This window comes from Eretmochelys imbricata, chromosome 23 (genome assembly GCF_965152235.1).
Source record: "Eretmochelys imbricata isolate rEreImb1 chromosome 23, rEreImb1.hap1, whole genome shotgun sequence".
Classification (NCBI taxonomy): domain Eukaryota; kingdom Metazoa; phylum Chordata; order Testudines; family Cheloniidae; genus Eretmochelys; species Eretmochelys imbricata.
Window position 1 is genome coordinate 8,536,385 of NC_135594.1, and position 70,830 is coordinate 8,607,214.

General features: G+C 52.9%; 1 protein-coding gene and 1 pseudogene across 1 annotated transcript; one reads left to right on the forward strand and one right to left on the reverse strand.

The window, feature by feature from the left end:
- The first annotated feature begins 37,425 nt into the window (after nt 1–37,425).
- On the forward strand, nt 37,426–55,613 carry LOC144279294 (uncharacterized; annotated as a pseudogene).
- A 6,114-nt stretch (nt 55,614–61,727) lies between these two features.
- On the reverse strand, nt 61,728–63,822 carry LOC144278991 (peptidoglycan-recognition protein SC2-like). Its single transcript, XM_077840395.1, has 4 exons — nt 63,798–63,822; nt 63,068–63,275; nt 62,244–62,365; nt 61,728–61,906 (listed from the first exon to the last, which is right to left on the reverse strand). The coding sequence occupies exons 1-4, from the start codon at nt 63,820–63,822 to the stop codon at nt 61,728–61,730; spliced, it is 534 nt and encodes a 177-aa protein (XP_077696521.1).
- Nucleotides 63,823–70,830: the final 7,008 nt, after the last annotated feature.

The following is a 70,830-nucleotide window of genomic DNA, read 5'->3' on the forward strand; positions in this document are numbered from 1 at the left end:
TTTAGTCTGCGGAAGAGAAGAGTGAGGGGGGATTTGATAGCAGCCTTCAACTACCTGCGGGGGTCGGGGGGGCGGGTTCCAAAGAGGCTGGAGCTCGGCTGTTCTCAGTGGTGGTAGGTGACAGAACAAGCATCAATGGTCTCAAGTTGCAGTGGGGGAGGTCCAGGTTGGATATGAAGAAACACTATTTCACTAGGAGGGTGGTGAAGCACTGGAAAGGGTTACCTAGGGAGGTGGGGAATCTTCATCCTTCGAGATTTTTAAGGTCAGGCTTGAGAAAGCCCTGGCTGGGATGATTTAGTTGGGGTTGGATTAGATACCTCCTGAGGTCTATGATTCTGTGAGGTGGAGTGGGCCATAGGCAGGGCTCCGGCCCAGCTGGATGGGGTCAGTCACATGCCTGGGTCTGTCCCTTCCCCCTGACTCCTAGGGTCTTAATTTCTCTCTCCTGATAACTCTGGGCACAACAATCCCAGGAAGCATTGAAAGTAGTTACCATGGCGATATTGCTGGTGTTGGTGAACCAGGTGACCCAGAAGGTGTTCTCCGCTCGCCACTCCCTGAAGACCTGCAGATACTCTGCACTCTGCTTTGCCAGCGTCGTGCCTGAACCAGGGAGGGGAAACAGACAGCAGGCAATATAAATCAGAGGTTAGCTTTGGAAACGGGAGTTTTGCAAGGAAGTTTAGAGACAAGTACATCTAAGAAACATACTGTAAATTCAGGCCAATAAACTCCCCCTCCCTCCCCAACAAAACTAAACAAACTAACCCCCCTGGAAGAGTAAAAATAAACCAGGCGGAAGTGCAGCAGCAGTGTGAGGCTCTCCAGTTGATTGCACTGAATGCAGCATGTAGGATTCCCAGCCCTGTGGGCAGGTAGCACATCTGGGCATTTGGCCCAAGGAGCTACTACCCTCGGAGACCAGGAGGCCAGAGGATCTGAACTGGTGGAGCCAAGGGAGACAGTGAGGTACATAGAGGAGACTTTTAGGGATGCAGTAGAGTGGTCCCACCCCCAGTCTGACAGCCTCTGTGCTGCTGAGGAGGGTGAAAGTTTCTGGGAAGGAGAACATCGAGCTGGAGCAGAGGGAGATGATCCCATAGTTGGGACCCACCTGCCAGATGAAGTCAGGATATCCTCTCACACTGAGGCTGCCCTCCTGAGGCGGGAAGCCCAGTTACAAAGAAAAGCCAGGTAATAGTAATGGGGATTCAATCAATAGACATATAAGCAGTTGGGTTTGTGATGAGTGGGAGAACCGCATGGTAAATTGCCTGCCTGGTGCAAAGGTTGCAGCTCTCACGAGACATCCAAACAAACTTATGTGCAGTGCTGTGGTATGTAAGCTAATGTGTAAATCGGCCTCTGTACGAGATAGAGAATGTGACAGTGAATTTTATAGAAGTCTCCAGATGTGATCCCTGACAAGCCTGACTTCAGTACCAGGCAAATTGTTGAAATGATAGGAAAGAACAGAATTATCAGACACATGGGTGAACACAATTTTTTGGGGCAGAGTCAACATGGCTTTTGGAAAGGGAAATCATGCCTCACCAATCTACTAGAATTCTCTGAAGGGGGTCAACAAGAATGTGGAGAAGGGTGATCCAGTGGATATACTGTACTTGGACTTTCAGAAAGCCTTTGACAGGGTCCCTCACCAAAGGCTCTTAACCAAAGTAAGCTGTCATGGGATAAGAGGGAAGGTTCTCTCATGGGTCAGTGGTTAAAAGATAGGAAGCAAACAACAGGGATAAATGGTCAGTTTTCACAGTGGAGAGAGGTAAAGAGCGGGGCACCCCAAGGATCTGTGTTGACACCAGTCTAGTTCAACATAGTCATCAATGATCCAGAAAAAGGGGTAACCAGTGAGGTAGCAAAATTTGCAGATGATACAAAATGACTCAAGATAGTTAAATCCAAAGCAGACTGCGAAGAGCTACAAAGGGATCTCACAAAACTGGGGAGGGGACTGGGCAACAAAATGGCAGATGACATTCAATATAGATAAATGCAAACTGGACACCACAGTCTCAACTATACATACACAATTATGGGGTTTAAATTACCACTCAAGAAAGAGATTTTGGAGTCATCGTGAAGAGTTCTCCGAAAATATCCGCTCACCGTGCAGTGGCAGTTAAAAAAGCCAACAGAATGTTGGGAACCATTAGGAAAGGGATAGATAATAAACCGGAAAAATGTCATAATGCCTCGATACAAGTCGAATGTGCACGCCCACACCTTGAATACCGCGTGTAGTTCTGGTCGCCCCATCTCAAAACAGATATACCAGAATTGTAAAATGTGCAGAGAAGGGCAACAAAAATGATTAGGGGTGTGGAAGAGCTTCCATATGAGGAAAGATTAAAAAGACTGGGGGCAAGTCTACACTTCAACCACTCTATCGCCATAGCTGCACCGGCACTGTAGCGTTGAAGAGAAGATGGTCTTCTGCCAACAGGCTCTTAATCCACCTCCCGGAGAGGCGCTAGCTATGTCAGTGGGAGGGGTGCTTCTGCCAACAGGGGTGTGGATTTTTCACAGCCCTGAGCAATGGAGTGATAACAATATAGGTCTGCAGTGTAGACCTGGGACCATTTAGTTTAGAAAAGAGCTGACTAAGGGGGGAGATGACAGAGGTCTATAAAATCATGACTGGTGAGGAGAAAGTGAATAGGAAAGTGTTATTTACCCCTGCACATAACACAGGAACTAGGGGTCACTTTCTGAAATTAATAGGCAGCAAGTTAAAAGCAAAGAAAAGAAGGTATCTCTGCACACAATGCACAGGCAACCTGTGGAAATTATTGCCGTGGGATGTTGTGAAGCCTAAAAATATAATTGGGTTGAAGATAATTAGGCCATGCAACCCCAGACTCTGCATGTCCCTAAACCTCTGACTACCAGAAGCTGGGACCGGATGAGAGGGGATGGATCACTCCAAATTTCCCTCTTCAGTTCATTCTCTCTGAAGCATGAGGCACTGGCCGTTATCAGAAGACACAATACTGGGCTAGATGAACTGATCTGAGTCAGTATGTCCATTCTTATGTGAGTTATAAAGAGTAGAATATGGACAGGGGAAGCTAAAGACATCAGGGGAAACTCCATGGCTTGAAGGACTATGGATAGTAAGGAGGCTTTTTTAAAAAAGTGTATTAGGAACAAAAGAAATCCTAGCAATGGTGTAGGCTCATTACTAGATGGAGACTGTTTAAAAGGATGCAGAAAAGGCAGAAGTGTTCAATAAATATGTTTCCCATGTTTGGAAACCCCATGTCAATGTATTTAGGAAGGACAAGGGTCTCCAGTGCTCTTACGTTTTTGCCACAGCATGAAGGCGTAGAGGTGGTGAAGTCCCTCCATAGCCGATCGGCAGATCTCCTGCTCCTGCTCAGCACAGTGCAGAGTGAGACAGCCCACCAGCTGGCCCAGGACTCTGAACTCCTCCACTCCCTGACGGAGAGAGGGAGCAAGGGGAGTCACTCTGCCCTGCAGGCCCAGTGCAGCATGTCCCCCAGCATTGCACTAGCAACAGTCTAGAACCGGGGGAGGCAGAGCCCAGCGCAGAGAGACTGGGGACAATGAGAACAGGAGGAGCCATGGGACCCATCACCAGGGACTGAGGGAAGCTCAGCAGGGACGGGAAGTCTGGGTAGCAAAGTCAGCAAACGTTGCCCTCGAGTGGGGACCTGGGTAAGGAATGAACTAACGTCCAGTCTCCATCTCAAGGGCAAGCTCCTAATCCCAGCCCCTTCTCCCATCCCCCTCCCTCCACTGACCTCAGGTCCAGGAGCGTGAGGTCACCTTGGACTCCTCTTCTGTGCATTCTGCCTCTCTCACTCCATCCTGGAGCTCCCCACAACCCCCACTTTCTGCGCTGCACCCATCCTGCCGGCTCTCTCCTGCCGGCTCTCTCCTGCAGCCTTGTCCTCTAGCCTCCCCCTCCTGCCAGACCTTCCCTTGCCCCTCCTGCAGCCCCTGCGCTCGCTCCCTGCTCTTCCCCATGTCGCACCAAGCCCCTTGCCCTCCTCTCCTGGGCTCTGCACGGCCTCCCCTGACCCACTCCCCATTACTCTGGCTCCTTTGGCCCCTCCCATCCCTTTCACTGTGTCCCCTCCCACCTCCCTCCTTCTCTTCTGCTGCCCCAGCCTCTGGGGGGCATATCATCCAAGCACCCCGCTTCAGCTGCCGGAGGGGAGGCCCTGCCACAGGGGGGATGGAGCAGCTGGAGCAGCTCAATGGCCCTGAGCACCCAGAGCAGGGGGTGTTCATCTGGCAGCCTGGCAGGAGCTGATGCCAAAGCGTCCCAGGGGCAACTGACAAAGGGGGTAAAGAGACACCTGGGTTCAGAGGGTGCTCTCAAGGCGATCCTGTGTAAATCCGCTGACCCTGCGGAGCAGACTTTGGTCCTAGGGGAACAGCGGGGAGAGTCCTTGGAGATAGAATTATGGGGCTCCACCCAAGGCCCACTGGAGTCAGAGGACAGACCCGTCCACATCAGGGCTCGTTAGATTGGACTCCTACCGAGGATCTTGCTGAGTCACTATTCCAGGCCCGGGTTTTCCCTGCCAGGGAGCGCTGCACCGCGAGCCTGCTCAGTGCAGTTAGGAGACGGCCAGAGTCACAGGCTGCTCACCTTGAATTTGTGTTGACCGGAGATGAATTTGGTCAGCCAGGTGACTCTTCCCACTGCCCTCAGCCGCACATGCACCTCCTTGGATTCGGTCCAGGGGAGCAGGACCTGAGAGAAACAGATTGGGACAAATTGCGAAGGAGAAGGACCAAAAAATAGCACAAGCACATAGAGTGAAAATCAGAAAGGCTAAGGCAAAAATGAGTTCTAACTGGCAAGGGACATAAAAGGCAATCAGAAGCAGCTCTGTAAATGCATTAGGAGAAAGACAAAGGAAAGTGTGGGGCCACTACTCAGCAGGGAAGCAGAGCAAATAATGGATGATACAGACAAAGCCAAGGTGTTGAATGCCTTTTTTGCTTCAGTTTTCACTAAAAAGGTTAATGGCGACTAGATGATGACCACAATATTAACAACAAGGGGGAAGGAATAAAGGCCAGAGTAGGGAGAGGACAGATAAAAGACAATTTAGGTCAGTTAGATGTATTCAAGATGGCAGAGCCTCATGATATTCACAGGAGATGGAGCTAGACAAAGCAATCTCTGAACCTTTAGGAGGGCTGAAGGTCCCACAGGACTGGAGAAGGGCAGCCACAGAGCCTATCTTCAGAAAGGGGAACAAGGAGGCCCCAAGGAATTATCCACCTGTCAGCCTATCTTTGGTACCCAGAAAGATTATTGAAGAAATTATTAAAGAGTTTGTAAGAACCTAGAGGAGATAATAGGGTGATAAGGAATAGCACCATGGATTTGTCCACAACAAACCATGCCAAACAAATCTAACTTCCTTCTTTGACCGGGTTACTTGCCTAGTGGATGGAGGGAGGCAGTATATGATGATGTATATGAAGTTTCGTAAGGCTTTTGACACAGTTCCACAAGACATTCTCATAAGCAAACTAAGCCAATATGATCCAGTTGAGACTACTCGAAAGTGGGCACACAACTGATGGAAAGGCAATCCTCAAAGAGGAGTTATCACTGACTCGCTGGCAAACTAGGAGGGTGTCTGAAGTGGGGTCCCCCAGGGGTGTGCCTGGGTCCAGTACTGCTCAGTATTTTCATGAAGAACTTGGTGAACAGAGAGGAGAATATGCTTGTCAAGTTGGCGGATGACACCAAGCTGGGGAGAATTACAAGCACTTTGGAGGTCAGATTAGAATTCAGAATGAGCTTGCCAAATTGGAGAGTTGGTCTGAAGTCAACAAGATGAAATTCAGTCAAAACCAATGTGACGTAACGCACTTAGGAAGGAAAAATCCAATGCATAAAAACAAAGTGAGGGATAACCGGCTAGGTGGCAGGACTGCAGAAAAGGATCTGGGGGTTAGCGTGAATCTCACACTGAATAGGAATCAAGAGTGTGATGCTGTTGTGAAAGAGGGAAATGTCATTCTGAGGTGTATTAGCTTGGAGCACTGTGTCCAGTTCTTGGCACCCCGCTTTAAGAAAGATGTGAACAAACTGGGGCCCGTCCAGAGGACAGCGACAAAAATGATCAGAGGTTTAGAAAACCTGACCTATGAAGAAAGGGTGAATGACTTGGGCATGTTTCGTCTTGAGAAGACGGAGGGGGCACCTCCTAACACTCTTCCAATACGTTAAGGGCTGTTTCACAGAGGATGGTGACTAATTGTTCTCCACATCCTCTGAAGGTAGGACAAGAAGTAATGGGCTTAATCTGCAGCAAGGGAGATTGAGGTTAAATATTTGGAAAAAGTCTAAGGGTGGCTAAGCACTGGAACAGGTGACCTAGGGAAGTGGTGGACTCCCCATCATGGATGTTTTAAAAAAACAGGCTGAACAAACACTCCTCAGGGACGGTCGAGGAATGCTTGGCCCTGCCTCAGTGCAGGGGGTGGAGTAGATGACCTCTTGAGATCCCTTCCAGCCCTGCACTTCTGTGATTCCCTCTTCCCAAGCCCTGGGATCGAGAAGACCGAATATCTGCTGAGGACATTTCCCTCTTTTTGGAGCACAAACCACCCACAGAATCGACTTCCTGTGGCCCCAGATCTAGAACGTTGGGGGAATCTAGCTCTGGGCTCTGGCCAGTATTGGTGGGGCCCATGGTGAACACAAATGAATCCCGGGCTCAGATGAGGCTCAGTGGAGAACACGGCAGATCCCGCCCTCCTCCACCCCCATGCCATGCAGACGTTTTTCAGATATAGCGGGGGCACTTGGTCCTCCAGCCCAAGAACCTTTGTCTAGAACGTACTCTGAGGAGCAGAAGGCACAGGGGTGTCCCATGCTTGGGATTAAATGGAGCCTTGGTCCCAGAGCCCCACCCCAGCTACAGGACTCGTCCCCTTCCTGCCCCCATGCCTCCACACCTCCACGATGTTTTGTAGCACCACAAGGTTGCGCTTCTCCTCCTCACACACCAAGGTCTTCAGCAGCTCATCCATGGTGTTCAGAGTCTGTGTGCAGAGCAGAGGAGAAACCACAGCAAGTGGCGTTACCCAGCCAGGCGACGAACCAATGCCCTGGCGTGTGACACGTCCCAGGCCATGGCAGCCCCTGCTATTCCAGCTCACCCACTCACTTGTACCCGCAGGGGACCTACTGCAAACTCCTCCTGGCAACAGGACCCCACCCGCTTTTGCTGCCCCCAGGGAGGCCACTGCACACAGTCGAACGCATTAGAAGAGTCAGGAAGGACTCAGCATTTGAGGGGGAGGGGAGATTTCCAGCCAAGCTTCACTTCCCCTGGCCTGTGTGCATCTCAAGCAGCCGATCGATCTCAGGCCTGTGCCCCCAGCCATGCACTGGGGATGAATGTGCTTGTGAAGGGAGTGTCTGTTCCCCACTAATTGCCGGTCCTGAGCTGAAGCGCTGCCAAGGAGCTGTGATTATTACACTCTTATGCCAGCGCCAGGTAACCCAGGGGGCAGGGACACAAGTGACTTGCAGGATTCCCCCTCGGTTTGGGGCAGCTCCTCATGGCTAGTTTGGGGCTTACGTTGTTGTATAGAGCAGCCTCCACGCCCTGGTTGGTCTCTGCTGGAGGCAGGGAGAAGACGCTGGAGAAGCAGACGGTGAGCAGGCTGGATAGCTCCATTCCCCGCAGCAGTGGCTTCTCTTTGCTAAGAGAAGAGACATGCACGGATTGGAGGGCTGAGGCGAGACTGATGCACTGATGTTGGCCTCAGGCTCCCAGGACATGATGGGCAGGCTTCTGGGAAGCTGAGAGCAGGGCGCCAGCGGCACTGAGAGAGAGCCCCCCATGGCGCAGGCTGTGCCACGTGCCAGGGCTCAGCCTGCCCAGCCTCTGAGCCACAGGGAGTCGCTGAGCTGCCGGTGGGATGCAGCTGGCACAGCTGGCGGCGACTCCGGTGGCTCCGCTCCGGCAGTGCCCAACTGCATCTCTCCCCCGGAGCCATCGCCTGCGGGTCCCAGAGGGGACCAGTCCAACCCCCTCGCTCCCTCCCCACATCTTCACACGGCCACTTGGAGAGGTCGCCAGGCACCGAAGGATCCTCCACCACCAACCCACGGGTGCCACGTGCCCGGGGGAATCGGAAGACGGGGGAGGAGCAGAGGGGGCAATGCCCTGGAGAACTGGCCATGCCAAGAGGCTGGCGTGTCTGGCTGCACACAGCACTAGCTGGGGCTGCGCGGGCAGGCCGGGTACCTCAGCTCCATGATGGCGATCATCGCTTGCTGACGCACCCTGCTGGTCAGGGAGTCGACGGACTCAAGATCAATCAGCTCCTGGGGAGACAATGTGGGGAAGTGCCAGCCGGGCTCCGAGCTCCCGTAAGGCTCCGACTGGGGAGCAATGCGCAGGGCCTGCAACACGTGGACTCGGCAGACAGATCGTCCTACTGTGGGCTTGACAGTGTGCAGGGCTCCAGCTGGGGAGCGCAGTGCAGGGCCTGTGGTCAGTGCCCCAGTGTCACGCACCAGTGCACTGCAAAGGCTCCATCAGCATTAGCACCCAGGGACTCCACCTGAGATCAGGCTCCTTGTGCCAGGTGCTGCACACACACGGTGAGAGCCAGTCCCTGCCCCAGAGAACTCACGAGCTAACTGGATGAGACAAGGCATGGGAGGGAAACAGAGGCACAGAGGGGGAAGTGATTTGCCCAAAGGTCTCACTGAGGAACTGAGCCCCAGCCCACTGAACCACCCACCAGCACACGCTGTCCCACGTTCAGGGAAGGGAGGTAAGCTCCGGAAAGCTTTCTGCAGAGCCGCAGAGCAAAGACTTTTCAAATCTACGGAGCAGATTTGTTGCTAGTTCCCTAGTGGGCACTGACTGCGGAGTGTTGGGGCTCTGTGCAGGGAGACTGGTGTATACAGAGCGACCTGGTGACTTGGGAAGCTGGGTGCAAGGGAACAACCTACGTTTCAATACAGTGACATGTTCAGGAACAAAGAACGCAAGCCACACTCACAGCATGGGGGGCTCTAACCTGGGAAGCGGTGACTCTGGAAAAGACTTGGCAGTCATGGTAATCAGCTGCACAGGAGCACCCAGTGCGAGGCTGGGGCCAAAAGGGCTTTTGCCATCCTGGGCTGTGCAAACAGGGCAATCTCCAGTTGCTAGAGAGGTTATTTTCCCTCGGTATTTGGCAGTGGTGCGACCTCTGCTGGGATCCTCTGTCCAGGTCTGGTGCCCACAATTCAAGGAGAATGTTGATAAATTGGAGAGGGGTCAGAGAAGAGCCACAAGAGTGACTGAAGGACTGGGAAACATGCCTTATAGTGAGAGACTCCAGAAATCAATCAGTTCAGCTTCACAAAGAGAAGGTTACAGGGTGCCTTGATGACAGTCTGTAAGTATCTACACAGGGAGCAAATGCTTGATAATGGGCTCTTCAGTCTAACAGACAAACGTCCAACACGATCCAGCGATTGGCAGTTGAAGGTAGACAAATCTGCAGAGCTCTCCAGGCCAATCACTAAACCCGCCAAGTAACATAGCCCGAGTGTGTGTTTTACTCACCTTTATCTTCTCCACAAGGAGGGCTTTGCAGAGAAAAGCTGCCAGGTTTTGTTCTGGGTGCCTCGTGAGGGCGGCCCTGCTGATGGTGATGACACGATCCAAGAATTCAAGTTTCTTGGCCTCCTCCTATGCCCCGCAGAGATTAGACAAAAACAGGAAGGTTAGCGTGGAAAGAGCTGCCAGTGGGAGAGATGTCAGAAAGCTTCCCCCCAGCGCTGCTCAGGTTTTGATATGCCGAAGGGCAGAAGGCCATTCATCTCCCAACAGGAGTGACTATGTGGGGAGGGCAGGGCAGCTCTGTGTGAAACCAGGGCAGAGAGGGAGCAGATCTCACGGGGTAGGTGTCCAAAGAGGAACTGCAATATGGGGGCTAAGCATCCAGACAGTCTTACTGGGGGGCTTGATAGAGTGGGAGGAACATCTGGGTGTGACACCCTGACACCCCAATATTCGCCACTGTCATATAATTAGGATATGTTTGGTACCAAGTATGTCTTGTAAGGTATCAGTCTAAAAGTCTTTATCTGCTAGACATTAATGTCTCATTGGATTGCATGTGCTATCGTTGTATGTGACGTTCTGAAGTTCAGCTGTGTATGTGTTCCTGAAAAACACTGTGAGGTTCAAAACAGCCTTTCAGGTAGAACAGCAAAAAAGCCAAACACTGGCTCCTGGAGGAAATGCACAAGCATTAGGGCTACCCCAGGAACTGTGTGCAATAGAAACCTCCCCGAGATAATGCGACACAACGGGACCTGTTGGACCCAGGTCACAGCAAAAGAGTTTTCCAGCAGGTGGGAAGAGAAGATAAAAGGGGAACAAGGACATAGCGGGGGGGACGGGACGGGACCTCAGACTCCCTGCAATAAGATACCTGGAAACACCTGAGAGACAAAGATTGAACCATGAGAAGTGATGGTCTTAGGCTAGAGAGAGAGATTCCTAGCCTGTGCAAGAAAACCTGGGAAATCCAAGCTGCAAAACCAAGGCAGCTTCTGCCTTAAGAATCTGCCAACCTGTTTATCACTCGGGGAGAATTTGCTAATGGATATCCTATCTATCTGGTGTGTAAAGCTTCGTTTGTGTGTTTTCTTTATTTACTAGGGTAATCTGCTTTGTTCTGTTTGCTATCTCTTCTAACCCTTTAAAATCTACCTCTTGTAGTTAATCATCTTGTTTCTTGTTTATACCACAACCCAGTTTGTAGTATAAATTAGTAACTGGGAGGAGGGGCAAAGAGTTGTTCATACCTCTCTCGACATTGAGGGAGGGGGTGAATGTCATAAAACCTTTGGGTCTGTACTCCAAAGGAGGTGGGCACCAGAGAACTGGGACAAGGCCCTTCAGCTGAGTCTTCCCAGAGCTGATCTCAGTGTCTGTGTCTTTCTGCAGCTGGGTGTGGCCCTGCCTGTGTGTATGGCTGGAAGAGGCTTGTGAGCCGAGCCCAACAAGACAAGGTAACGGGGGCCCAGGCTGGCAGAACAGGCGGGCTCAGTGATAAGCCAGTACATCAGGTGGCACCTCAAAGGGGGGCAACCCATCACGCTGGGGACTGGCCAAATCCAGTGGGCAAGGGGCATGGTGGGTGCCTTTGGTAACTCAAGAGAGGATGTTTTTAAGATGCTCTAGTTTAAACAGGAATTATTTGGGGGCAGGTCTCTGGCCTGTGTTATACAGGAGGTCACAGTGGTCCCGTCTGGCCTTAGAATCCATGTCTCATCCAGAGAAGGACGGATGGTGCATGTGGACAGGGCAGTAACTGACAGATCAGAGGAGGGCTCTTGGTACCTGTTCATTGCCCTTGAGAAAGGCGTTGATGTAGTCTAGGGTCTCTTTCTCCTGCAAGTCTGGCCCCATAAAACAGGAGGCATTCCCAGGTGATGGTGAATCTGATCAAAGACAGAGCAGTGGTAATACCTGGGGCTGCCAAGCTGCAGGCTGGGTGACAGAGATCTTAGCAGAAACCCTTGCCCCCCGTTCCCACCCCAGCAGGGTAGCAGCCCCAATTCACAACAGGGTCTGGCACAGCCATCCCTGGTTTCCCCAACTCTTTGCTGCTCAGCCCAGCAAAGATCCAGTCAGAACCCTGGTTGCCAGCGGCCACCCCACTTCCCTGCCCGCACCCAGCATGCAGGCTGAGCCTGGGGATTTGGGGAGCGCCACAGCTGGAAGGAGGTATGATGTCAGGCTATGAGTGATGTCCCCGCTCTCCGGGCCATTGCTGGAGGGGGCAGAGGGACTGGCAGTGAATCGCTCTGCTCCCCGCTGCGGGAGAGGGAGGAGCTACCCAGTCTGCACGGGATACGGGGACCCAGGGCCTTCCCGTTCTGCTTCCTCTGACTGCCTCTCCTGCCATCAACAGCCACGGGGTGTAACCTGGGCAAGCCCTGGGCTCCCATCATCAACCCCCCCACCCAAATGCCCTGTGCTGTGCCATGCGTAACCCCCCTGCAAAGGAGCCAGCAGATGGGGCTGCAACATCAGGGGGCATCTCATGCTTTGGCCGGCGCCCTGCAATCCTAGGCTTAACAACCCACCGTGCACAGAGCATCCCCTTCGACTGGTGGAAAACATCTTCCGACCCTGTGTGTGACGGATCGGGGTGGGCAATTCAGTCAGTCTCCACCTGATGCTTCTGCTGCCGCCCCTAATGCCCGCTCACATGTAGGGGCTGCAGCTGCTGCCAGCAGGAGGGGCTATTCCCCCCTGCCTGGGTTTTCCTGTCTCTCCATCTCATGGCAGCCCAGAGTTGTACAAAGGTGATAGAGTCTTCTCCCGCCACTGACACCCTGGTCTTGCAACCCCAACCCCCAGAGGGGCAAGCCCCACCGCAATGCAGGGCCATGGCCCCTGCCATTTTTGCAGCCCCTCCTCCCACCCAGGAGGCACCCACTCACCAGCATGGAAGGGCTGAGGCACACACAGCTCCTGCTGCTGCTGTGGGCTCTTCTGAGGACTCTTCCTTCGAGGAGGTCTCGTCTCCTCCCAGGCAAGGATGGGCTTCAAGGGGACCTTGCGGACTTCCTCAGCCATCCTGCAAGAAGCCAGGACAAAGCATTGCTTGTGAGAGATGAGAGGCGACTGCCCCGTTCAGCATCAGGGCCAGTCCACGTATTGCTGTTCCACCAGCGCCTACAGCTGCCAGCAGGGAAACAAGCCAATGGATGTGCTCAAAGTCACCCAGGCAGTCAGCAGTACAGGCAGGATTAGAACCCAGGTCTCCGGACTCCCAGGCCCATCCCGCAGGCCAAACGGCCTCCCCCGGGTCACTCCCGCCTCTCCTTCTGCTGGTTCACAAACTGCCCAGCAGACAGGATGCATCCAACCACTCAGGATTCTTCCTGCCCAGGGAAATTACCCTGATCCCTTCCCCCAGGAATATTGAGGCCGTGGCAGGTCCCAGGTGGGGGAGGAAAGCGGGGTGTGGTGCGGGGGGCGGGCTGGTGAGCAGCAGGAGTTGCTCTGACACCACCATGAAGGGGAAGGAGCAGAAGGCGGGAGAGCAGCAGGCAGGCAGGCTGTGCCGGGGCAGAGCTTTGTGGCGATTTCGCAGCTCGTCTCTCCAAGGCCTGTGTGGCAGCAGCCGCTGCAGAGAATCCTAGGCCTGATTCCCCCCACGCTGGGTCTCCTGAATGGCCCCTGCCCTGGGGGGCTCCATTCCTCACCCAGTGTCTCCTGCTGACTCTGCAGCAGCTGCACGGCAGGCGTCCTAAGGCACCTCTAGTCCTCTCCAGAGCTCAGGGGGACTGTCCTGGCATCGGACTGTCCTGGGGAATGGAACAATGGCTCCGGGCAGTCGGAGAATGCATGTTCCCCCGGCAACCTCAGTGCCATTCCCTCTGGAAGTGATGGTGTCAGCGAAGGTGCTGGAGGTGGTCAGGCCTCGTGGTTGGAGCTGGACTCAGGAGGCCGGGGTGTGGGTGGAGCGAGGCTAGAGCGAGAGCAGAGCTGGAGTAGGACGAGGGGCAGGGCCACTAGCTACCTCCCGGTCTGGGCACTTACCTGGCCCCACCATACCAGTGGCTGAGCACACGGGTGTTGTGGTATTTAGGCTCTCAACCCCCCCGCAGAGCAAGGACCTGCTCTCCCTCATTAGCTGAGGCCTGGGGCTGCGGGGACTCATCTGATCTCATGCAGAAGACTTACAGAGGAGCGGGGAACTGAACACAGCTCTCCTGGGTCCCAGCCCAATGCCTCATCTAACCACCTGTGCCGCCTTCCCGTGCCGTGCCACCAGCCCTGCCAAACCCTCCTCCTTGTCTCCGTCCCCTCTGGGCTCGACTGGTGCGACCCCTTCTGTCGAGCCGCCCCAGACTCCTTCCTGTGCGCATGCCGCTGCCCACTTCCTCACTGGCACCAGGCTAGACGGCCAGCACCGGGGCACTTGGCAGACGTGCGCCGCCCAGCCAGGAGCTCGGGGAAGGCTCGGTGTGGTTGGCGATGCAATGGAAAAGCAGAGGTGGGCAATAGAAGATTCTCCTACCTGGAGTCAGGAGTGGGCAGAAACCTGCGCGTAAATGGGCCACCCGCTTTCTGCTGCCGGTGGCGGAGCTGGAACTGCTGGCTCAGCGTTCCCCAGCGGCACCTGCCAGCTCTCGCTCTGCCAGAGCCAAGCCTGGCAGTGAGGGGATGAGGCTGTGCCAGCCAGCAGGGGCGTGTCACAATGGGCAGGCGAGTCACAGACCAGCCAATGTGTGACTCCCCAGCCATGGGATGCCCCAGCCCAGACTTGCTATGGCCTTGCCAAGGCTTTAGAGCTTGTCCTTCCCCACCGGGGCCATGGCAGGGACCTTCCGCTCAACAGAGTCACAGACGTTAGGCCGGAAGGGACCGCTGGGCTCCTCTAGTCCCAGCTCCTGCAGACCCCAGGCCAGAGCCCCTCCCTGCATCCATGCTATTGGAGCCAGGGGGTCTCTGGATCCCCGAATGGGAGAATCACTTCCATCCCAGTTCCTCCTTCTCGTAACAGTGCAGAACGGGGATTCATGAACTCTCCCCACCCATAGCTCCAAGCCCACATGGCAGGCTCTTTCCACTTTCTCAAGCTGCTGGGTGCTTTGGCCATGGGGTGTAAAATGGTCCCATCTCTGCTTCCTCTCCCACCGCTGCAACGACACAGAAGCTGCTTTAATAGCAGCCCCCACACCCCGCCCAACTGAGTCTCAGACCTTGCTAATGCTCAGTGCCATGACAGCCCCAGGAGATGATTGCTGTGGCATGTGACGAAGTGGGACTGTTCTTAATGTTTCCTCTGAATAGTGTGGGGGTGCCTCAGTTTCCCCTATGCAGGTCTTAAGTATCTAGGTGGTGGGGTAAGGGTGTATGATCATTGCAGAGCCCTAGAGGGCAGGTATGTGCAGGGGTCTGGACACAGAGAATGGCCGACACCCTATTTCCTGGGTGCTGATGGCCTGGCCCTTCCCCCCTACAAGGTGAGAGCTAAAAGGGTTGGAGAAAAAAGGAATCAGGTGACCTCCTGGCCCGGGAAAGGGACAAAGGCCAGAGGAGGAGGGGCTGGAGAGAGTTTCAGTTGAGGCTGGCTGGGGACATGGAGTGAAGTACAGACGTGGTTGTCTGGCTCACTACCTCCCAAAATGGACTCAGCTGAGGGCTCCTGTTCTCTGCACCTACATGCTCTGTGTTAGACCATGTTCCTGTCATCTAATAAACCTTCTGTTTTACTGGCTGGCTGAGAGTCACGTCTGACTGCGGAGCTGGGGGGCAGGACCCTCCGGCTTCCCCAGGAGCCTGACTGGGCGGACTCGCTGTGGGAAGCTCACGGAGGAGAAGAGGATGCTGAATGCTCTGAGGTCAGACCCAGGAAGGTGGAAGCTGTGTGAGCTGTTTGCCCTGCAGACAGGCTGCTCACAGAAAGGAGACTTCCCCAGAGTCCTGACTGACTTCGTAGGGAGCAGTTCCAGAGCATCGCCCGGGGACTCCGTGACACGGGGGTCTCGGCCCAGGGGGAGGCAGTGACTCCTAGAAGCAGGGAGAGCAGCAGCACTGTAGATCAGGGAGGTCTTGCAATGCCAGTGGCTGTCTGGGGTCTGGCACCCCAGGCACTCAGAGCAGATTGTCAAAGGCCAAACCCCTCTCACCACAGGCTCTGTAGCTCCCCCTTGCTTTCGATCTGTCTTAGGCACCATCCTGGCCCTCATCCCCCGGCATCCGAGCACTGTCCAACCTCGATTGCATTTATTCTAACTGCCCCCTTCAGGGCAGAGTGTGGCAGCAAACCCCACTGCACAGACAGGGAACTACAGCACAGAGGGAAGAAGGGACTTGCTCGAAGACAAACAGAGCATCTGTGGCAGAGCTGGGAAATGAACATGGGTCTCCTGGGTTCCAGGATGGCACCTGCTCTTTCAACCTCCTGCCCTCTTCGTCCCTGGTTCAGTGGGAGCTGTGGGAGCTCTCTGGGGCACAGGAGCTGGCTGGTGCCCAAATGGAGCTACGTTGCCTATTGCACAGATCTCGCTTTTCCCGAACATTGAAAATGCTGCTCCAACCATACCAGGGCCCGCCAGGATCCTTGCAGCTGGTCCGTCCTAAATTGTGAACTGTGCCCTGGCCTCCCAGAGCGGGGCAATGGGAGAGGGTGGGGCTGGCCCAAGGCCCTGCCGGATTGCGGCTCACACGTACGGGGTCCCAGTGCTACAGAGCTCTGTGCGGGGGCAGAGCTTTGTGGGGGTTTCACAGCTCCTCTCTCCAAGGCCTGTGTGGGAGCAGCCACTGCAGAGAATCCCAGGCCTGATTCCCCCCACGCTGGGTCTCCTGAATGGCCCCTGCCCTGGGGGGCTCCATTCCTCACCCAGTGTCTCCTGCTGACTCTGCAGCAGCTGCACGGCAGGTGTCCTAAGGCACCTCTAGTCCTCTCCAGAGCTCAGGGAGACTGTCCTGGCATCGGACTGTCCTGGTGAATGGAACAATGGCTCCAGGCAACCGGAGAATGCCTGTTCCCCCGGCAACCTCAGTGTCTGAGCACTTACCTGGCCCCATCATGCCAGTGGCTGAGCACACGGGTGTTGTGGTATTTAGGCTCTCAACCCCCCCTCCACAGAGCAGGGACGTGCTCTCCCTCGTTAGCTGAGGCCCAGAGCGTCGGGGACTCACCTGATCTCACGCAGAAGACTTACAGAGGAGCGGGGAACTGAACACAGCTCTCCTGGGTCCCAGCCCAATGCCTCATCTAACCACCTGTGCCGCCTTCCCGTGCCATGCCACCAGCCCTGCCAAACCCTCCTCCTTGTCTTCGTCCCCTCCGGGCTCAACTGCTGCGACCCCTTCTGTCGAGCTGCCCCAGACTCCCTCCTGTGCGCATGCCGCTGCCCACTTCCTCACTGGCATCAGGCTAGACGGCCGGCACCGGGGCGCTTGGCAGACGTGCGCCGCCCAGCCAGGAGCTCGGGGAAGGCTCGGTGTGGTTGGCAATGCAATGGAAAAGCAGAGGTGGACACTAGAAGATTCTCCTACCTGGAGTCAGGAGTGGGCAGAAGCCTGCCCGTAAATGGGCCACCCACTTTCTGCTGCCGGTGGCGGAGCTGTATCTGCTGGCTCAGCGTTCCCCAGGGGCACCTGCCAGCTCTCGCTCTGCCAGAGCCAAGCCTGGCAGTGAGGGGATGAGGCTGTGCCAGCCAGCAGGGGCGTGTCACAATGGGCAGGCGAGTCACAGACCAGCCAATGTGTGACTCCCCAACCATGGGATGCCCCAGCCCAGACTTGCTCTGGCCTCGCCAAGGCTTTAGAGCTTATCCTTCCCCACCGGGGTCATGGGAGGGACCTTCCGCTGTTATACCAATAAAATAAAAACCAACAGGATCTCATGAAAGGGAAAAAGGCAAAATACCACATTTATTGTGAATACAGAAAGAATCATAGTAAGCACTTAGTTATAGCTATAACATTCCATTCAATCTCATATTTATTCACACATTCATTCATACAAACACACACACACAGGTTCTGCAAGGTTGTTATCATAGTTACCAGCCTTAGAGTTGCTCATGCCAAGCCACTGGCCAGGTGGCCTGGACATGAGGAGGGAGCAGGGCCTTGTCAGATGCTCATCTGATGCTCCTGGAAGTTGGTTTGCAGAATCAGACCCCAAAGTTCTCACTCTTTAGAGTCCATTTTTATAGGAATTTCTTCCTATGCCAGTCTATGGGAATTGCTTCATCATGCTGTTGCTGAATCAATCAGCAGATAGCACATCCGCGCTGCTAGATGTTATCTTGTTCTTTGGTTCTCCCATTCTTGAGGCTGTTGGGTGGATTCCAGTCTGCCCTCCGGGGGTTCTCTGGTTCCATCCCGGTTCCTCCTTCTCGTAACAGTGCAGAACGGGGATTCATGAACTCTCCCCACCCCCAGCTCCCAGCCCACAGGGGAGGCTCTTTCCACTTTCCCAAGCTGCCGGGTGCTTTGGCCATGGGGTGTAAAATGGTCCCATCTCTGCTTCCTCTCCCATCGCTGCAACGACACAGAAGCTGCTTTAATAGGAGATGCTGCCAGCTGCAGGGTGAGAGGGGGGAATGGCTGTGGGGAGACAGATGGGTCTCCCTCAGCTGCGGACGCTCCTATATGTGCTATTCCCCTCCCCACACACCCTGCTGTGGGGGAGGTTGGAGAGGGGCTGCTCAAGGACCGGCCTAGAACAGGACACCTCCTCCCAGTTCTGAACATAGGAGTAACCCAGCCCACTGGACTCAGTGCCAGGGTCCCAGGGATGCCGATGGGCTGTGGCTCAGGGAATCAGGGTGAGATTCTTCAGAGCTCAGAACCAACGTGATCTCAGCATGCTGAGCACTGGGGGAATTAGGCCTGAACACAGTCACTCTTAGGGTTGCCAGGCATCCGGTTTTCTCTTTCGAAAAGAGACCCTGGCGGCTCCGGTCAGCACTGCCAACTGGGCCGTTAAAAGTCTGGTTGGTGGCAGGGGGATGAGGAGGGGGCCTGCAGCAGCTCTCTCTGTGGAGCTCGGGGGCGGTGCGAGCCCCCGCTGGCAGGGGGTGGATCCCAGCGGAGGGGCTGGGAAAGGCATTTGGCTGCAGGCTGGGGCCGGCAGGGTTAACCCCCGGCAGCAGCCTCTGTGGTGGCCAGGGGTTCCCTGCTGAGCGGGCACTGTGGCCTTTAGGAAGTGCCTTCAGCACCCTCCCTACCCGGCCCACTGCTCCCTAGCTGTTGGGAGGTAAGAGAGGAGGGGTCAGCCACCTCTCCTGGGTCCCACAACCTGCTCCCTGTGGGGCTACTGTGCTGGGTTCAACTTGGGACCATGCAGCCAGCAGGTAAGGGGCTGTGGGCAGGTCACTCTCCTCCCGGGGATGAATGGGCTGCGTGGAAGCATAGGGTAAAATTGGGCTGCTCTGCTTGGGAACGGGTCCGAACAGAGTCGGGCAGCAGCTGAGTGTGGAGGCCCCAGCCAGCAGCCGGGCTGTGGGGGAGAATGAAGGAGAGGGGTTGGGGGTCACTGCAAATGGTAGGAGGAGGAGGAGGGGCCTGCATCAGCTCTCTCCCTAGAGTTGCTGTGATTTGCACTATGCTGGGGGAGCAGCGAGCCAGGGGCAGAAGTGGGATGGGTGTGTCACTAGCGGGGAATTCTCTCACCCCCCACCCCACATTCCAGAGAACAGGAAAAACTTTTGTCCTCACCGAGCCAGGTGTCCAGGATTCATGGCTGTTAGAGCAGCCTCTGACACCCGGGAAATGCCAGGGCCGTGCTGGTGTGGCTGCTATTTAAGGGGTCACCTGACATCAATGCCTCCCAGACCCCCACAAACCACACCAGCCAGAGCCACCCAGAGCCTGCCCTCCAAGCCCCCTCCCGGGCCCCAACCCCCTGCAACAACTCAGAGCCCCCTCACACACCCATACTCCCTCCTGGAGCCTGCACCCCACATTCCCTCCCACACCCAAATTCCTTCCCGGACTCCACACTCCTCTCCCACACTCCGAACCCCTTGGCCCCAACCTAGAGCCCCCTCATACACCCCAAGCCCTTCATACCCAGCCCCACCCCAGACCCCGCACCTCAGCTGGAGCCCTCATCTTTCCCCCCACACCGCAACCCCCTGCCCCAGCCCAGAGCTCCCTCCCGCACTCCAAACCCCTTGGCCCCAGGCTGGAGCACCCTCCTACACCCTGAGCCCCTCATCCCTAGCCCCACCCAGAACCCACACCTCCAGCTGGATCCCTCACTCCCCCACAAACGCCAATCCCCTGCCCCAGCCCTGGTGAAAGTGAGCGAGGGTGGGGAAGAGTGAGAGACGGAGGACGGGGGATGGAGTGAGTGAGGGTGGGGCCACGGGGAAGGGATGGGGTAGGGGGAGGGGCTTCGGGGCAGCGGCGGGCGAAGGATGTTCAATTTTCTGAAACTAGAAAGTTGGCAACCCTCGTCACTCACCTTCCTGAGACGCTGGATCCTCAGGGCTGGGGCCGGTGCTCGGGATCAGCTTCTGGCCTGGGCAAAAGCACAGAGAACATCAGGGACGTTCAGCGGTTCAGTGGCCAGCCAAGCAGAGATCATCCCAGAGATGCAGCTGCTATAAATCCCTAGACCATGTCTCTCCAAAGGAGCCTCAGACACACTGGGCCAAATCCCTGCTGGGGTAAATTGGTCCCACTCTACTGGAGTCAATGGGCCAGATCTCCAGCTGGTGCAGATCAGCCCTGCTCCATTGACATCAGTGGGCCAGATTCCCATCTGGTGTAATAATAATTAATAATCATAATGCACTAGCACATGACAGTCAAATCCAGGTCAGGTCTCATTGAGCTGGTAGCTTTACAGACAGGATAAATGTCAATCCCTGCCCACAACGATCATGAGTGGATGAGAAAGAGAAACTGGCCAAGAGGTGGGGTTGGAAAATGGAGTTAGAAATCTAATAAGAACATAAAAACAGCCAGACTTGATCAGACCAATAGTCCATCTAGCCCAGTATCCTGTCTTCTGACCGGGGCCAATGCCGGGTGCTTCAGAGGGAATGAGCAGAATAGGACAATTCATGAGTGATCCATCCCCTGTCATCCTCTCCCAGCTACTGGCAGTCAGAGGATTAGAAACACTCAGATCATGGCTAATAGCCATTGATGGACCTAACCTCCAGGAACTTATCTCATACTTTTTTCAACCCAGTTATCCTTTTGGCCTTCACAACATCCACACGTTCCATGGCAGAAGCCCACACAACTATAAAATGCCTCACACCATCCAGCTGTTCCCTTCCCCCTCCTCACATTGTGTTGGGGTCCAACAACTCACCTGGTATATTCAGTGTCCGGGGGAGACTGAGGCGAGAATTTTTCACCTGGTTCTGGTCGTTCCTGTACTGGTACATACATCGAAACTGGCCTGAGCTCTGCACAGAGATGTCATGTTGATACAGTGACCGGCCTGGCATGACCTTTTGGCTTGATATTTCTTTACCATCCTGACAGAAAATAACTAAAGCAGCTAAAGTCTTGAGACGAAGGTGACACTGAGCCGAAATGCAGTCCCCGACCTGAGCTGAAGAGGTACTCAGAGACAATTTAGGAGAAGGGAAGTCACCTGCAACAAGAAAGAGAGACTAAGGGTACATCTCCATGGCAAAAACCCAACGTGACAGCAAGTCTCAGAGGACAGGGCAACTGACTCAGACTCATAGAGTCAGGCAAGGGGGCTGAAATTGAAGTGTAGACACTCCCGCTGTAGTGTGGACACAGGCTAGCACCACTTGAGTACCACGAGTACCACTAGTCCTCCAGTGCCTTCCCACAGTTCCCGTCGTGTGCCCAGAAACGTCAGACTGGCAAAGAATTCATAGCACATCTCCGTTTTCTGCAGCTCTCCGAGCCGTGGGCCGTGCCCCAGGAAGCTGTACCTAGCCCCACACTGGAGGGAGAGCAGAGTCAGTGTGGGCCCAGCAGTGTGCCTGTTCTCGCACGAGCTCGGCTCACTCGAGAGGAGTCGCTGAGTGCGGATAACTCGAGTTAGCTCTGCAGGGAAGGCAGAGCCAGGCAGGGAACGAAGCATTAGTGATGGATTCGTGAGAAGTACGCTTGGCTGATTGAAAGAGCCGTTTCTCTTCACGTTGGAATGAAGATAAATACAGTGCAACACAGGAGATTGAAGACAAATTCATTCTAACAGGTTTCAGAGTAACAGCCGTGTTAGTCTGTATTCGTCTCGAAGGTGCCACAAGTACTCCTTTTCTTTTTGCAAATTCATTCTAGTGCAGTGCCCTGGTCTCATCAATACACTCCTCTATTAGCTCCAAGCCTGCCAAGATTTCCACATGGAAAGTTTGTTAAACATGTATCTCAATGACACTGGGCCAGATCCCTGGCTCATGTAAATCAGCCCTGCTCCATTGGAGTCAACAGAGGGATTCTGATTTATGCCTGCTGAGGATTTGGCCAAGATGGGTTTCACTTCCAGTAAAGTTTAAGGTCTGTCACTGTGGGAAGTTCCATTTACAGTGCGATTACCAGGATTTCAGGCAGGAATCGTGCAAGAGGCATTGCCCACCCATCCGCCTCCTACACCTCCCCAGCCGCCCTCCCGTTGCCATTGTCTGGGGGTTTCACTCCTTTCTATGTCTCCCCTTCTTCCATGTCTCTTGTGCTCTCACTCACCTGGGGAGCTGCAGGGCTCCTGGCCTGTGACCCCAGCACCTGCACCAGACAGGAGAGGGGGTGAGTGGCAGACACAGCAGCTCTAACTATATTAATCTCACCCCAGCTACACTGGGGTGACATTAATATTAATAATTAAGCTAAGACAAGCCATAAAATCACAACTCAGGATCATGTTGCAAGAGGCATACACCCCGATCCCACAATTGGAGCCATCTGTGGGCCCTGGGTCTCACCATGGCTATCGATGGAAAGCCCTAAGTGGGAATCTTACAAAGTCTGAATATTTGCAAGGCAGGATTAAAGTTTCCATTAACGTCTAAGAAATTTGTTCTAACAGTAAAACGCTCCTCACCATGTAACCTGCTGAAAACAAAGAACACGAACATTCATGATCTTCAAAACATTTTCTCACTCTCTTTACTTTCCTAATCAACTTCAACTCTTTCTCCTCGTCCCTGAAATGAGCTCCGCACAGCCAGTCCTAACCCTGTCATTTCCAAGTTTGTAACCTCAATAGCATCCTTTTAATGCAGGTCCATTCTATGTACTATTAAAGATCTGCTCACCGGCTCAGACTTTCAGAGCTGTATAGGTGATTTGGATGCTCATTTGCCATGAATTTGAACAAAGTGTCCAAATCCCGCAGGCAGCTTTGAAAATCTCAGCCATAGGTTGTAATATATATGTGAGTACAATACACACACACAGGGACATTAGATATTAAATAAAATAGCTAGATATCAAAACAATGTTCTGAGCATTAAATATTCTCTCAGAAATTGGTAAGAAACTTTGGCCATGAATTTCAAACCAGTTTTTAAACCCAACATGAAATAACTGCTTAGAGCTCAGTAGAACATCAACGTGCAGCTGTTCGTTTAAACCATTTTTACCATAACTTCCCCTCCAGGCTGTTCCCCATGTCCCCCCTGCACAGGCAGACCTATAAACCTGCCTGCCCCTAACCGCTAGGCAGAGGGCTCACTGCAAACTCACAGAGCAGTCACAGCAGGATCATGGGGTGATCGAGAGCCGGCGACTCAGCCTGAATATCCCACAGCAGCATCGAGTCTACATCTCTGATGAGCAGCCACTGGTGCTCTGTGCCCCAGGTCCCTCCTTCTCCCCTCCTTCTTCCAGCCCGGACAGGCTCTGGGCTCTTGTAGCGTGTCTCAGGGAGGCCCTGATGTGTCTGTGGCCAGAGGGGCCCTCCCTCATGAGATGAGAATGGAAACATTATTCACCATCCCCCCCCACACACATCTGGTCTCTGCATCGGGGAGAGCTGGACCCCCTGGTTTCCCATTGGAACCTCCCTGTGACAGGCTCAGTCCTGCTGAGCCAAAACTAGTGAATTTCTAAATCCATTCCCAGGAAAAGGGCAAATTTCTCTTGACAATTTCCACTATTTTACCACTAGCTCCAGCTGTCCCCTGAGACGGGAGACACAAGGGCATGTTGTTGGTGTGAGCTGGTGTCTGTCTCGGCGTCTCCACCCTCCACAGCCTGCCGCATGCACCACTGCCAGGGCGGGGTTTGTGTGTGGGGGTGAATATATCACAAAATGATGCACAGGGGTCATTAACATCTGTTCTGAGCTCCCAGCCTGCTCTGGTAGTGTGAGCTCTCACTCCACTGGCCTCTTCACTGCACACCCTCAGCCCTGCCCCCAGGGGCCGTGTGTCCCTGTCACACTGACCCAGGCCTGCCCGGCCCAGGCACAGGGCTCAGGCAGACACTGTGGCTGTAGAACAACCAGACATGGAGAGGGAAGGAATGAAAACCCACATGCCCCAGGTGTTCATGTGAAGGGGACCTGAGACACTGGCATCACATGGAAAACGGGGACCATGCCGGTAACACCAGGACGTGGTCTGTGTACAGCACTCCCTTTGGCTGGGTGTGATACAAAGGCCAGGAATTGGCTGGGCACAGGACCTTAGCACTGGAAAGCTAATGTGCCAATATATAAGAAGGGTAAACGGGATGACCCAGATAACTGTAGCACTGTCAGTCTGATGTGGCTTCCCGGCAAGATAATGGAGTGGCTCGAATTAAAGGAGGGTAAGATAAGAATGTAAGAATGGCCATAATTGGTCAGATGGTCCAGACTGACCCACCTCAAAGAATTCTAATAGATTGGTGAGGCATGATTTCCCTTTACAGATCCCATGTTGACTCTTTCTCAACAATTCATGTTCATCTACGTTCCTGATAATTCCTTTCTTTACTGTAGTTTCAACCTACTTCTCTGGTACTGAAGCTAGGTTTTCCGGCCTGTAATTGCCAGTATCACCTTTGAAGTCTTTTTAAAAAATCGGAGTTACATTAACTAAGCTCCAATCATATGGTACAGAGTCTGATTTAAGCAACAGGTTACATACCACAGTTAGTAGTTCTGCAATTTCACATCTGAGTTCCTTCAGAACTCCTGTATCAAGTGGGAGTGTTTCCAGTGGGGTCCCACAAGGATCAGTTCTTGGCTGTAAACTATTTACCATTTTCATTAACACCCAGAAAAAAACATAAAATCATCACTGAAAAAATAAGGTGAGGTGTAAATAATCACGAGCACAGGTCACGGACACAAAGCACATTCTGAATGGCTAGGGATAGAACCACCGAATCTCAGGGTTGGAAGGGACCTCAGCAGGTCATCTATTCCAACCCCCTGCTCAAAGCAGGACCAATCCCCAACTAAATCATCCCAGCCAGGGTTTTGTCAAGCCTGACCTTAAAAACCTCAAAGGAAGGAGATTCCACCACCTCCCTAGGTAACGCATTCCAGTGCTTCACCACCGTCCTAGTGCAAAAGTTTTTCCTAATATCCAACCTAAACCTCCCCCACTGCAACTTGAGACCATTACTCCTTGTTCTGTCATCTGCCACCACTGAGAACAGACTAGATCCATCCTCTTTGCAACCCCCTTTCAGGTAGTTGAAAGTAGCTATCAAATCCCCCCTCAATCTTCTCTTCTGCAGACTAAACAATCCCAGTTCCCTCAGCCTCTCCTCATAAGTCATGTGTTCCAGTCCCCTCATCATTTTTGTTGCCTTCCACTGGATGCTTTCCCATTTGTTCACATCCTTCTTGTAGTGTGGGGCCCAAACTAGACACAGTACTCCACATGAGGCCTCACCAATGTCAAATAGAGGGGAACGATCATGTCCCTCGATCTGCTGGCAATGCCCCTACTTATACAGCCCAAAATGCCGTTAGCCTTCTTGGCAACAACGGCACACTGTTGACTCATACCCAGCTTCTCGTGGACTGTAACCGTGAGGTTCTTTTCTGCAGAACTGCTGCCTAGCCATTCGGTCCCTAGTCTGTAGCGGTGCATGCGATTCTTCTGTCCTAAGTGCAGGACCCTGCACTTATCCTTATTGAACCTCATCAGATTTCTTTTGGCCCAATCCTCCAATTTGTCTAGGTCCCTCTGTATCCTATCCCTGCCCCCAGCGTATCTACCACTCCTCCTAGTTTAGTATCATCCGCAAATTTGCTTAGAGTGCAATCCACACCATCCTCCAGATCATTTATGAAGATATTGAACAAAACCGGCCCCAGGACCGACCCCTGGGGCACTCCACTTGACACCGGCTGCCAACTAGACATGGAGTCATTGATCACTACCCGTTGAGCCTGACAATCTAGCCAACTTTCTACCCACCTTATAGTGCATTCATCCAGCCCATACTTCTTTAGCTTGCTGACAAGAATACTGTGGGAGACCGTGTCAAAAGCTATGCTAAAGTCAAGAAACAATACATCCACTGCTTTCCCTTCATCCACAGAACCAGTAATCTCATCATAGAAGGCGATTAGATTAGTCAGGCATGACCTTCATGGATTGGTGAATCCATGCTGACTGTTCCTGATCACTTTCCTCTCATGTAAGTGCTTCAGTATTGATTCTTTGAGGACCTGCTCCATGATTTTTCCGGGGACAGATCATGGCTAATAGCCATTGATGGACCTAACCTCCGGGAACTTATCTCATACTTTTTTTCAACCCAGTTATCCTTTTGGCCTTCACAACCTCCCTGGAACAAGTTCCACAGGTTGACTGTATGTTGTGTGAAGAAATACTTTATCTTTGTTTTGAATCTGCTGTCTATTCATTTCATCTTGTGACCCCTGGTTCTTCTGTTATGTGAAGGAATAATAACACTTCCTTACTCACTTTCCTCACACCATTCATGAGTTTATAGACCTTCTAACACATTGATGAGGCCTGATTTCCCTTTATAAAAGCTGTGTTGATTCTCCCCAACATATTGTGTTCATCTATGTGTCTGATAATTCTGTTCTTTACTATAGTTTCAACCAATTGGCCTAGTACCGAAGTCAGGCTTACCACCTTGTAATTGCCAGGATCGCCTTCAGAGCCTTTTTTAAAAAATCAGCATTATATTAGCTACCCTCCAGTCACCTGGTCCAGAGGCTGATTTAAGCAGTAGGGTACATATCACAGCTAGTAATTCTGCAGTTTCATATTTGAAAATCTCAGCCATAGGGATTATTGTACATTAGCATAATGACAAACAATTTATATAACCCCCGGGGTATTAGTTGTACTGTAGAGCAAGGGATTGTTGCAAACATCTCCTGAGGGCTAAATATTCTCTCCAACCTGCCTCAGAAAACTTGTGCCAGGAATTTATACCTAGCTTCTCACTCCTCCTGCACTGTGTGGCTCCCAGTGACCCATCCCCACATTCCTGCTATTCCCCACTTGTGATGGTCACCCAGCCCGGTTCCCATGTTCCCCCGGTCCAGGCAGAGCCATAAGCCTGCCTCTCCCCCTGCTCCCCACCTCCCGGAGACCCCTTTCCCAGTCCATTGGAAGGGAGCTCTCCCCAATCTCACAGAGCAGCCACAGCAGGATCATGGGGAGTGGGAGCCAGGCACGAAGCCGGGAACCCTGCAGCAGCATCTGGGCCTCCAAAGAGAATCCATCGTGGCTCTGTGCCCCCAGTCCCCTCCTTCTCACCACAGGGTGGGGAGCAGAGGAACTGGATGGGCTGTGGGCTCTAGTAGTGTGCTTGGAGCAGCCCTGACATGTGTCTGTGGCCAGAGGGGCCTTCCCCCACTGAGGCAAGATGGAAACGACTCTCAGATGTTTCTCTTGTGAGGCTCAGGATGGGCTGTGTCTTGGAGTGTCAGACACGCTGGTTCCCCAGAGACAGCCCTCCCGCATATGACAGGCACAGGGTCCCCCAGGTGTGACGGGGCAGGGCCCCCTGGATGTGACAGACACAGGATCCCCCAGGTGTGATAGGGGCAGGGTCCCCCATGTGTGATGGGGCAGGGCCTCTCAGATGTGACAGGGGCAGGGCCACCTGTATGACAGGCACATGGTCCCCCAGGTGTGACGGGGAAGGACCCCCTTGGATGTGACAGACACAGGATCCCCCAGGTATGAGAGGCGCAGGGTCTCCCCCATGTGACAGATGCAGGACACCACCACCCCCCTCCATGCAGATATGACAGGCACAGGGTCTCCCCCATGTGATAGATGCAGGGTCCCCCAGGAGTGACAGGGGCAGGGCTTCCTGGATGTGACAGGCACAGGGTCCCCCAGGTGTGACAAAGCCAGGTTAAAGGAACACCCTGCCTCTCACACTGATTTTTCTCACAGTCTAGCCCTGTGGATACACCCAGAGCCCCAAAGGGCAAAGACAGAGCAGAGACACAGAGACTTCTGGGCAAAGGGTTCCTTGTTCTTTGCAAACAACCCTCAACTCAGACAAACTCACAACACTGAACATACATCTTAGAAGATATTATCCATAAAGAGTAGTGTGTAAGATAGCTACAAGAGAGCGAGTAACTTGTCACGACTCATAATCATTGTGAGATGTTTGTATGGGTAATATTTAAGGAATAATGAATTTATTTCCAGACTTGGAGTAGAAACTAGTCACCAGGGGAGCATATGTCTCAGTAATGGCCCATTCAGATACGGGGAGCCTACTTTATTAGCTAGGAAAGGTAACTTAATCAGTGTAGACCCAAGTTTGTGGTTTATGATTTTGTTCTCTGGTATAACCATTTGTTGCCGTCACTTTCTCTTGTTTCTAGTTAAATCTTTATCCTTTCTTAAATAACCCTGCCTGGGTTTTATTGTAAGTGCTCACGAGCGCTGCATGGTTTACAGGCATGGGGGGGTTAAGGTAAAACCAGTACACTGGGGTACCTTGCTCCTGTGGGGGGCAGAGGCTCTGGAATTTCTGTGAGTAGCCAGTGACAAGGGGCTAGGTATCACCAGGGAATGAATCACAGGGACTCAGGGTCTGGGCTGCACCTACTGTTAACCTGCAAGGTGTCACCCAGACAAGAGGGCCTGAGCAGCTGACAGGCTGGTGGTGTCAGGGAGCCGGGCACAAGCAAGACTTTGCATGCTGGAGGTGGGGATGGTGGTGGACGGGCAGTAACAAGGTGACTCACAGTCCTGGGTACCTCCCCGCCCACCTGTCTCACCTCCCTGCCCACCAGAATCAGTCTGTGCCCTCCCAGCCCTTCCCCATCACAGCTCAGCATTAGTATGGGCTGGGTGTAGAGAGATTCACACACCCGTCAATATCCTCAGTGATGTCACTAGAGATGAGCTTTGTGGAACGTTTCCTCTATCAGCTAAGAGGTTAATTAGTTCTGGTTTAGAATTTGAGTTGGGCTGAGCACCCACCCGGGAGAGGAAGTAGGAAAGAACCCCTAACACGGGCCACCAGGCTCACTGGTGTAATAGGCCTGACCCACCCCGATGCAGGGAATGGGCTGGGCTGTGTCTTAAGCCAATGAAAGCAGGATGGAAAAGACCACTGGGAAGACACAAAACATGATGGCTGACTGATGTCAACAGACACCTCTCCTTCATAGGCATACTACCCTGTAAGGCACCAGATCTGGTTCAGGAGAGAACATCATGGAGGTTCATGATGTGTTTGGTGGCCACAAGAATGATTACAGGATTGGAAAACCTGTCTTATAGAGATAAACTCCAGGAGCTCAATCTATTTAGCTTAACAAAGAGAACGTTAAGGGGTGACTGGATCTCAGTCTATAAGTACCTACAGGGGGGACAAATAAGTGATAATGAGCTCTTCTGTCTAGCAGAAGAAGGTCGAACACGATCCAATGGCTGGAAGTTGAAGCTAGACAAATTCAGACTGCAAATAAAGCCTCAATTGTTAACAGTGAGAGAAATTACCAATTACCGATTACAATTTACCAGGGATCGTGATGGACTCTCCGTTGCTGACCATTTTTAAATCAAGATAGGATGTTTTTGTATGAGATCTGCTCTAGGAATTACTTTGGGGCAGTTCTCTGGCCTGTGCTACACATGGAGTCAGATCAGAGGATCACAAAGGTCCCCGCTGGCCTTGGAATCTATGATTCGGTGTTGTCCCAGACACCAGGAGACCCGACTAACTTGTCTCAATCCCCCCTGCTTATGCACCTATCAGCACAGCTGAGCCCGCATATGGGGGAGGGGAGAGGTTGCCATCACTGGCTGCTGGTTTGGGCCATATCCAGTGTCACAGCCGTGCTCTAGCCTTGTGTCTACGTCAATAGCCAGTTAACAGGTAAGTGGCTCTCAGGAGCGCTGGCGTAGTGCCTGGGTGCTCAGTGAACAACCACACTTGCTGTGGGAGCTACCGGTGGCTTCCTCTAGCTGCTCTTTGCACCAGCACTTGATATGAGAGGTTTGCAGTGGATGGGGTCGATTGTGGGGGCCCCACACTACCTGCTGGGCCCTGAGCAGGCCCATGACTGCGTGTGTAAGGGCCAACCCAGGGGAGGGGACTCTGTGTCACAGGAGCAGCCTCACTCCGGGTCTGTGTTGTTAAAAATACTCCTCAGTGCCGTGGTACAAAGGGCTACGAGCTGCTAGCGAAGCCGGGCCCACAGGGGCTGGGGGAGCAGCTTCTGCACTGGAGATGCCTCTGGTAATACAGTGACCACAGCCCAGGGGCGGCCTGCGGCCGGGTCTCTGTGTTTGTGCATTGCACCAGCAGCACGTGTCTCCAGAGTCGCACAAACTCGCTTCCTGACCACAGCTCAGGCTGGGCTTATTTATAGGTGGCTTGTGGCTCTGCTCTTTCTTCCTGCGATTTCTTCTCATGTTATATTTTCTCTTCTCAACCCTGACAGTCAGTGCCCTGCTGTCCCAGAGCTGGGCTCCCAGCCACCCACCCACCCAGCTCTGCCGGTGCCCCTCGGATTCTGGCTTCACATTCTCAGGCCTCGTCCACTGGACATCCTCAGTCTTGGAATGAAACACACTTGGCAGCGCAGCTGTTACTGCTGGTGTGTGGTTTTGCCCTGGCAATCAATGTGTGTAAAGTGCAGTGTCCCCTGTGTGTGTCTTTCAATGCTTAACACAATGATTGGGACCCAAAAATCCACAGTCAAAGGGCTTGTTTTTTAAAGCAAAACCTGAACTCCAAGTCCTGTCAGTTCAGAGGAGACCTCTAAATTGACTCCAGCGCCCCCTGGTGTCCATCAATCTGCAGCTGACAAAACGCTATAACAACTAAACACCATTTGGAGGGGTTCTGGTGAGAGCATTGCTATTAGTCAGCACGCAATCTAGCTCCAAAGCTAGGGGGTAAATCTTGGCCCCACTAAAATCAACAGGAGTTTTGCCCTTGACTTCAATCGGATCAGGATTTGACCCAAGTGTGACCAAACTGTGATTGTTCCATATTGGGGCACTGTATTCCCACCTGGCCTCTGAGGCTTCATTATAGTGTGGCCCTTTGGAAAGTGATGGCAGGTCTCAGGGCCATGCATACCAGTTTCTTATTGGAGGAGAATTCAGAGATGTCGACTTTGTATGGAGCCTTAGTGCAGCTTGTTTAGTTATGCACCAGCCCTGGAACAGAGATGGCCATAAATGGCACACAGACAAACCCTTCTTTCAGGGATCTCAGTTCAACACCAATGCCTGGTTTCCAGGGACCAGCTCCGCTCCAAGAATCAAATATGTAGAAACAAAAAGGCAAAGGGCAAACTCTCCTGCCACTTGCCACAGCTCACCCCAAAGTAATGTGCATCATAAAGCTGACAACAATATAGCACGTCCTCAATGACTGCGGACAGCTTGCATGCAAAAGAACTTGTCAGACTATGTAGTGTCACTACCTGGTGACTGCTGCCAAAACAGCATCATGAAAATAACTCTGGTTTTAGATTCCATATTTTGATCCTACAGTAAAAATTTCTCAGCATCTCCCCTGTTAACACCCAGCCCCAAATTTCTATTTATTTGCAAAACATGAGCCCCCACTCCCCCAATCAAAGCAAAGAACCCACCTCCCAGCTAAAGCAGGTGCCATAACTCTGAGAGTCCCTGTCTTTGATACAATGCCAGCTCAGTCGCACCCCTCTGCCATCACATGGCAGTAGGTTAGATGCATTTGTAAGGGGTAGCATCTGCTGCATGTGTATGTTCTATTAAAGGCATCAAAATGTCCTGCTCTCTCTCCACTCTCCCCCCTCACTCTCCCCATAGACATCCATCTGGGTCAGGTTCTGCCTCTCCAGAGATGAATCCCCATTAGACTTGCTTTGCTGCAATCTAGGGGCATATCTGATACAGCCCTGCCAGTGTATTATAACCCCAGCTGCCCTGGTTATGGACGAGGTGGCAGTGACTTTCCCACACTGCACAATCAGGTGTGACGCGGTGCAGTCAGAACTCGCGGCAGGAATAGCTTCCAAAACAGCTTTGTTGTAAATCTTGTTTTCAGGGCGTTGTAGCTTCGCTCAGAATTCAGCGGTGTGGGTGAAAATTACCAGGCTTGGTTGCTGCCCAGAGATAAAAGTTTAAGCAAAAACAGCTGATCTGCTTTGGAGTGGGAGGAAAATGGAAAAATGCTCATTCCCCAATGATCAAACCATTCTCGCTGCCATTATTCGAGCTGCCCCACAGACACAGGGCCAGGGTTTCCACAGTGCTCTGCTCCCAGGGAGGCACCTGAGTGGAGTTCATTGCAGGGACTGGCCCCAAATGGCTGGCCCCTGAGATGCAGTTTGGTCTGGAAACAGTCACCTCTCCAGTTTCAAATTCCACAGCCCAAGAGCTCAGCCCAGAGGAGCTAATGTGATCCAATATCACAGCCTATGGCCTGGGCGTTGGGCTCCAGCAAAGGGGCCCAAAGGGCTCAAGGAGTTGACATGGCTCGGTCACGCTCCAATATTAAACAGTGACCGAGTCACATCAGCATGTTAACGCTTTAGGCCCATATAGTCCCCGAAAGTAACACGCCACTTCGGGCACCCTGTGTAAGCGGCTGTAGCAGTGAAGCTTGCTTCTTCCAGTTCTTCCGTCAGACAGCGTTGTGGCCTACAGACAGCTTGATTCTCCCCCGCCACCCCTGTCTTTAAAAGATCACAAAAGTGTGTGGTGGGCAGCATAGCCCACCCCCTCGCTATTTTGTTCACCAATTAGGCCTTGTTCTCCCCCACTTCACAGCTGCTGCTTCTCCTTCCCCGCTGCTGGAGTCCCAGCGATGCTGCCTGCTTTGCAGATCATGCGCTGAGACAGGGGGCAGAGGCCGAGGCAAGGTGTGGGACTCCAGCAGCAGGGAAGATGAAGCAGCCCCATGTGGAGGGGAGGGGCTCAGTCAGCAGCCAGCCACCTTGCTGCTTCCTCCCTTCCCCGCTCTGCATGGACACAGGGAGAGTGCCACTGCCAGGGGGAGTGCGGCCTCCTCCTTGCTAGGCATCCCCACCAGCGGTGTGCTGAGAAATGCGGGGGGGGGGGGACATGACTCCCCCAGAACATTTCATTTGTGCTCCCCCATGAGCCACAGTTATATGTCGCCTCTGTAAGTAATGCACATTGGAAAATACAATCACAATTCTACATGCAAAATGATGGGGTCTATATTAGCTGTGACCACTCAAGAAAGAGATCTTGGAGTCATTGTGGGTAGTTCTCTAAAACATCTGTTCAACGTGCAGCAGCAGTCAAAAAAGCTAAGGGAATGTTAGGAGCCATTAGGAAAGGGATAGAAAATATCACAATGCCACTATATAAATCCATGATACGACCACATCTTGAACACTGCATGCAGTTCCGGTTGCCCCACCTCGAAAAAGATATATTAGAATTGGAAAAGGTGCAGAGAAGGGCAACAAAATTGAATAAGGGTATGGAACAGCTTCCATATGCGGGGAGATTAAAAAGAGTGGGACTTTTCATCTCAGAAAAGAGAAGAGTAAGATGGGACGTGATAGAGGTCTATAAAATTATGAATGATGTGGAGAATGTGAATAAGGAAGTGTTGTTTATTCCTTTACATAACACAAGAACCAAGAATCACCCAATGAAATTAATAGGCAGCAAGTTTAAAACAAACAAAGGAAGTATTTCTTCATAAAGCGCACAGTCAATCTTTGGCACTTGTTGCCAGGGGATGCTGTGAAGGCCAAAACTATAACAGGGTTAAAAAAAAAACAACACAGATACCTTCCTGGAGGATAGGTCTATCAATGACTATTGGCCAAGATAGTTTGGGATGCAATCCCATGCACTGGGTGTCCCTAGCCGCTTCTTGCCAGAAGCTGGGAGTGGATGACAAGGGATGGATCGATCGTTGATTGCCTCTTCTGTTCATTCCCTTTGAAGGACCTGGCATTGGCCGCTGTCAAAAGACACGATACTGGGCTAGATGGACCATTGGCCTCACCCAGTATGACCGTTCTCATATTCTTATCCAACAGGCCTGATTTCTGACACACCAATTTTGATTAATTAATTTCCCATCCCACACATCTCCTGTTTATCAAGCATGCTCTGAATACAGTCCTTGAATTATATCACTAGGCCTTTTTATTTGGCTTAATTCAATCTTCCTGTGTCCCCTTTTCAGCTTTTCCCATCAACCTGTCTTGTGGCACTACGTAAACGTTTATCCTCTTTCCCAAAGTTGGGCCCATAGCAGGATAAATTGATAGGCCCAGTGATTACTGAAGGGATCTGATCCTGGATCAAACCAGCCCTTCTGAATGTAGCTCTTAGTCTTTGGGGTTCTCTGAGGCTGTGGGGTCTGATACAGAAGAAATCCAGTCTGTATGAAAATTGAAATGCTGGGAGTTCAGCTCAGAGGGGCTGATCTGATCCAGCATCAGACCCCAAAGGCTGGGAGCTAGGCTCAGAAGGGCTGGTCTGACCCAGTACCCAAATCCCCAACACTCAGAGCTTGGGGACAGCAGAGAGCCTGCCCAGCACCTGTAAGAGAAGAGCTGGGAGAGCAACTTCCACCCGCACAAGGGAGCAAGTGTCCCCCTGGCCGCAGCCAGGCCCATAGCAGACACAGCCCCACCTTAGCAGAGAGTCTGTGGCTTTTCATACGTTAATCTTAGGGCCAAGATCCAGACTAGAGAGCGCCTGCCGCTTCTCTGCTCTCTGCTTCTTGGAGATCGGAAGGGGAGAGGTCAGATGAGAGAGACACGGCTCACTGAGACTCTGAGGAGCAGAGAGACAGGCCTTCCCGGCTGCATCGCCAGACCATGCTGTCATCACTGCGTCCCCTGAGCATCCCGACGCTGGGTCTCTGGCTTCTCTGTGAGTATGGCCAGCACTGGCCGGGTTTAGCTGGAAGGGTGAGATCACGGGGCAGAGGATCGTTTGCTTAATTAGGCTCCAGTCCTGTGAGGTTCTGAGCCCTCTGGTAACGTGCTGTGTGGATCTGAAAGTGCCAACACTGCCCGGGGTGGGATCAGAGCTTGCCACCTCGCACCGAAGCTTCCAAGAGATTTAATAATAGCAACTGCATGTTTAATTACCACCACCTGACTCAGGGTTAAGGACGATGGAAATCGCTGGTTAGATTCCAGCTCTGAACCTCAGCAACGAGGTCGTTGCGTCACCCCGAAATGCTCTGTCGTTTTCCAAGGGCTGCACCCTGGCCCTGAGCCCACATACACCACCCTGCACTCACACCCCAAGGCTGCCAGCGTGTGGGTGTGTTTGCCACCTTCACACCCACAGCATGTCACATGGGGGTGCAGATGTCTGTGTGCACAACGGATTTGCACCATCCCACTCGCTGCACACACAAAAGGTACTAGCCCATGCAAGCTGGCTGGGCTGGACACAGAAGGGGATGCCCATTTTCACACTGGGATGCTGTTTTGCACACTCGGATTCAGGTGTAAATCTTGGGGGCATGCATGAAATCACTGGCTCAAGATGACAGATATTTCGTTTGATGAAACCTAAACTGGAGATGACGTCCAGGAAGGAAAAATGCTACATGTTCACCTTGCACACGGGCGCAAACAGCAGAAATGCCGCATACGCGGCCAAATGTGATTAGATTTTAGGGGGTAACAATGGGATTTCCCTGGGATCTGAAAAGCCCAGCTGAAATTAATTAAAATATTCTCTGATTCTACTATTCTATGAAAATAGCAGTTAATTATTAATCACTGTGATCATTACCAGTACCAGAAGGCTGGTCCATGGTTGGGACTTTAGAGGCGAGGGATGAATTCCCTGCTCTGCCACAAACTTCCTGGATGACCCTGGGCCAGTCACTTAGCCGCTCCGTACAAAGGGGATACCAGCTCTGCCTGCTGCACGGGGGGGTTCTGTGAATTGCTCATGGCTCTTTGCTGATATTTATGGTGAATGCAAAATATGCTGAGCTAAAGATCTGATGATCAGGAGACAAACCTGTGTTCAGCCTCCCACTGACTCGCCTAGCTGTGTTTCCCCAGCGTGTATGTGCTCATGGGCCTGATCCTGCACATTGCTTTGCTGGTATAGGCCCTGACGCCTGCCCAGAGTCTATTCAAGTCAAGGGATGCCCATACGAGTGGAAGGGATGGATCATCGGCCTGCAGGATCAGGGCCATGGACATGTCAGCCCTGACCCTGCTCCCACTGCAATGAACGAGAGAGCTCTCAGTGACCCCAATCGTGCAGGATCTGGCCCATAACACGGCACGGGGTCAGGGTCAGCTGTTGGCCTAACCCATCTCCAGCGAGTCTCTGGCATGCTCACACCAACCTTCAGCCATGGGTCTGGGGTCCAGTGAGCTCTACATGCTGGTACAGGGAGCCGTTCCTTATCTGCACTCAGGCTGAAATGCACCAGCTAACCCCGGATTTCTCCCCGGGCAAATAAGAAGTTATAGACTGTGGATCAGATCCCCGGCTGGTGTAAATGCACCTGGCTCCATTGCTCCAAGAGGGGCAGATCGCTAGCTGGGATCCTCAGGCCAATTCACACTGGGAGCTGGACACCAAGCTGCACTTTGTGCTTGTGAAAATCCGCCACTGTGCTGAGAGGAAATTGGCTCCAGGGAGCTTAACAGCAAATTCATTCTGTCTCTGGCTAGGGGATAAACACAGGGGCAGAACGTGGCCCATTGTTAGTCTGGGACTGAATTTCTCTCTACTAGCTGGAGCTAGATTTGCCTGGAGACGCTCACTTTCCTTTAAGGAGTACTTGTGGCACCTTAGAGACTAACCAATTTATTTGAGCACACGCTTTCGTGAGCTACAGCCCACTTCATCGGATGCATACTGTGAAGAATACAGAAGATGTTTTTATACACACAGACCATGAAAAAGTGGGTGTCTTTTTCATGGTCTGTGTGTAGAAAAACATTTTCTGTATTTTCCACAGTATGCATCTGATGAAGTGAACTGTAGCTCACAAAAGCTTGTGCTCAAATAAATTGGTTAGTCTCTAAGGTGCCACAAGTACTCCTTTTCTTTTTGCGAATACAGACTAACATGGCTGTTACTCTGAAACCTGCCACTTTCCTTTAGAGGATGTGACTGTATTTCCAGCTCCAGTCACTATAATTCCCTGTTCCACCTCCCCTCCTGCACTGAGACCCTTTGTGTTTATTTCACAGGCTCCCTTGTCACAAGCCAGGAAATCTGCAGCTCTCCCAGTGAGTGACTGGTCCTGGGAGCACAGCAGGGATTGGAGGGTTCGGGTTCAGACACGTTCCACTGGAGTGAGTGAGTCAGGTCCCCAGCAGGTGTAAATCGGCCCCGCTGTAATGGAGTGAATGGAGCTTTGCTGATTGACACCAGCGGGGGATCTGGCCCCAGGTGTTTAACACTGATGTGTTTGCTCCCCAGGCACTCTCCCCGCCCCGTGGCTGTTCCTGGACAGGCTGTCTGCTCGCCAAGGGAACACAGCCATGGTGTCGTGTTTAGTCCCTTTGGACGCCCCCATGACCCGCATTGTCTTCTGCAAAGACGGGAAGGAGATTTCTGTCCAGCCCAAGGGAGGAAACACAATAGTCTACGACTCACCCTACACAGTGTCCAAGGAGAGTGCAGGGGCCTTTTCCTGCCTCTCCCAGCTCAAGGATGACAACAACCAGGAGAACAATTCTCTCCCCAGTGACCCCTGGGACCTGCACGTGGATGGTAATGCAAAGCACTAATGGTGGGCTTGGTGTGCAGGGTCAGGGAGCCGGGACGGGCTGGGGACACACTGTGATATCTAGAGTTAAGATGTAAAACTTCCCTCTCCTTCCCCAACATTTCCCAGGTGAGAACTCTGTCCCTGGGGCAATGGTTACATGTTTTTAGTGAAGAAGGACCATCCTCTCATCATGGTGAGGAAGAGCAGGTTTTTCCCACTAATTAAAAGACAAAAGATCGTGATCTTCTCTGAAGGGCAGCATGTGAAAATGGACAAACTGTTACAGATATTCAGCAGTTTTATTGTCATCATGGTCTACTTTACTAAAACCTTCATAAATTACAGTACGGAACAGAGCAGCATGACTAACTTTTGGCTCACTGGCTATTTCAAAAAATTGGGTGGGGGGGAATTGTTTCGGACTCACTTGAAAACAATTTTTTTCAAAATTTTCAGTGAATCAAAAAGTTGGAAAAAAAACTTTCTTGAGGCTGCTGTTCTACTCCTCATTGGTATGAGGCTTTTGGCATTTGAAGTGATGTGTAATCGCTGTGTATCTGCCCCACAGATGGTGAGGGCTCTGGAGAGGGGACATTGCTCCAAGGTAAATGGTTTTGCTCCCTGCTGTGGGATTTCCCTGTAGGAAAGCGGGAGGGCTGGGCTGGGACGAGGGGGGAGCACATGCCAATCTCAGAGGGGAGACTTTACGGCACCGCATGTGCCTGGGGGTGGGGGGGGCAGGAGGCCTCAGGGGCTCACCTCCGTGTGGGGAATGTAAAATGTCCAGGCAGCCCCACATGCCACCGTCTGCTCCCCAGGAGGCTGGGGCCTGCCATGTCCCCATGCTGTGGCTGGCGGTGTGGAGGGAGCTGGACTCTTACCCCATGGCGATGGAGGCCATGGCTGTGCAGAGCCTGGCGGGGGCAGAGACAGGGGTTTGGATTCCGCAGGCAGCGGAGCCAGGAGATAAACGAACTAGCCAGTTCTCCTATCACAGAGCCCCTAGCGATGGCCTGGACGGACGTGTGTCCATGGGGCAGGGGCCTGGGGAGGAGGCAGGATTCACGTGGGCTCTGGCTTTGTGAGGCACCATCAGGCACAAACATCTGGCCAGGGAGTCAGTGGCTGCCGGGCTGCAATCCTGCCCCGCGCAGGTCAGCAGCAGACCCTGGTAGGGTTCCCATACGTCCGGGTTTCCCTGGACATGACCTCTCTTTTGGTCCTCCCTTATTTTTGCGCTGCTCTGAAGGCAATGCCAAGCCCACTGCAGGGCTCTGCCCCCTCCCCATTCAAAGCAGAAAGAATCTTTGTACCTTCCCTCCCCCTTCAGCTTCCCCTTCCCCCAGTAGTGTCCTGTATTTGGGAACTTGAAACATGGTAACCCCAGACCATGGTGTCAGTGCTGCCCCTTGGAAAGGGCTCCATGGCACAGGTGAGGGGCCGACCTCAGCTGCCCCTGCCTTGGTGCTAGGTACAGGATGGCAAAGAACCAGGGCAGAGCGAGATCCCTGCGGGGTTAGGAGCCAGGCGTGAGGTCTCTAAACAGCTGGGCTTGGGTATTCACAGGCTCCCCGAGGCTCGTTAGCGACGTATCATGGCCAGGTGCAATGTCCCCTGTGCAGAAGGGCCAGCACTCAGCAGCGGCCCGTCTGTGAGCAGGACTCATGTTGCAAGTTCACCTCCACCTTCAGACCGCTCACCCTGCTCCATCCCCTGTCCCAGGGCCTGCTATCCTGCTCTGGGTCTGGATCCTCCACTCTGCCCTAGTCGTGCTCCTGCTGGCAGCTGCCCCGATCATCACCTGCATCCAGAGGAAAAGAGCCATCGCTCAGTACGATCCAGAGGGCTCTGGGTGGAATGGCAGGGAGAAGAAGGAAGGAGAGGTGACCAATGGCTCTGGGTGTCCCCCCTGTCCTGGGCAGGTTGGAGGGTCGCCTGGGATTACAGAGAGGTCTGTGGGTTATGCCATTGTGCAGAAATGTGTCCATCAGGCTCAGGGGGAGTAGCTCATTGATCAGACTTGGGGGGGTCCCTGATAAATATGGGACACCAAGCAGCCCCCGTAGGTTCCCCTGCCATGGGATATGAACGTTAGCTTAACTCCAGACCCACCCAGTACCCCCTCTTCCCTGGTCGGTGGCTTGGCCAGCTCCTGCTTTCTGTGCCTGTGTTCTGGGGCAGCTGTGGTGAGGATGGCCTATCTCCTCACACTGCCCTGCCCTTCAGTCACACCAGTGTGTGTGTGTGTGTGTGTGTAAATCCAGAAGAACCCCATGGCCTGCAGCAGCTTTACTCTGGGGTCACGCGTGTGTCACCAGGCCAGGATCCAGCCCCTGTGTTCGTGCAGAGACATATTTGCTTAATAAGGGTTTAATTTTCACTCCTGCTGGGCCTGGCTTGGGGCCAGGGAGCCGGATCCAGCAGGCCAGAGCTGTGGCCCTGCTCCGGTACGGCACACACAGACGGGAGGGCTGGGAGCTCCCAGTGATAGCTGGAATTTTCACAGTGGCTGAACTCTTTCAACCCGCCTGCCCCCTCCCCCCACACGGTTCCCCAGAGGCTGTGATTTCTACCCTTGGTTATTGTAGCATAGGGGCAGACACTGAAGTATGAGCCCTGATCCATACAGCCCCGAGTCCCAGTCTGCTCTGCATTACAGGCATGCTCTACAAGTTTGTGCTGTAAAGAGTCTGAAATATTTGTTGCCTAAATATGAAATTGTTCAAAGTGGTTACAGAAAATAAGCTGCGGTTTGGTGTTTTACTCTGTCAGGCCAGACCTTGAACAATACGGACTGCCACCTCCTCTACCAGGGCTGGACTGGGGGTTATTCTTCCAGCCCCTCAGCCATGCTGCGAATGCAGCACTGCAATCATCCCTGAGACAGAAATGAGCACGGCCGACAAGTGATGGGGGATCATTGTGTCTTGAGAGCAGCATCGCTCTGAGAGTGTGTCTATAAATACTACCGGGCTGTGGGGACAGGGTCGCAGGGGGCGGGGGAGAGACTCCTGCGCTGGGAACAGTGACCACAGCCAGTAACCACAGCCCTGTCTCTCTGCTCACCCAACAGGCAGGGGGGCTCTGTTTAGAACTAGGCTTGGAGGGATTCGCTTGTTATTGGTAAATGTCAGCAAACATCAACTTCCCAGCACGCACACAAACCCACGAGAAAATATTTCTATCGATAATAATAGAAATTTGCAGTTAAGCTAAGTAAGAGAAATGCCGTGTGAGACATTATTAGAGGCTGATTTAAGGATATTTACTGTGTATATTTTGACACAAGATTATGACAATTTGTGTTTTATGGTTATGAAGCTTTAACCTTTTGAATCTCAATGTCTACTGTCATTAAATAATTATTGTCTGACCCCCCGTTGTAATTTCCTCCACTGTGAAATATAAATTAATAAATATAAAAATGTTGCCGAAACCCCATGATTTTAGCCAATAGTGAACATTTAAATTGACAAGAAATGTTAAAAAAAACCTTTAAAATCAATATCGACATTATGTGTCAAAATTATAATAAAAATTGAATTCTGAGAAGCCTATTTATAACCCTGGCCAGGGACCTGCGTGAGCCACCGGGGGATGTCATCCAGAAACAGACACAGCATATGTTATGGGGTCAGTCATGTGACTCAGTCACACCCCCAAGTGATGTCCCAGCACCCCCATTGTGATCTGCCCATGGGCAACTAAGCATACAGAGAGGGATGGGACATGGGGTGCTCTGGATCCAGCATCCTAGCAATTAGATGGAGGCAAACGCTCAACAGGGGCCTCTCCCAGGGCACGGGGGCAGTGTGGGGAGAGGGCGCAGTGTCACCCCCACATGGCTAGAAAAGGGACAAGGGGATTGTCCGGTGGCGGGGGGGGAAGGGAGGCGGTTGCTTCTTTATGAAGAGCCCTGGAGAGCCCTGCTGGGGAAATGGAACAAACTGGGGAATGGGATGAATTCTCGGGGGGGAGGGCAGGAGCAGATGGTACTCATGCAGGAGGGGAAATGGAGGCCATCGTTATGAGGATGGCCACCGCTTCCATTGGAAACAATGGGAAGCTGCACTGCCATGTCAGTGATACCTTAGGGTATGACAGGGAGGGTGCCCCAAGTAAAGATGGCCACCATTTCCCATTGTTTCTAAGGGGAATGAAGCCACAGTCTTCAATCCTGCAGGCCACAAAAAGAAAGAGTGGCCATTTTTACCTAGGGCAACCTCTCTGCCACATCAGGGACATGGGTGGCCATCTTCTCTGAGGGCAGCTTATGGCTTCACTTCCATTTGAAAACAAGGAGGAAATTGGACATCTATGCCATGGGCAGCCTCCCAAGGCTTTAGGGAAATGATAACCATTACCCAGAGGGCAGCCTACATCTTCAGTCCTAGCGAAAACAATGGAAAATGGCAGCCATCTTTACTAGGGGCAACCTCCCTAGGGGCAACTTCAATTTCACATTCCAAGGCCATAGTGTCATGGCAGCCATCTTCCCCATGGGCAGCTTCAGGCTTTTTCTATAATGGCATTAAAGTCTCAGGCTTCCCTCTAGACAGATAGCTGCCATGTTGCTATACCCTTGGGATGTGAAGGGGAAGCTGCCCTTAGTAAAGATGGCTGCCATTTGTGACAGCAGGACATGCAGGGAGGAATTTCCAAAGGGGCTTGAGTGTCTGAGGCGCTGACTGCCATGAAAGCCCAGGAATGAGCGGTGCCTGACTCCTTTGGGGCCTTTTCAACACCTAACCCTAAAATAATGTTGTTATTTTGGAAACAGCTCCATTTTTAGGGGATTTATCTGGAGAACCTCTTTCTCAAAGGGCCTCAGATTTCCTTCACACACTCTGCCTCAGCCACTCACCCAGGCTTCCACTTTTCAGGTGGATTTGACTTGTCATGTGGATTTTAGGCAAAGTTTAAAATTCTGCTTTAAACAGAAACTTTGTTGCTGCAATAACTATGGGAAGCCATCATTGCTCTGTAATTCTCACTCTGGGCTCGCCTGGGAGTTGGGCTCAGAGGGGCTGGTCTAGTCCAGTATCAAACCCCAAAGGTGGAGAGTTGGGTTCAGAGGGGCTGGTCTGATCCAGTATCAAACTCCAAAGGTAGAGAGTTGGGCTCAGAGGGGCTGGTCTGATAGGGTATCAACCCCTCAATCCTCAGCATTTGGGAACACCAGAGAAACTGCCCAGCCCATGAGAGAGGAGCTGTGCAAACAACCTCCCCCTCTCACCAGGGAGTGAGGTCCCTGGCCATTGCGAGGCCGGTAGCAGACACGGCCCCGTCTCTCACAGGGACTGTGGCTTTTCTTCTCTCTGAACCTTGGGGAGCACGTGGCAGATCAGAGAGCACCTGCAGCTTCTCTGGTCCCTGCAGATCAGCAGCGGAGAGGCCAGATCAGAGAGCCACGGCATTTCTCTCACTGAGACACTATGGAGCAGAGCCTGAGAGACGGCACCTGGATCCCCAAGAGGCAGATGCCGCTGTGGAATTGCCAGACTTTGGGGTTATCACGGCTTCTCCCCATGATCCTGCCGCTGGGCCTATGGCTTCTCTGTGAGTATGGACACAACGGGCCTGGTTGGGTTTTAGGAGAAGGCTGAGATGAGACAGGCAGAGAACTGTTTGCTTAATTAGTCCTGAGAGGCATGTTCCAGATGCGCTATTAGACTAGCATCACGGCCCTAGACCCCACAGAGGCCTGTGCCAACCCCCCACCGCGCTCACACGCCCCTGGTCTCCAGTACATCCCTAGCACTGCCAAACACTGTTACTTTTCCCTGCTTATTGTTTTCTATATCAGGGGATTTAAAGCACTTTCAACCCTTCCAGCAAAATCCACATATTTTAGCAGCTGCAATATATGTGCGATCTCAGGCCCTGGCCCAAGCACGGACCCAGCACTGAATATTGACAGGGACGTTTTAAATCACTTATTCACCTGATCCACACGTGGGGGAAAGGTGAGAGTTCAGGGAAGAGCTACAGGAATGATGCGAGGTCTGGAATAGCTGCCTGACAGTGAGAGGCTGACAGAGCTCAGTCTGGTTAGCTGGTGGGAGAGAAGGTTAAAAAGTGACTTGATCACAGTGTATACGCCCCTCTGCAGGGAGATTTCTGACAGCAGAGGTAGATTTCTTGAATCGATCAGACAAAGGCTGAATGAGAGCCAACGGCTGGAAAGTGAAGTCAGACTAATTCACTCTGGAATAAGGCCCACGTAGGGAGTGTGGCTCATTTACCACTGGATCAGATTAACAAGGGAAGCAGTAAGATTGTCTGTGACTTGGAGTTATTAAATGAGGAGTGGATGTGTCTCTAAGAGATACCGTCTAGCTCAAACACGGGTGCTTGCCTAGAAAAAGGAATCACATTGTCAGGTTCTCTGGACAGTCCTTTGCAGGAGGTGAGAGCCAATGATCACAATGGTCCCTTCTGGCGTGAGAATCCATGAGTCTAGGGACCCCTTTACTCAGCCGTGCAGCTCGGTGGGTGAGAAGCCGTCGCAAGGGAGAGGGATTAATTGGAAGAGTGCGATTAACAAATGCAGTTTATTGCATAGGAGAGATTTAAAGGAGGGGATTCCACAGCTGTCACCATCCTGCATCTGTATGTTGCCTTGCTGGGAGAATGTCCATTGATTTTAAACCGAATTAAGTGTTCTACAGCACATCTGTCTGCCCTACTAACAGGAATGCGGTGTATTTTATTTAAAAGGTTTGCTTGCTGCAAGCCAGGAAATTTGTAGCTCTCCAGGTGAGTATTGGCTACATTAGAAGAAGAGAAGGTGCCTAATAAGGAGTGCAGTGGGGCTGGGAGTCAGGGCTCGGTGAGGGGAGTGGGGTCTAGTGGGTTAGAGCAGATCACTGCGGGGTCAGGACTCCTGGGTTCCATTTTTAACTCTGACACACAAAGCCCAAACCTGCTTCCTGTGGCAGAATTCCTTGTAACTTCATTGGGAACAAGATCAGAACAAATCCTCTGTTGGTGTAAACAGGTGCATGTCCACTGAAGTCAAAGGAGCTGCATCCATTTACACCAACTGAGAATTTGTTCCATCAAGTTAAAGCACCTAATTTAAACCAGTGAGGGCCAAATCCACTGGCCGTGTAGACAGCACTGTGACACATGAGGTGCGTGAGGTGGCCAGTGAGAGGTGATAGATCAAACCTTGCTGAGAGTGGAAATTGCACCCATTTGGTATTCAGTGGGGACTGAATTCAGCCACTGGCGTAAGTGGGTGCCTGTTCTGCGTAGACCAGAGCTGGGTTTGACCCTAAGGACTCAGAGTATTGGGGTCGGTGCAGCATCAGTGTAAGTGTCTTGGGGCCTGATTCCCCTTTCTTGGGTGGGACTTCCCTGGCTTGAGGGGAGTTACTGCTGATTTACACCAGTGTGGGTGGAGAGACAGGCTATTTGGAGGGTGGAGGTGGCTGCTTTTCCTTGCACACAGGCTGGAGATGATTTTCCTGTAACACTCACACCTCCCATCCCATTACACCCTTTACATCCCCAATGGCTCCCTGGGATGTTCTGGCCATTGTGCGCTACTCTGGTGACTCCCAGCATCTGCCATCCCACCGGAAATGGCCCTATGAGGTGGGTTCACATGGCAACACAAAGCTGCTGGTACACACAGGGGCATCCAATCTCAAATGGGGGCAAATAGCAATCTCTGCCCCTCTGCCTGTCTCCTGGCCGAACCCTTGTAATCCATAGCACTGCACTGGCGTGGAAGGGAAGCATGCACTGGGGCATCGGGCCCAAAAGTGGGACAAACAAAGGCTAAAATCTCTGCACACTCCCAGTGCATCCTGTCCCTCCCTCCAGACACCACAGCCTCAGGGAGTGACACCACCAAGGGCCCAGATCCCAGCTGGTGTAAATCAGCATTGCTTCATTGGAGTCAATGGAGCCAGATCCCCCGCTGGTGTCAATCAGCCCCACTCCAAAGGAGTGAATGGAGCTTTGCTGATTGACACCAGCGGGGGATCTGGCCCCAGGTGTTTAACACTGATGTGTTTGCTCCCCAGGCACTCTCCCTGCCCCACGGCTGTTCCTGGACAGGCTGTCTGCACACCAAGGGGACACGGCCATGCTGTCGTGTTTAGTCCCTTTGGACGCCCACATGACCCGCATTGTCTTCTGCAAAGATGGGAAGGAGATTTCTGTCCAGCGCAAGGAAGGAAACAAACCCGTCTATGACTCACCCTATACAGTGTCCAGGGAGAGGACAGGGACCTTTTCCTGCCGCTACCAGCTCAAGGATGACAATAACCAGGAGAACAATTCTCTCTCCAGTGACCCCTGGGACCTGCATGTGGATGGTAATGCAATACACTAATGATGGGCTTGGTGCAGTGGGGTCAGGGAGCTGGGACGGGCTGGGGTCACACCATGATATCTAGAGTCAATATGTAAAACTTCCCTCTCCTTCCCCAACATTTCCCAGGTGAGAACTCTGTCCCTGGGGCAATGTTTACATGTTTTTGGGTGACGAAGAACCATCCTCTTAGCCATTGCTGAGTTTCATGGTGAGGAAGAGCTGGTTTTTCCCACTAATTAAAAGACAAAATATCACGATCTTCTCTGAAGGGCAGAGTGTGATACACAGATATTTGGCAGGATTAGTGTCATCATGGTCTACTTTACTAAAACCTTCATGAAATACAAGTACGGAACAGAGCCGCAAAAGACTAGCTGATTTTTTTGGTTCACTGGCTATTTCAAAAAATCCGGGGGTGGGGAAACTTGTTTCAGATTGACTTGAAAACAATATTTTTTTTTCCAAATTTTCAGTGAATCAAAAAGTTGAGAAAAATCTGCTTGAGGTTGCTCTTCTACCCCTCCTTTGTATGAGGCTTTTGGCTGTTGGCAGTGATCTGTGATCCCTTTGTATCTGCCACACAGGTGGTGATGGCTCTGGAGGGGACGCATTGCCCCAAGGTAAATGGTTTTGCTCTGTGCTGTGGGATTTCCCTGTAGGAAAGCTGGAGGGCTGGGCTGGGATGAGGGGGGAGCACATGCCAATCTCAGAGGGGAGACTTTACCCCACCACAGGTGCCTGGGTGGGCAGGAGGCCACGGGCTCACCTCCATGTGGGGAATGTAAAATGTCTAGGCAGCCCCACATGCCACCATCTGCTCCCCAGTGAGCCCCGGTATGTGCTCGTGGCCAGTAATGCTCTCAGCTAGTGTTAACAAGGGGTGAAGACCCTGCTGGGCAGAGGGGCAAAGAGGGACTGAGCTGGTGCCCTGTCCTGGCCCTTGCACAGAATCTCAGCCCAAGTGACGAGGATTCAGATAGTGGCCGTTAATGCAGCACCGGCTATCGTCGGGGGGCTCAGCTCACCTCTGTGCCCTCACAGATTGCCATCGGTGTCACTCCATCGCAGTCATCTGTTGCAATCAGTGTGTTGCCCTGGTGACAAGCTGGCATCACACAAGGGTGAATCGGGGAAATCACTTTCCGTTATAACCCCCTGTCGTCAGTCACTCCTCACTCTGGGAAACTTCCATCTCTTGTGCGGACGTTCTCCATGCCTGCCTCTGTCCCAGGACGAAGGGGGGCTGGGGGCGTAGCAGGTAAATAGAGGAACCTTTGCGCCCGCAGCGTGGTTGCTGCACAGGTGCGAGTGGCAGGTGTGATTCTTGTCAGTTTGGCTGCGATTCAGCTGCTCCTGCACGTGCTTTGCTGGAGTTCAGAAAACAAAGCTGTGAGCTAACCGATGCCAAACTAGAATTGCTGGAAGTACGTCGCCTGACAAACATTCCACCAAAAAAATAGGATTTAATGAAAAAAAATTTCACTGAAAAATGTTATTTTTGACATTTTTATTTTGCTTTAAATGAGAACTTTCCAAAATAGCCAAAAATGTTTCATTCCTAACGGAAATTTTTTTTATTTCCATTTTAAAAAAATCACAGCTTTTTTGAAATTTCTTTCCCCTGCCCCTGCCTCCCCATTCCCTGTTTTTTGCCCGAGTGCAGCAGAATGAGTGATGACCGGGGTGGTTTTTTGTTTTCATTTTTACCTTTTTATTTTTCTCTTTTTTCTGCTCTGCAACTTTTCAAAACATCTCCAACTCCGGCAAAATCACTGAACGGGAAAAGGAAAGCGTGGCTCTGGCTACACTACAGAACCGTTACCAACATAGTCTCCGAGTGTACACACAGCGTACACCGACGGAAGCAGTTGTTCTCCCTGTGGAGGAAACAATGTCCCCAAACAATGTTAGCTACACCGACAGAAACACTCTTCCCCCCGCTATATCTGAAGCTACGCTGAGGGGGTTATCTGCACAGGTGGTCGCTAAGGGCCCAGTGATTTCAGTGGGAGTTAGGTGCCTAAATACCTTGGAGGGTCTGGGCCCAACTCTCATTTTCCCTTTGGCCCCTGGGTAACTATTCCAAACATGGAGCCATTCTGAAAAGTTACAGAGCAGAAGTGTGTGTGGGGGGGACCCAGAAAAAGCAGAGGAGAAAAGCAAAAATCGTACCCTGGCCATGGTTATATTATCACGTTCTATGGCAAAAAGGGGAAGGGGGGGAAAGAAGAGAAAAAGTTTATTAGAAGTTAATTAGAAAAGTGGGGGGGGGGGAATGGGGGAAAATGCAAAACCAAAAATGGGGGAAATAGAAAAATGGGGGGAAATGCAAAATCAAGCATTCAGCATTTATTTATTTATGATTTAGTTGGGGATTGGTCCTGCTTTGAGCAGGGGGTTGGACTAGATGACCTCCTGAGGTCCCTTCCAACCCTGATATTCTATGATTCTATGATTCTATGATTTGAACAAATATGTGTAAGCCCTGCCTGCCCGGTCTGGCACTTTGTCCCCCTCTAGTGGTGGACAGGCCAGCGAGACCGTGAGGAGCCTAGTGCCTCACAGGTAAACAGGCTTTTATCTTTTCAGCTAGGGCAGTACATGCTCATGCATTAAGATCAAGAGGTCCCAGGTTTAAGCCCCACTGGTGACGACCCACCGCGGTGTCACTATTGCATACGTACTGAAATATTTTTTTTAATTACTCTATTTGAATCCTGTAAAACAGAAACATCAATAGTCTGAATTTTTTTTGTGAAACTGGGGTTCCCCCCACACACACTTTTTTTAACATTTGAAAATCAACCCAGACCCAAGTGCAGTTCGAGGCCTGGTATAAGCTGAAATATTAGACTGACCTAGCTATGCCGTGCAGGGCTGTGAAAAAGGTCACACCCGCAGCGCTGTAATTAGGCCGATCAATTCTTTCAATGAATAGATCGCAAAGCCCTTTACCGAGTAGGTCAGTAGCCTCATCATCCCCATTGTACGGATGGGGAAACTGAGGCATGGGGCGAGGAAATGATTTACCCGAGGTTACCCAGCCGCAGAACTTGAAATAGGACCCGGGTTTCCTGAGTACAAGTCCAGTGCTTTATCCACTCTACTGAGTGCTTTATTACTTTGTTAATCGAATGTTCCCATGTCCCTGTGTGATGGCTCCAGAGCTGGTCGCACGTATTTCACTGGCAATCATTGCCATGCTACATTGGGGTATCAGCTGTTTGAGGAGATCTGTGATCGCTCTGTGTCTGCCCCACAGATGGACCCAGCCCTTCGGGGAGTGACACCTCATGGAGGGTTTGGCTCAATGCTGCAGGATTTCCTTCTGTGTGTGGGGGGAGGGGAGGGAGCTGATCTGAAATTACAGGAGAGCACCCACCACTCTCAGTGGCGAGACCATTACCCTGCTTTAGGCACCTGGATGGGCAGGGGCTGCAGGGTAAGAATCCATGAGGAGCAATAGGGTGTTTCACAAGGATATGGCTAAAGCCAACTTGTTATCTTATGATGAGATTACTGGTTCTTATGATGAGATTACTGGTTCTGTGGATGAAGGGAAAGCAGTGGATGTATTGTTTCTTGACGTTAGCAAAGCTTTTGACACGGTCTCCCACAGTATTCTTGTCAGCAAGTTAAAGAAGTACGGGCTGGATGAATGCACTATAAGGTGGGTAGAAAGTTTGCTAGATTGTCGGGCTCAACGGGTAGTGATCAATGGCTCCATGTCTAGTGGGCAGCCGGTGTCAAGTGGAGTGCCCCAGGGGTCGGTCCTGGGGCCGGTTTTGTTCAATATCTTCATAAATGATCTGGAGGATGGTGTGGATTGCACTCTCAGCAAATTTGCGGATGATACTAAACTGGGAGGAGTGGTAGATACCCTGGAGGGCAGGGATAGGATACAGATGGACCTAGACAAATTGGAGGATTGGGCCAAAAGAAATCTGATGAGGTTCAATAAGGACAAGTGCAGGGTCCTGCACTTAGGACGGAAGAACCCAATGCACAGCTACAGACTAGGGACTGAATGGCTAGGCAGCAGTTCTGCGGAAAAGGACCTAGGGGTGACAGTGGACGAGAAGCTGGATATGAGTCAGCAGTGTGCCCTTGTTGCCAAGAAGGCCAATGGCATTTTGGGATGTATAAGTAGGGGCATAGCGAGCAGATCGAGGGACATGATCGTCCCCCTCTATTCGACATTGGTGAGGCCTCATCTGGACTACTGTGTCCAGTTTTGGGCCCCACACTACAAGAAGGATGTGGATAAATTGGAAAGAGTCCAGCGAAGGGCAACAAAAATGATTAGGGGTCTGGAACACATGACTTATGAGGAGAGGCTGAGGGAACTGGGATTGTTTAGTCTGCAGAAGAGAAGAATGAGGGGGAATTTGATAGCTGCTTTCAACTACCTGAGAGGTGATTCCAGAGAGGATGGTTCTAGACTATTCTCGGTGGTGGAAGAGGACAGGACAAGGAGTAATGGTCTCAAGTTGCAGTGGGGGAGGTTTAGGTTGGATATTAGGAAAAACTTTTTCACTAGGAGGGTGGTGAAACACTGGAATGCATTGCCTAGGGAGGTGGTGGGATCTCCTTCCTTAGAAGTTTTTAAGGTCAGGCTTGACAAAGCCCTGGCTGGGATGATTTAATTGGGGATGGGTCCTGCTTTTGAGCAGGGGGTTGGACTAGATGACCTCCTGAGGTCCCTTCCAACCCTGATATTCTATGATTCTATGATTCTATGATCTGTACTGGGACCGGTGCTGTTCAGCATATTCATTAATGATCTGGGAAAGGGGGTACACAATTTTGGCAGGCTCAGCTTAGTTTTTCACTCCAGCTAGCTCCTGAAGCTCAATCCTGGGCAAACTGCCCTGATTACAGTTTCCATTATCTCTGTCTCAGTGGTCCCCTTGGGAACACCATTTGCAGTTTGATAAGCCAAACTGCTTTAGTTTAGCCTGTCCTTTTGCAGGGAGTTCCTAAACTGTCCTGTTATTTTAAAGTCTTTCTTTAACACTCGTTTTCTTTTCTGGGATGGGATTGACAGATATTTTGCTCCTCTTTTGCTGTAGCAATGGCTTGTAAAATCTTCTCTCTTAATGCCAGCAATGTAAGACAATCCCTGATTTTCCAGCAGGTTTGGCTCTTCACTATTGAAATGAATTCTGATATATTTGGGTAAGGTCAAAGAGCTTTTGGCTGCAGTTTCACTGTGAGGTGTCCCAGAAATGCCCAGGGAGTCACAGACTTCTCTTAAATGCTCATCCTTTAGCTGGTATCAGAGTCCTCCTACCTCCACTACTGGTCTTTTAACTCTCTCCCAGCCATAGCACTTGCAACCAATGAAATCTTCCCTGGCAGCTTTCTCTGGAGCAGTCTGCAGCAGTTTGGTGGGTTCCTCTCTTGGAGAGATCAGATCATTGCAATTCAGCCTCTCCTGTCTGGGCTCACCAAATCTTACACTCCCAGAGCAGGGGCGGTTTAAATAGTGGAGTCTTATTAAACTTAGTATCCACAAAACAAACAAGAGCTTCAAGCCTTTTCTGGTTCCCTTGGGAGTGCTACACTGCAGCTGAATTGAGCCGAGGCGAACGTATGGCTCCTCTCAGAGAGTGCACTGAAGACACGAAGTGATGGGGCTTGTTTCCCTTCTGGGGAGCTGCATTCACTCAGCTGCGGGGGAGGGGGGAGGGATAGCTCAGTAGTTTGAGCATTGGTCTGCTAAACCCAGGATTGTGAGTTCAATCCTTGAGGGAGCCATTTAGGGATCTGGGGCAAAAAGTGGGGTTTGGCCCTGCTTTGAGCAGGGGTTGGACGAGATGACCTCCTGAGGTCCCTTCCAACCCTGATATTCTATGATGCTAGAACAGGCCAGCAGGGGAGCATCTCCTCCTGTGCAGGGAATATCTCAGGAGAAGCACAAGGAACAGAACAGCCTTTGGACTGTACACATCTGTCCTAGACTACACAACACCTCTTCTCTCCTCCTCGCTTCATCTTCAGGGAGCAGTATTTTACTGCACGCCGTCCGCTCTGACCCCTTTCGTTGATACACAAAAAGTGTTCATGGGAACATTGCTGGTGCCAGCACTGCCAGGGCACTAGCGCGTGTGCACACTTCATCGCCTTTGCCAGCGCTGGGCGTTTCCACAGCAACAGGCTGCATCGGCAAGAGGTGTGTGGCTCCGGGGTCGTCATCCCAGCATCCCTCATGCTGCCATCAGGCACATTGTCTTGTGTGGGCTTTTTGCAGTGCATTGTGGGATACGAGCACCCCTCTCAGGGAATGTTAGCGTTTAGGGTGCGGGACAGATCTGGCAATGTCCTGGCACATCCTGGGTGAACCTACCTGAATTAAGGGTAAGTCACTTTGGAGTCCATTGTATTAAAAATGCAAAGTTTCTGTATTATTGGGGGTTGTACAAAATTTCTCTAGGGGGGAGGCGTGGCCAGTGTAAACCTCCAGAAGCATTATGAGCTTCAAAGGACTATTTCAAAGAACTCGCCAGACAAACAAAGTTACATGGGGCTCTGGGGAAATACCTGGGGGAGGCAAATGCACGTTACTAGGCATGGCAGGGTGTAGAGGATTCGTGCATGAGTCCCAACTGACAAAAAAAACAACCACTTTGTTGGGAGCTGTTCTTCGTTTGGTCACTGTAAGAGTTGCTTGGGCAGGAAGGGGCAGAAGAGGAATGGAGGAAGGACCCAATAGCCATCACAGCCAAAACATGGAGTAAAAACAAAGGACAGATTTGTACCCACACGTTCAGAACACACGAGATTACCAGTCCATTGCTTTAATGACTTGGCTAACTCATCATGCGAAAGGACCCCATTGCCACCAGCTGTCCTTTGATCAGCCAAAGTCAGGAATAGAAGACATAGCCGTTAAAGCCTGCGGTGGTGCAGAGATATCTATTAAGAGTCCCTGTGATAAATGAAGGTGTGGGGGATCTCCTTTTTATGGACACCCAGCCAGCCAGTTAGCTATGAAGTCCCTCTTGCTGGCTGTTCTCTGCTTGCTTTACCTGTAAAGGCTTAAAAAGTCCCCCAGGTAAAGGAAAGGGAGTGGGCACCTGACCAAAAGAGCCGATGGGAAGGCTAGAATTTTTTAAAATGGGGAAAAAACGTCTGATGTTGTTCTTCAGGAAAGAGGGGGACGGGGAGCAGTTATGCTATGAGAAGCTTTAAGCCAGATATGATCATAAAGCATCAGATCATACCTAGAACAACTTATTTGGAACCCCCAGATGTGTAAGTAGATCAGGAATGTTTAGAAAGACACAATTAGGTTTATTTCTGTTTATTTCTTATGGCTAGTGGACTCCTCTGTGCTAACCCCAGGTGCTTTTGTTTGCTTGCTATCCTGCTGGAACTGGCCACGCCCTTGGACGCGAAGCTGCTGAAGGCCAAGGAGCAGGTGAGAGCTTCCTGGGTTGGGGGTTCTACTCTTGTCTTGGGGAAAGGAATGGAGTCTAGTGTGTAAAACCAGGGGGGATGGGAGCCAGGACTCCTGGGTTCTATCTCTGGCTCTGGGAGGGGAATGGGGTCTAGTGGTTAGAGCAGGGGAGCTGGGAGCCAGGACTCCTGGGTTCTATCCCTAGCTCTGCTGCTGTCCTGGGTGCAGTCCTCTCACCTGTCCAGCAGTGCCAGGTGTTGAGCGAGCCCCGTGTCTCTCCCCAGGGCTCTGAGGTGACGCTGCAGCTGCTGTTCCTGGACGGCGAGGAGGCCTTTGGGGAGTGGAGTGAGAGGGATTCCCTGTACGGGGCTGTCCATGGCCAAGGCTCAGCACCAGCCGGGCACCAGCCAGCTCCAGGCTATGGTGAGAGCCGCCCACCTGCCCCTCTGGGGAGTTCTCCATGGGGGATCTTTCAGGCTGGAGGGAGATGGTGGGGGTGCCTGTGCGGGGTAGGCGGGGGGCTCAATCTGTCTGCACTGGATCTTGTACCAATCCCTCCCTCAGATCCTCCTGGGGTGACTGGGCCCCTACAGATTAAACCCCTCGTTGCCTCCTTGCAGAGCCTGTTTATCTTGCTGGACCTGCTGGGGGCCTGCCACCCGACCATCCAGAACCACTTCCCCCTCACTGCCTCCTGGTTCGACCGGCTCGTCGGCATCGGTACCAAACCTTTCTTTCTTCCAGGGGTGGGAGGGGGCTTGCCCCCCCAGGCACCTGTAGCAGGACAGCTACCCCCCCCCCGCCAGTCCTGATGGTCCTGCGTCTGTCTGACAATGAATAAAGGTGCCTGGGTTCTAGCCCCAGCTCTGGGACGGGAGTGGGGTCTAGTGGTTAGAGCAGGGGGGCTGGGAACCAGGACTCCTCGGTTCTATCCCCAGCTGTGGGACAGAGCTGGGAGTTGGGGATTCAGTCCCCAGGGCTGTTGACCTGGCATCTTTCACCAACACTTTATTTCCCTCAAACACGACTTGTCAGGTTTGAAATCCCCCCTCCCTCCCCGGCAGCGTCTCCGTGTCCTCAGGGAGCTCTGGTGTGAGCGGCCAGGTGTAGCCCCCTGTGGGGCTCGTTCTGCCGTGCCCCAGCCTGGCAGGTCCCAGGAACCAGCCCATTCCTCACTCTCTTCTCTGTGTCGCCCAGAGAAGCGTCTGCACCGGCTGGGCCTGCTGCAGTCCCACCCCCGGGAGCAGACGTACTTCCAGCGGGAGCCTGCCTATGGGCCTGTCGAAGAGGACCACGTCCCCTTCCTTCGCAAAGGTACCTGTCCTGCCCCATGCTACCGGACATCCAGGTGCAGAGCAGAGTGGGATGGACAGCTGGGGAGGCCTCCCCGGGGGAGCCAGGACAGAATGTGTGCAGATCAAGCATGGTGAGACTCCCCCAGGCTCCCACACAAGCCTGGCCTCATGAGAGGAGCAAGGGACTGAGACCTGGGTTCAGGTCCTGGCTTTGCCACTGCCCTGCTGGGTGACTTTGCTGCTGTCTTCCTCAGTTTCCCCATCTGTGAAGTGGGGGGAATCATTCTGACCCCCTTTGTAAAGTGCTTTGGGATCCCCTGAGGACAAGGGCTATGCAAGAGCTAGGTGTTATTTACAGGGGTAACATGCTTTATAGATGATGTTTGCCTGCCTGGCACACTTCACCCCAGAGGTGACTGCATTTTGAACTTAGGCTCTGGGATCCTTGGGAGTGAAAGACTTTATAAACACATCGTTGCTATCTAGCCACTTGGCCCTGACTCACTTGATGTCTCTGGCCAATCTGGTTCCCATAATGCACCTGGGCCAGCTGCTCGTTGCTAGGTCAGGGGAGCACATAGCTCCTAGATGTAAGGCCAGGTCATGCCTGAGGGCCTGGCTCCATCTACTGAGACAGTGTGTGGGTTTAGAATGTCGCCCGTCGCCCGCTAGTGGCTGGGCCACATGGGGATAATAGTCTACTAGTGCTGACAATAGTGGAATTACTCTTGTAGCTCCAGCAGTAGAGGCTGGTGCTTGCAGTGATGCAGATCCTGGGTTGGATCCCTGCTGACTATCCATGTATCTGTCTGGCCGCAGGAGTGCCGGTGCTGCACCTCATCGCCACCCCCTTCCCATGGGTCTGGCACACGATGGAGGACACGGAGCAGAACCTGCACCCCCAGACCGTGGAGAACCTCTGCAAGATCCTGGCTGCCTTTCTGGCCAAGTACCTGTGGCTGTGACTACCCAGAGCCGCCCCTGGTGAAGGGACCAACCCCTCCCTGGGCCTTACAGGATCCTTCACCCTTCCTGGGCCGAGCTCCATGGGGCCAGCGGCCAAAACACCCTAGGGACCAGGCAAGGTGGCTTGGGGGGCCCGGGCTGTGGCAGCCCCGCAGGGGCTTGGGGAGGTGTTAAAATGATGGGAGGATGGGAAGGAGATTGTGCTGAGTCTGTTCCGGGGCTGCAGAAGGTCTGTGGCCAGTCCAGAAGTGAAACCTCTTGCTTGAGCCTCTTGAGGTTGGGCCTTCCTGGGCTTTACATGCCCTCCAGAGCTCCAGCCGCCGGGGCCTGGACTAGCTTCTTCCCAGCTGGGGGCCTGGATCCCAGCTGGTCGTGTCCCCCGGGGTCCATGGCTCAGAAGCAGGAATAACTAGGCTGAACCTAGACTGTGCCAGGGGCAGAACACCGGGGGCTGCGGGGGGGCCAGAGCTGCACTCTCTGCAGGACGGCCTCCAGCTGCCAGCCCACCAGGGGTTGCTCCTGTTTACGGGGCCCGTCCAGCCCTGGGGTGCTGGGCTCCCAGCCTCGCTCGGGGGCTGCTCCACAGCGACTCTCGTAACAAAGAGCTGCCCTGTCAGTGCTGCTGCCCCCTTCCCACATGCTGGGCAGCCCTGGGCACTGTGGGGCTGGGACACTGCTCCTGGCATGGCTGTTCTGAGGAAGCTCATAGTAGGAAGGTGATATGGAATGGGGGGGTTCAGCTGTTGTGACCTGCACTGGATGTGCCATGTTTGTCTTTCTTCCACAGGACAGAAGCAACTTTGTCTGTACAAAGTGCAAGCTGGTCTCCATATTGGAAGAGAAGATTGAAGGTCTGGAGCAACAGATAACGACCCTGCGTTGCATATGAGAAACTGAGGATTTTCTGGACAAAAGTCAGGATATGCTTCTACGGGCACAAAGCTCTAAAGATTTAGAGCAGGTTGCACAGCGGAGCCAAGAGACCAGTGAAGAAGATTGGCAACATGTGACCTCCAGAAGAAGAAGGGGGAATGTCCGGGTTCCAGCAACGCGGACACAGGTAACTAACCGCTTTCATGTTCTCTCCACAGGTACCATTGCAGAGAGTGGACCAGATGATATGTCTGGGGGGAGAAAGCAGAAGGAGACTCCGCTGGTTGGAAGGCATGAGATGCACTGTCCTGAGATGGGGGGTTCCACGACCATACTCCCAAGAGAAGGAGGCGGGTGGTGGTGGTCGGGGACTCTCTCCTCCGGGGGACTGAGTCATCTATCTGCTGCCCTGACTGGGAAAACCGAGAAGTCTGCTGCTTGCCAGGGGCTAAGATTCGCGATGTGACGGAGAGACTGCCGAGACTCATCAAGCCCTCGGATCGCTACCCCTTCCTGCTTCTCCACGTGGGCACCAATGATACTGCCAAGAATGACCTTGAGCGGATCACTGCGGACTACATGGCTCTGGGAAGAAGGATAAAGGAGTTTGAGGCACAAGTGGTGTTCTCGTCCATCCTCCCCATGAAAGGAAAAGGCCAGGGCAGGGACCGTCGAATCGTGGAAGTCAACGAATGGCTACGCAGGTGGTGTCGGAGAGAAGGCTTTGGATTCTTTGACCATGGGATGGTGTTCCATGAAGGAGGAGTGCTGGGCAGAGACGGGCTCCGTCTTACGAAGAGAGGAAAGAGCATCTTTGCCAGCAGGCTGGCTAACCTAGTGAGGCAGGCTTTAAACTAGGTTCACCGGGGGAAGGAGACCAAAGCCCTGAGGTAAGTGGGAAAGCGGGATACCGGGAGGAAGTACAGGCAGGAATGTCTGTGAGGGGAGGGCTCCTGCCTCATACTGGGAATGAGGGGCGATCAGCAGGTTATCTCAAGTGCTTATATACGAATGCACAAAACCTTGGAAACAAGCAGGGAGAACTGGAGGTCCTGGTGATGTCAAGGAATTATGACGTGATTGGGATAACAGAGACTTGGTGGGATAACTCACATGACTGGAGTACTGTCATGGATGGTTATAAACTGTTCAGGAAGGACAGGCAGGGCAGAAAAGGTGGGGGAGTAGCACTGTATGTAAGGGAGCAGTATGACTGCTCAGAGCTCCAGTACGAAACTGCAGAAAAACCTGAGTGTCTCTGGATTAGGTTTAGAAGTGTGTGCAACAAGAGTGATGTAGTGGTGGGAGTCTGCTATAGACCACCGGACCAGGGGGATGAGGTGGATGAGGCTTTCTTCCGGCAACTCGCAGAAGCTACTAGATCGCACGCCCTGGTTCTCATGGGTGACTTTAATTTTCCTGATATCTGCTGGGATAGCAATACAGCAGTGCATAGACAATCCAGGAAGTTTTTGGAAAGCGTAGGGGACAATTTCCTGGTGCAAGTGCTAGACGAGCCAACTGGGGGGAGCTTTTCTTGACCTGCTGCTCACAAACTGGGAAGAATTAGTGGGGGAAGCAAAAGTGGATGGGAATCTGGGAGGCAGTGACCATGAGTTGGTTGAGTTCAGGATCCTGACACAGGGAAGAAAGGTAAGCAGCAGGATACAGACCCTGGACTTCAGGAAAGCAGACTTTGACTCCCTCAGGGAACGGATGGGTAGGATCCCCTGGGGGACTAACATGAAGGGAAAAGGAGTCCAGGAGAGCTGGCTGTATTTCAAGGAATCCCTGTTGAGGTTACAGGGACAAACCATCCCGATGAGTCGAAAGAATAGTAAATATGGCAGGCGACCAGCTTGGCTTAATGGTGAAATCCTAGCGGATCTTAAACATAAAAAAGAAGCTTACAAGAAGTGGAGGGTTGGACATATGACCAGGGAAGAGTATAAAAATATTGCTCGGGCATGTAGGAATGAAATCAGGAGGGCCAAATCGCACCTGGAGCTGCAGCTAGCGAGAGATGTCAAGAGTAACAAGAAGGGTTTCTTCAGGTATGTTGGCAACAAGAAGAAAGCCAAGGAAAGTGTGGGCCCCTTACTGAATGAGGGAGGCAAACTAGTGACAGAGGATGTGGAAAAAGCTAATGTACTCAATGCTTTTTTTGCCTCTGTTTTCACTAACAAGGTCAGCTCCCAGACTGCTTCACTGGGCATCACAACATGGGGAGTAGATGACCAGCCCTCTGTGGAGAAAGAGGTGGTTCGGGACTATTTAGAAAAGCTGCACATGCACAAGTCCATGGAGCCGGACGAGTTGCATCCAAGAGTGCTAAAGGAATTGGCGGCTGTGATTGCAGAGCCATTGGCCATTATCTTTGAAAACTCGTGGCGATCGAGGGAAGTCCCAGATGACTGGAAAAAGGCTAATGTAGTGCCAATCTTTAAAAAAGGGAAGGAGGATCCTGGGAACTACAGGCCAGTCAGCCTCACCTCAGTCCCCGGAAAAATCGTGGAGCAGGTCCTCAAAGAATCAATCCTGAAGCACTTACATGAGAGGAAAGTGATCAGGAACAGTCAGGATGGATTCACCAAGGGAAGGTCATGCCTGACTAATCTAATCGCCTTCTATGACGAGATAACTGGTTCTGTGGATGAAGGGAAAGCAGTGGATGTATTGTTTCTTGACTTTAGCAAAGCTTTTGACACGGTCTCCCACAGTATTCTTGTCAGCAAGTTAAAGAAGTACAGGCTGGATGAATGCACTATAAGGTGGGTAGAAAGTTGGCTAGATTGTTGGGCTCAATGGGTAGTGATCAATGGCTCCATGTCTAGTTGGCAGCCAGTGTCAAGTGGAGTGCCCCAGGGGTCAGTCCTGGGGCCGGTTTTGTTCAATATCTTCATAAATGATCTGGAGGATGGTGTGGATTGCACTCTCAGCAAATTTGCGGATGATACTAAACTGGGAGGAGTGGTAGATACGCTGGAGGGCAGGGATAGGATACAGAGGGACCTAGACAAATTGGAGGATTGGGCCAAAAGAAATCTGATGAGGTTCAATAAGGACAAGTGCAGGGTCCTGCACTTAGGACGGAAGAACCCAATGCACAGCTACAGACTAGGGACCAAATGGCTAGGCAGCAGTTCTGCGGAAAAGGACCTAGGGGTTTCAGTGGATATGAGTCAGCAGTGTGCCTTTGTTGCCAAGAAGGCCAATTGCATTTTGGGATGTATAAGTAGGGGCATAGCGAGCAGATCGAGGGACGTGATCGTTCCCCTCTATTCGACATTGGTGAGGCCTCATCTGGAGTACTGTGTCCAGTTTTGGGCCCCACACTACAAGAAGGATGTGGATAAATTGGAAAGAGTCCAGCGAAGGGCAACAAAAATGATTAGGGGTCTGGAACACATGACTTATGAGGAGAGGCTGAGGGAACTGGGATTGTTTACCCTGCAGAAGAGAAGAATGAGGGGGGATTTGATAGCTGCTTTCAACTACCTGAGAGGTGGTTCCAGAGAGGATGGTTCTAGACTATTCTCAGTGGTAGAAAAGGACAGGACAAGGAGTAATGGTCTCAGGTTGCAGTGGGGGAGGTTTAGGTTGGATATTAAGAAAAACTTTTTCACTAGGAGGGTGGTGAAACACTGGAATGCGTTACCTAGGGAGGTGGTAGAATCTCCTTCCTTAGAAGTTTTTAAGGTCAGGCTTGACAAAGCCCTGGCTGGGATGATTTAATTGGGGATCGGTTCTGCTTTGAGCAGGGGGTTGGACTAGATGACCTCCTGAGGTCCCTTCCAACCCTGATATTCTATGATTCTATGATTCTATGTTCCCTCCTCTCAGGCCCCTCCTGCCAGTCTCCAGCCGCAGCCCCAGCTCCCATCAGCAGGTGCAAACCCCAGCTCCCCTCCCCTTCCTTCAGCTCAGTGCTGCCAGGCCTGCCTGTGTGTGACCCATGCGGAACCAGCACCCCTTTGGTTCCTCTCCACCTCCTGCCTCTGGATTGGGAGGCAGCACAGCCTAGTGCGCAGAGTACTTGACTGCACCCATGGGATCTGTTCCACGCTCTGCCACTAACTGGCCCTGTGAGTTTTGGTAAAACCCTTTTCCCCTCCTTGTGCCTCAGTTTCCCCTCCCATCCTTTGTCTAATTAGACTGTGAGCTCTTTAGGGCAGGGACTGTCTGTCTCATGTTCTGTGTGTATAGCACCTAGCCCAAGGGGGCCTCTTAGTGCTAATCTGACAGACCATAACCACACCCTCGCAGCTCGCCCAGCCCAGCCCAGCGGCAGGGTGGTGGTGGTTATGGTTTAACAGGAGATGAAATGATTCCCAGCGCTTCAACTTTTCATGTGCTAGAAGTTGGTTTATTTTCACTGCTCAGTAGCTCCCAAGCAAAGCAAACACTAAGCCACAGGGGCGCTGGGTTAAAGGCAAATTGCACTTGAATTAAAAAACCCTTTGTGGGACTCTGTGACCCACCCGATGGGTACTTCCCAGGCACCTGCTGTGTGAAGATCCAAACACTTTGCCCCCCTCGGTGAGAGAGGCTAGCGGGAATGGATTGTCGGGGCGAAAGGGTCGAGGGCTGAAAGCTTTGAGAGCCAGACCCTGCAGGGGCCAGACAGAGCCGAGTGTCAGGGCTCGGGGACACTTGGGTTCCCTTTGTGGGGGGGTTAAATAGCGACCGATTTCTCGGGGATTCCAGATAAAATCTTTGCTGCAGATCTCAGGGGGGATGGGGGCAGAGGCGGATTTGACTCTGGAATTGATAATTGCTCAGGCGTTTCACACGGGAATGCAGGCGAAGTTTCCTGAGCTGCCCAGGGATTGGCAGGGCCATCGCCACAGAGCTTGGCTGAGGCTTGGCCCCACCCCCCTGGACGCTGTAAGACCCTGGGCCTGGCTGTGTGTGGACCTGGGCTAAACTGACATGCCCGTTGCGGGCGGGAGCGAGGGGCTAGGCCTGGCATCTGCCAAAGGAAGCAGCCTGGGGGAGGCAGGTGGCTCCCAGGCGCCATTAGAAATCTGAGCCCCCTGGGGGGGGGGCAAGCAGAGCCCAGGGGAGACGGGAGCGTAACCCCAACTCTCAGAGCCCTGCTCTCCGGGCCCTAGGAGGCAGCAGGTGGGCGAGAAGCGGGAGGCTGCCCCCTGCTGGGGGGCAGAGGTGCTGCTCGAGCAGGCAGAAGCTGTGGGCGGGGTCAGCGATGGGCACAGGGGCTGCCCCGAGGCTGCAGGGACTCAGGCTTCAAACTCAGGCCACTGGCTTATGGTCTCGTAGAGGGCGTCCTCAGGGCATTCGGTTGACTTCATGTCGCGATGCCCCTTCAGGGTGTAGCTTTCACTCAGGAAGCCCCCGGAGACAGCACTTTGGATCAGGCTCTTGGCAACGGTCAGGGTGGTGATGTCAGGGGCTGTTTCTGCAGGACACCAGCAGCCCCCTGTTAATTTCACACACGCCCCTGGCCCCTCTCTGCTGCTCAGGGGATGTGAATGTGGCCTGAGTAAGTAGACACTCTCTAGCCACGTTCTTGATTGGCCATGTCAGTGTCTCCCCCGCCCCCCACCATTGTGTTTGGTAATGCATCTCCCTGCCTCCACACACACATTTGCTTCGCCACGCTCCCCCTCCCCCTCCCTTTCCTGACCCTGTGCCCCAGCCCAGTGCCCCACCGTGGTGGAACCAAGAGCAGCTGTGGACTTCCTAGTTCCCCTGGGGGCCTAGCAGGGAAATCTATACAGACGGGAACCATGTACTGGAGAAGCTGCCCAGGAAGCTGATTCCCAGTGACTTATCGTTCCAGTTCTTGGCATGGGCCCCCATGGTGCTCCAACCTCTGCCCTCGTAGACTGTGTCGTCTTCGCCGATGAGGAAGCAGCAGGCAGAGCGCAGTGTGAGACCTGCACAGGCATGTCGGCCGCACCCTCCCCTCCCCATCGCTCTCGGCAGCTCCCCCAGGGTCGTCGCTGGCCCGGCCCGGGTTTGAACCTGGGACCATCAGAGCTAGAAGCTCAATCCTCTGCCATGGAGCTAAAGACCCACTGAGGAAAAGGACTGGAATGGAGGGGCCCTAACCAGTATTGCACTGTTTGGCCATTAGCTGGCGCTGTGTGTAACCCCCCTTATGGAAGGCACCAAGGGCCCCACCTGGACATAGCTGGGGGTCGAGTGAGGGCTGTAGCGGGCCCAGATGTGGGGCAGGAGAACAGCACTGGGAGCCGCTGCTCTGCAGGAAATTCCCAGCTGGGTTTCCATCTCCCGACATCACCATCTCAAAACATTTCATGGAGCAAAATCTCTGGCCAGGTTTTCGTTGCAGGGCGTCAGGCCGGCTGCAGGGAAACGTGTCAATAACGCCGGCATGGGGCGGTGTCACAGAGGCCTTTGCTGGCCCCCACCCCACCCCATTGCCACGGCTCCAGCCCCACACACAAATGCTGTAGGAGTGTAACTGTCCCAGGATAGTTAACACATTACAGCCCCGGTGGGGGGACAATCCTCGGTGCTTACGGTGACAGCACTGCCGAGAACACATGTTAAACCAATCAGCGAACCACCCGCCTGCTAATGGGCTTACCAGGGATCCCTCCCCTGACTCCAGCCAGGGCTCCGGCCGGGGTGCAGCCCGTCAAACCCACCCACGGGCTTTTCAGTGCTTCCAAGCTCAGCACGGCTTCTGCTGTGAACATGACCCCTGGGAATCTGTGAGTGCCGCAGGCCGGTCCCTCGATCTGGGAACAGGTCATTCGCAGCCAGTGTCTCGCTCCCCAGGGCGTCGTTTTGAAAGGCTGGGGGCAGAGGTGGGAATTTGCATCCCCGCCTTGGCTGGTCGGTCTTTTTACAAGTGTCCTGTGATGGTCCTGACCCTTCCCAGGGTTTGCTGGAGTCACGTCTCCCCCAGAGGCATCACGTCCCATCCCCCCAGACTCCAGACCCATTTGCATTTGTAATACAATGAACTCCGGAAATACCCACACTTCGTCCAACCAGCTTTGTGCACGGTCTGGGAGGAAACTGCTGTCTGTGGCCCATCTCCCCCTACAGAAATGGGTGGAACCAAGTGCTGTCCGGCACTCTTGGAGAACCCATTGCCTTAGTACCTGGACAGGTTTCTCCTCTGCCTGGCATTTCTGCTATGGCCTGTCACAATGTCACGTTTTGACATTGCATTTAAGAAGCATTCTGCCATCACCCCAGCACCCGGCCTTCACAAACCCGCCCGGTCGGCTGGCAGCCTCCTACCCCAGTTCTCTCTAGAGCCCCTGGGCCGATCTCTCCCACGCCCCTCCTTACTCGGGGTGCCCCCAAACCTTTTCCTTCCAGCATGCAGTTCATTTTCTTAACTTCCGACACGGCTCAGCTGCATTATTAACGATGAGGCTTGTCCTGCTCCATCACATCCTCCGGGTCCTCCTCGCACTCAGCCGGCTTCCCCGGTGCTCCCAGTGTCACCGCAGCCAATTGCTCCTGTGCTGGCCGATGAGCACTTCCACCATCCTCCGCCCGTTTCTGACAACCCCACGTCTGCACCGTCTGCTCAGCTCCTTCCCCTCGCCCGCCTTCCCCTTTCCTTGCGGCACTCGCCAGCCGCCCGTTGACTTCCCCATTCTGCGACTTCCCTTTCTGAGCATTTACGGTCACTTCCTTAAGCTTCTGATTAAAAGCCTCGTGCGCCTGATGCTGAGCTGCCGCCCCAGGTCACGCTTTCCCCTCCACTCTCTGGTGAGCCTCAGAGACAAGCAGCGCACATGTGTGATCCCACGGGCCGGCCGGCCGCTGTGCGGCCCCAGATCCTCCATGCATAACAGCACATTTCTTTACAAACAATCCAAGCCTTCCTTTACTATTTCGGCCATTCTTTGCCCTCGTTTTACTCTTGATGGAGTTAACGTTTTGCTGGATCTAGTCTTACATCTCTTCTTCAAACTTTTCCCCTCCCCTGTAGGCCCCTAGTCTGTCCCAGCCAGAGTTTCCACACACGGCTAGGTCTTTACTCCCGACACAGAGGTTGTTACCCTGCCCGGTCCTGTTCCAGCTAGTAAACTTGGGTTGGAGGATCCCCCAGGGAAGCAGATTTATTACCAATTCAGCTTCGATCTTACTTCCTACTTAAAGAGACCTCAAGGACCCAAGCCCCAGCCAGTATTTATTAGTTATTAGTACAGCGCTCAAACAGAAAGGCAGATCCATTACCACGTCTGCTGAACCAAATTTTGCAGCCGTTGATGTAAACGACAGACTGATCCCTGTGATGTCTTTTGCCACGGCTTGCATACAGCCTTGCATTGGGAAAGAGGAAGAGATAAGCTGGAACTAAGTTACCTATAAGTAGTCCAAGCTGTATGCAAGCCATGGCAAAAGACATCACGGGGATCACTCTGTCGCCTGCAAAATTTGTGTCTGGTAAATATCATAGACTTCCCAGCACACAATCACACATCTGCTGCTTAAGCATAAACTTTTACCATCACTATGTTATTTATACATTTCCATTTGTTTGTGGTTAGTACATTTCTCGCACAATTGCGTGGCAACGCAAATAACAGGGCGCTAGGCTAAAAATTTTAGCAAACTGGCATTTTTCACAGCCTGTGAGAGTTTAGCAGCTTTCCCAAAGCATCTCGGGAGTTCGGGTCACCAGCTGGCCTGAGGTCTGATAGTAATTTGGCCTCTACCAGTCAACAAACCTTTGTACTGGTATAACGGCATCCCCATGGATGGGGTGGGGGGGTGTTGTAATGTTTTAACTAGACCGGTCCAGTTAAAGTCCTCAGGCTTTTGCATACACACATGGCCGGCCTGCGGAGTGACCTTGGTTAAGTCACGTCCCCCTTGTGTGCCTCAGTTTCCCCATCTATAAAGTGGGGATAGTAATGCCAACTTCCTTTGTGAAGGGCGTTGAGATCTGCTGGAGAAAGGGGCTAGCTCAGGGCCAGGTGTTATAACTGGGGAGCAAGAGGGTCTGTCGCTGCCCCAGGCAGGTTGTGGGAGCACTGGAATAGGTTATCTAGGGAGGTGGTGGAATCTCCATCCTTAGAAGTTTTTAAGGCCTGGCTTGACAACGCCCTGGCTGGGATGATTTAGTTTGGGTTGGTCCTGGTTTGAGCAGGGGGTTGGGCTAGATACCTCCTGAGGTCTCTTCCAACCCTGATATTCTGTGATTCTATGAAATGCAAGTGGTGCAAAATAATAGCGAGATGGCGCCCTGGTGATGCAAATCCAAGGCAGCATCCACACTGGGGCACTCAATCTGAGCCAGGGGTGATGGGTTTTGTGATATGGTGACGTATCCAGGTCGGGGTTTCTTATCCCTTTTCCAGGGCTGGGATAGAACCCAGGAGTCCTGGCTCCCAGCGCCCCCTTTCTAACCACTAGACCCCACTGTCATGGGGCCCCCTGGTGATACTCTGGAACTGCTACAGACGAAGCCAGTCAGGACTCTGGGGAAGTCTCCTTTCTGTGAGCAGCCAGTCTTCAGGACACACAGCTCACACAATTTCTGCCTTCCTTGGTCTGACCTCGGAGCATTCAGCATCCTCTGCCCCTCCGTGCGCTTCCCAAGGGGAGTCCACCCAGGTGGAGTCCTGGGGAAGCCAGAGGGTCCTGCACCCCAACTTTGCAGTCAGACGTGACTCTCAGCCAGCCAGTAAAACAGAGGTTTATTAGACAACAGGAACATGGTCTAACACAGAGCTTGTAGGTGCAGAGAACAGGAGCCCTCAGCTGGGTCCATTTTGGGCGGCAGTGAGCCAGAGAACCACGTCTGCACTTCACTCAGTGTCCCCAGCCAGCCCCAAAGTGAAACTATCTCCAGTCCCCGCCCTCCTCTGGGCTTTATCCCTTTTCCGGGCCAGGAGGTCACCGGAATCCTTTGTTCTCCAACCCTTTTGCTCTCACCTTGCAGGGGGGAAGGGCCCAGGCCATCAGTTGCCAGGAAACAGGGTTTCGGCCATTCTCTGTGTCCAGACCCCTGCACACACCTGCCCCCTAGGGCTCTGCAATCATCATACACCCTTATCCCACCATCTAGATACTTAAGAACTGCCTAGGGGAAACTGAGGCACCCCCACAATATTCAGAGGAAACATTAAGAACAGTCCCACTTCATCACACCCACTCCCCTCCCAGGGCTGGTGATAGAACTCAACAGTCCCAAGCTGCCGAGTGCTTTGGCCATGGGGTGTAAAACGGTCCCGTCTCCGCTTCCTCTCCCACCGCTGCAACGGTGCAGAAGCTGCTTTAATAGCAGCCTCCCTCTGCCCCCCCGCACACGCCCAACTGAGTCTCAGGCCTTGCTAACGCTCAGTGCCACGGCAGCCCCAGGAGATGATTGCTGCGGGGGTGTCAGCCCAGGGGGAGGTAGTGACTCCTAGAAGCAGGGAAAGCAGCAGCACCATAGATCAGGGAGGTCTGGCAATGCCAGTGGCTGTCTGGGGTCTGGCAGCCCTGGCACTCAGCGCAGATTGTCAAAGGTCAAACCCTCTCACTACCGGCTCTGTAGCTCCCCCTTGCTTTCGGTCTGTCTTAGGCACCATCCTGGCCCTCATCCCCCTGGCATTCGAGCACTGCCCAATCTCGATTGCATTTATTCTAACTGCCCCTTCAGGGCAGGGCCTGGCTGCTACCCCCACTGTAGAGGCAGGGAACCGCAGCACAGAGGGAATAATGGACTAGCCCGAAGCCAAACAGAGCATCTGTGGCAGAGCTGGGAAATGAACATGGGTCTCCTGGGTCCCAGGCTGGTACCTTCTCTTCCAACCTCCTGCCCCCTTCATCCCTGGTTCAGAGTGAGCTGTGGGAGCTCTCTGGGGCACAGGAGCTGGCTGGTGCCCAGATGGAGCTACGTTGCCTACTGCACAGATCTCGCTTTTTCCAAACATTGAAAATGCTACTACAACCATACCAGGGCCCGCCAGGATCCTTGCAGCTGGTCAGTGCTAAGCTGTGAACTGTGCTAGGTAGGGAAGATGAAACAGATCTTCCCTCACTAGCGGAGCTCTGTGTTACTGGGGACTCACTGCTGGCTCAACGCAACCAGCCCTCCTCAAATGGAGCCTATAAATCCTCCAGCCCTGCTGTTCTCCTTTGTATTTCTGTAGTGCCCAGGGGCCTCAGTCCCGGATCAGGGCCCCGCGGTGCTAGACATTGTACAGACACAGCCCTATTCCCCCCACACTGGGTCTTCTGAATGGCCCCTGCTTAGGGGAGGGCCGGGGGGGGGGGGGCTCCTTTCCTCACCCAGTGTCTCCTGCTAGCAGAGATGCTCTGAGAGACGTCTACGCTCCGGGCCTCTGGGCTTCCCGGGCTGGGAGGCAAGCGTGGCTGTCTCCGGGCAATTCTGCTGAGTCTCCAGCAGCTGCACGGCAGGTGTCCGAAGGCACCTCTAGTCCTCTGCAGAGCTCAGGGGGACAGTCCTGGCATCGGACTGTCCTGGGGAATGGAACAATGGCTCCGGGCAGCCGGAGAATGCCTGTTCCCCCGGCAACCTCAGTGCCATTCCCTCTGGAAGTGATGGTGTCAGCGAAGGTGCTGGAGGTGGTCAGGCCTCGTGGTTGGAGCTGGACTCAGGAGGCCGGGGCGTGGGTGGAGCGAGGCTGGAGCGAGAGCAGGGCTCGAGGAGGACAAGGAGCAAGGCTGGAGCAGCCTAAGACTGTTGCCAATGTCAGGCAGGAGAGAGCCCAGCACAGGACAGACCCAGGGCCTGACAGATGGCTCCAGGGGGGGCTTGGCTCCCGGCCCCGCTGGGTATTGACATGCCAGGCACCCCAGGGCATTATCACCAGCCCGTTCCCAGTCTTGGCATGGCAGTATATTTCCTTCCCAGTCCCTGTCCCCTGCCATTAAACCAGGAACTCCACGCTGGGGATGTGCACCTGGCAGCACACAGCTGCCTGAGAACACACAGGCCAGGGTGCAGGGCGAGGGCTCCAGAGAGAAACGGCAGGAGGGCAATGCTGGGAACCGTGTGCTCAGGGACTGCCATCAAAAAGGCACGTCTGCCACCTCCCTCTCAAGTCCTTCGCACCTGCATATTGCCAGGGGAACATCCCATTTCTACTGAGGCCTCAGGGACAGGATTTATGATGAACCGGCTGGAGTTGATCCGCACCCCCGCCCCCCGTGTTGCACCCCAACGGCTAGCTGGGGATCCAAACTGACACTCCCCGGTTTGAGCCCCTGCCTAGCCAGGCCCTGTTCCCTCCCACCAGGCAGTTGTTGGCCCTGAACTCCTGCAGGCAGCCATGACACACAGGTGCTTGGGGGCTTGAGAGAAGGGCTATCACCAGCTGAATGACCCCTGCCTGTACGGTGGGGACTGAGGCCACTTTGCCAGCAGATGCCCCCCAAGTCCTGTGCTATGCTGAGTCTGGGGAGATGGGCAGGTTCAGTCTCATTAGAAGGGATCGGCCAGACAGAAAGGCAGAATCGGGTCCCCGCACGGAGCCCCTCTACTACCTGCCTGTGTCCTAACCACCAGGACAGTGGCCAATCCCACCTTCAGGTCAGGTTCCAGTGTCGGGCCCTGTCCATACCCACAGCGCGTGGCACCCAGCATGCGCCGATAGACTCCGGTACATGAAGTAAGTTCACAGACACTAGAAACTGCCTAACGCCAGGCTGGGGGCTGGGGATGTGTAGGGTACAGAGCACAGCACCCCCTAAGGCCGGGCAGGAGGGCTGGGAAATGCATATGATACAGAGCACAGCGCCCTCTAACACCTGGCATGGGGGCTGAGAGATGGGGGGTGTAAGGTAAAGAGCACAGCGCCCCCTAATGCCGGCCAGGGGGCCTGGAAGCTGGGGGAACATGTAGGATAGAGAGCACAGCATCCCCTAACACCAGGCTGGGGGGCAGGGAGAGGGGGGATATGTGGGGTACAGAGCACAGCGCCCCCTAACACCAGGACACAAGGTCTCGTCCGTCTCAGGGTGGAAATGATCACACCCTGCGAATGGGGGATCTGCCACGGGCACTGGCAGGAGCGCGCTGCTTTACATTAAGGTTCTTTGGCTGATGGGCGAACCTCACCCCGCCCTGCGTTTCGAGCGTGAACAGCTGTCGATGGAAACCCAGATGGCAGAGATGGAGCAGGACTAACCGGGGACACTGGGTCTCGCCCTCACCCCGTGTCTACACTGTACGAGGGTGGGAAATAGCAGGTGCCTTTTCTTGCCCTGATACGATTTTGGAGATGCCAACACTAGCGACAGCTTTCTCCCTGTGTGGGTTGTGGGATCCAGGGGAGCCGTCTGTGTGCTCTGTACAGGACAAGGCGTGTAGATGGTTTATACCTCAATGTATCACTGTAAATACAGTTATTTAATATATCAAATAAAAGCAGAACAATACGTCAAAAAACATCAAAATGAAACAGAGGATTGCTATGTACAGGGGGGATTGCTATGTACAGAGGGGATTGCACGTGACTAGTTAACTGCTCGAGAGCTTTCATCACCATGTACTTTCTGACAGGTTTCCGCGCCCTGTGTAGGGTTTACGTCCTGCCCTCCGTCCCTGTTTCCGGTCGTGTACGTTTTTGGCGCCGTCGGCCCTTTTGAACATTTCTTTTGTATTGTTTTCTGTGTTTGGCCGGGGGAAGGTTGCGTTTTTGTGTTTTGACATATTTAGAGAAGAAGTATGAACAAGTAGAAAGAAAGGCTGTAAGGGGTTTGCGGCTCCCTCCCTGTCCATCAGGGTGGGAGACCACGCCCCTCGCTACGATACTTCCGGGGTACCTTGGTTCAGGGGAAAATTAGCCCAGTGTTAATGGTTCAGGCCTGCAGTCAGGCCGAGCAATGGTAGAGAGTCTGTTTGCCTAGGGCCCTCATTCAGGGCAGGGCTGCAGTCAAGTAGGGGCTCTGGCCTACAATCAGGCAGGCAGAGCAGCAGATGGTCCATTTGCCTGGCCCTTGATTAGGGCAGGGCAGCAATCAAGTAGGGGGGCTCTGGCCTACAGTCCAGCAGAGCCGTCGCCGTCTAGGGGAGGTTAGCTCTCTGGTGGGAGAGTCAGCACAACCGTCTGGCGTCCTGATACAGGAGGGTGCCAGACCAATCAGGTCTCCTGACAACCAGGTGGGGAGCCTGCCACTCCTGACGGTGGGGTGGCGGTGGTAGGGGAACCCAGGCCCTCTCGCTCCACTGCGTCCCCACCCAGGGCCCTAAACAGCAGTGGAGTGGTCCGCCACTGCGTCAGTGGGGAAAATCCGATCACAACATGCTGGCCGGCTTGTAGTCAATAACACAGCTGAACCCAATTCGGCTGCCCTGGGCTCCTTCCTACACACCCATTCTGTGTGTACATGGGTCCCAGGGTTGTTGTTCGCTTCGCTGGGGTAGACGGC

Bases quoted from the DNA above. Each gene is read 5' to 3' on its own strand.
- LOC144278991 (XM_077840395.1), bottom strand. From the start codon at position 63,822: ATGAACTGCATGCTGGAAGGAAAAG. The intron at 62,366-63,067 runs CTGGTAAGCCCA...GCGCTCTGCCTG, and splicing joins TGGAGTCAGGGGAGGGATCC to CTGCTTCCTCATCGGCGAAG. The intron at 61,907-62,243 runs GTACATGGTTCC...GGTGTCCTGCAG, and splicing joins CTTCCTGGGCAGCTTCTCCA to AAACAGCCCCTGACATCACC.